The sequence below is a fragment of the Podarcis filfolensis genome (genome assembly GCF_964270895.1).
Source record: "Podarcis filfolensis genome assembly, chromosome: 3".
In the NCBI taxonomy this organism is placed as follows: Eukaryota; Metazoa; Chordata; class Lepidosauria; order Squamata; family Lacertidae; genus Podarcis; species Podarcis filfolensis.
The window spans coordinates 116,205,883-116,277,971 of NC_139606.1; the positions used below are offsets into that span (position 1 = coordinate 116,205,883).

General features: G+C 45.2%; 1 protein-coding gene across 2 annotated transcripts; it reads left to right on the forward strand.

Moving 5' to 3' along the window:
- The first annotated feature begins 395 nt into the window (after nucleotides 1-395).
- FAM167A (family with sequence similarity 167 member A) lies at nucleotides 396-28,441 on the forward strand. 2 transcript variants are annotated; one of them, XM_083605591.1, is made up of 5 exons: nucleotides 396-762; nucleotides 11,751-11,899; nucleotides 14,727-14,854; nucleotides 19,283-19,807; nucleotides 26,535-28,441. In XM_083605591.1, the coding sequence occupies exons 4-5, from the start codon at nucleotides 19,358-19,360 to the stop codon at nucleotides 26,796-26,798; spliced, it is 714 nt and encodes a 237-aa protein (XP_083461717.1). In that variant the 5' UTR covers nucleotides 396-762; nucleotides 11,751-11,899; nucleotides 14,727-14,854; nucleotides 19,283-19,357; the 3' UTR covers nucleotides 26,799-28,441. The 2 variants fall into 2 exon arrangements, with proteins under 2 accessions (XP_083461717.1, XP_083461716.1); XM_083605590.1 differs by lacking the exon at nucleotides 14,727-14,854 and having other exon boundaries at nucleotides 11,751-11,890.
- The last annotated feature ends 43,648 nt before the right edge of the window (nucleotides 28,442-72,089 follow it).

Genomic DNA, 72,089 nt, shown 5'->3' on the forward strand with positions numbered 1-72,089 from the left:
GCAACCACTCACGTTGATTGTATTTTAATAAAGTTGTGGCCAAAATTATGCCAAAAACCTTAAACAAAAATTATGGTGTGAAGTGTGAATTTATTTAGGGGTGGCTTGGGGACCTTGACACGCAAGTCCATCACATATGATAAAACTCTGTCAGGGATTCTTTAGCTGTGATCCCTGCATTGCAGGGGGTTGGGCTAGAGAACCCTTGGGGGTCCCTTTCCAACTCTATGACTATGATTTTTGTCCAGGCACCTGGAACTCCCCATGCAAGGAATCTTGAATGAAACCTGGCAGGTCTTAGGACCCAGCCTCACTTGATAAAAAAGGGAAAAAAAGAGAGGCATTCTTTTCTCTTTTGGGTCTCTTCAGGGTTATGTCTTAGTGGGAGGCAGAATCCCAGGCTGGCTGGCATGAATGAGAGACAGCGGACAGAAATACCGGCGTGAAAAGCCTCAAACTGGAATAGTACGGCGGTAGCTAGGCAACGGCCTTGACGCAACCACACACACACACACACACACACACGGTGGGAGAGAAGTCCCTTTGAAAAAAAAATAGAAATAGATGCACACACATTTTTCAAAGCCAAGAGAGACACAGCCAGTGACTTGGAGGTTTAGAGGAGGACTGGAAGCAACATCAGCAGCAGCACAGCTGAAGATATTCAAGTTAGAAAGCCGAGCTTTGAGAGGCAGAGCAAAGCATCGAAGTCTCACCACTGGAATATTAATGGGGGATGCCCCTGACACCATGCAAATTCTGGTAAGTTTAATATATTTTTAACTCTCCAGCTTCTCTGCCACCTTCCATCCCACCCACCACCTGAAAGGAGGCAGGGAATGATCGTTTCCTGAAGATGTTATCGGTACCTTATCAATGGTGTGCAAATTCTTGCACCCATGCTTACCCCAGGGCTCTTACCAGCAGGTGGAGACTTTGACATTTACGCCTCTTGTTCCCCAGGGCAATTTCATCCTATATATACATATATTTCTAAAAACCACAAAGGTTGCGACTGCAAGAGTGCAGCTTCGGCAGCCGGTTCCGCAGAAAGGAACACGCCCCTTCGTCCCCTAAAACCTGCTTAGAGGAATTAGGATAGATGTCTCTCTGCTTATCTTCTGATAAGGGACGGCAGGCTTTATGTCTGAGCCTGTTGCTTGCTGGGTGTGTGAGCAGCCCCACAACAGCACTCCTTCTGACCGCTCTCTCTCACACACACCCTGCCAAGAAGTCATGAGTGGTGCACGACAAAATCCGGATCTTGACACATTGGGTATTGAGGGACCTCATGGAAGCGTGGTGTCAACGATAGAAGGACAATAGGACGCAAGGTTTCAGGTAAGAGCAGCTGAGGTGCCTTCCGGTTGTGGGGATATGTGGAATGAGGAGCAGCGGTTTGAATGAAGCAGTGTCCACAAATACAGCAAGCAGAAAAGCTGGTGAGATTCTGTTCGAACCCATGTTGCACCTAGCTGAATGTGATGGGTTCTGTGGCTTCTGTGGCTGGAGGGAACGAAGGCTGGGCAGATCCACCCATTCCGGTCTCTCTCTGTTTTTCTTATTCTTCCTATCTTGAATCCAGTACTCCACATTTCCCCATGAATTTGATTGTAAGGAGAAAAATCTACTAGTCCTCATGAACATTCATCTGTATTTTAGTGCAAATTTCTCCACCTGAGAACATTTCTGTGTGCATTTCCCCCCACCCTGATCTAATTTTTTTTTGCAAAACCATTTCCCCCATTTTAATGCATTTTATATGCTGTTTTCACCAAAATGTGCATTTCTATGCATGCTTGATCCCAGTGTATGCACATTCATGCCTGTTACTTGCCTGGAGAATTGCACAGCAAAATTCGCACAAGTGTGAATTTGAGAAGAGGACTCCGCATATTATTTCAAAAAGTGCAAATTTTGTAGGTTCGCCTTTGGATGAGAACTGGATCAAATTTATCCCCTCAGAGTCTGTGATTTTCATACGATTGCAGTCTCAGCTCCCCACCCCTGTCTCTTATTTATCTTCAAAAGCCTTACTGAAAAGGTTCACGTTCCACACCCTTCGCAGTTCTCATTGATAAAATGGGTGGGTTCTCCCTCCCTCTCTCCTTTTGTCTGCTGTTCTGCATCCTCTTTTTGAAAACGCGAAAGAAAAGCAATCAAAAGGTGGGCTCTCTTCCACAGCTAGTGACAGGTTTTGATCCCAGCCCTTGGGGGAAGATGCTCAGGAGGTCTGCTTGGCATGCAGACGGTCTCAGGTTCAACCCTTGGTAGGGAACATCTCCTGCCTCAGACCCTGGAAAGTCACTGCTCAGATGAACCAGTGGTCTGAGTTGGTATGTAAGACACCTTCCTAAGTTCCTAACTCCTAAGGATCCAAGATTGGAAAGCCTGCTTTAGAAGCCAAAAAGAAAGTAAGAGAGGTTGTTGCTCTTGTTGTTTGCTATCAAATGGGGCGGATCCATTTTTGCAAATACAGTGGTACCTCGGGTTACATACGCTTCAGGTTACATATGCTTCAGGTTACAGACTCCACTAACCCAGAAATATCTTCGGGTTAAGAACTTTGCTTCAGGATGAAAACAGAAATCGTGCTCCGGCGGCGCGGCAGCAGTGGGAGGCCCCATTATCTAAAGTGGTGCTTCAGGTTAAGAACAGTTTCAGGTTAAGAACAGACCTCCAGAACGAATTAAGTGCTTAACCCGAGGTACCACTGTATGCACAAAAGGATTCTTTTCTGTGTTCAAAAACGTACCTACCTAAAAAGGCAGTAGCCACTAACAACAACAACAACAACAACAACAACAAAACAATAATAATTTATTTATACCCCACTCATCTGGCTGGGCTTCCCCAGCCACTCTGGGCGGCTTCCAACAAAATATTAAAATACCATAATAAATCAAACATTAAAAGCTTCCCTAAAGAGGGCTGCCTTCAGATGTCTTCTAAAAGCTGATAGTTGTTCTTCTCTTTGACATCTGGTGGGAGGGCGTTCCACAGGGCGGGTGCCACTACCGAGAAGGCCCTCTGCCTGGTTCCCTCGGAGCTGGACCTCAGTGTCTGGGTAGAATGATGGGGGTGTAGATGCTCCTTCAGGTATACTGGGCCGAGGCCATTTAGGGCTTTAAAGGTCAGCACCAACACTTTGAATTGTGCTCGGAAACATACTGGGAGCCAATGTAGGTCTTTCAAGACCGGTGTTATGTGGTCTCGGCGGCCGCTCCCAGTCACCAGTCTAGCTGCTGCACTCTGGATTAATTGCAGTTTCCGGGTCACCTTCAAAGGTAGCCCCACATAGAGCGCATTGCAGTAGTCCAAGTGAGAGATAACTAGAGCATGCACCACTCTGGTGAGACAGTCTGCGGGCAGATAGGGTCTCAGCCTGCGTACCAGATGGAGCCTGGTAGACAGCTGCCCCAGACACAGAATTAACCTGTGCCTCCATGGACAGCTGTGAGTCCAGAATGACTCCCAGGCTGCGCGCCTGCTCCTTCAGGGGCACGGTTACCCCATTCAGGACCAGGGAGCCCCCCCACCCGCCCGCCTCCTGTCTCCCCGAAACAGTACTTCTGTCTTGTCAGGATTCAACCTCAATCTGTTAGCCACCATCCATCCTCCAATTGCCTCCAGACACTCACACAGGACCTTCACCGCCTTCACTGGTTCTGATTTGAAAGAGAGCTAGAGCTGGGTATCATCCGCATACTGATGAACACCCAGCCCAAACCTCCTGATGATCTCTCCCAGCGGCTGCATGTAGATGTTGAAAAACAAGGCAATTATTATAATTCAACCAAGGAGTTCAAGGCAACATTCATCATTCTCTACTCCCTTTTTTTGCCCACAACAACCATGCAAGGTAGGATAGGTTGAAAGACAGTCTAGTCCCAAGGTCAACCTGTGAGCTTCATGACTGCGGTGGGATTTGAACCTGAGTCTCCCCAATCCTTGTCCAGCACTCTGACCAGTACATCACACATGCCTAGAAATGCTGGATTTCTTGAGTTAAAATTCTGGCAATCTTAGCACCATGTGACAACACCCCCACCCACCACCAAGGGTCAAGCAAACAGACCCTGGGACAGATTTCCCCAAGGGCATAATGCGCTGATATAATATGAATCTCCCATTTATTATTCATTGGCTTAGCTCCTATATTTGTTTACCCATTTGCAGGCTCACGTCCATGCATCCATTTAAATGAGCAGGGTGTTCCTTTTTTTTTTTTTTTGCAATGCACAGCTTTGGGAAGGTGGAAAAATGCTGTTCTGCAATTTCTCAACCTCCTTCTGCAAAAGCACTAGAAAATTGCATCCTGTTGTCAGCAAACGCTAAGGACTCTCAGCAGGGCTGGAATGAATTTGTTCCTGCGAATTTTCTTATCCTTTTTTTTACATCAAATATTTAGCGGCGTGATAGGAAATCGAAATGATGGCCTCATGCTGATAAGAACTGGAATTCCAAGTTGTTGGGGGTTTATTTTTAAAGGGGGCTCTGGGGCCTTGATCAATCCTTGGCCCTTGGCATAGGTCTGATATGGATGACAGTCTACTGCAGGCTTCCTCAACCTCAGCCATCCAGATGTTTTTGGCCTACAACTCCCATGATCCCTAGCTAGCAGGACCAGTGGTCAGGGATGATGGGAATTGTAGTCCCAAAATATCTGGAGGGCCAAGGTTGAGGAAGCCTGGTCTATTGAATGGTTACTTAGCACTGTGTCCATGCAGAACCGGAGCCAGGGGTGGCTAGTCCGTGGCAGGCCATTTCTGCCCAGCGGTGGAGCAAGCAGATTGGGTGCGCCCTGCGCCCAGGGGTGGGGTGAGCTGGACAGAACGTACTGTGGGTCCTCTGAGGAGTCTGCCTGCCTCCTCCCACTCAGCCGCCCTACAGCTGGGGGGAGGTGGCAGGCAGACTATTTGGGCAGCGTGAAGCCTGCGGACACCCAAGCCACTGCGTCTGTGATGGCCTGGGACTCGGGCTCGGACTCAGAGCCAGAGGAGTCTCAGTCCGCACCGGACCCTTTGCCTCTGGCGGCAGCTGAACCTAGTCTGGGACCTGATTCTGAAGAGTCCCAGTCTGCACAGGTTCCCCTGCAACAAGCACCAACTGGGCCAAGTCAGGGGCCTGAGCCTGCCCTGGCTCCAGATGCAGGGATTACCTTGTTGCCTTCAGCTGGGCCATCACTTACAGCTGCTCCACTACCGAGAGCCAGTGTGGTGTAGTGGTTAAGAGCGGTAGTCACGTAATCTGGGGAACCGGGTTCGCGTCTCCGCTCCTCCACATGCAGCTGCTGGGTGACCTTGGGCCAGTCACACTTCTTTGAAGTCTCTCAGCCCCACTCACCTCACAGAGTGTTTGTTGTGGGGGAGGAAGGGAAAGGAGATTGTTAGCTGCTTTGAGACCCCTGAAAGGGAGTGAAAGGCGGGATATCAAATCCAAACTCTTCTTCTACCGGCTGGGTCAGGGGAGGCTGAGGCGGCCCCTGGGTTTAGTAACCCACCGACGTCTCCTGAGCTGCAGAGACTGAGGTCTGAGAGAAGGAAAGACCTGAGTACTCACAGGAGGAGTGCTCACCTTCTGGCGAGACAGGGAGATGAGTCACCGGGGGATCAGGATCAGCCATTACCCCGACAGAGATAAAAGGCTGCTGGACCCCGTCCCAGGTTGTGGGAGCAATGTTGCTGTTGGCCAGAACCTGCCTGTGATCCTGTGCCTGACCTTGCCTGGTTTCCTGCCTCATGTCCTGCCTTGGCCCTGTAGGACTGACTCCTCAGGGAACCCTTGGATTCGGGACTGGACTTGGACCACGTTGCTCAGGTTACCCCCGGGCCCAGCACAATGTCTCTCCCAGGAGAGTCACGTGGCTCGGGCACGCTACAGGCCCCGTGGTGAGTGCTGCCCGGCATTTGTCACCCCCCTCAGTGGTGACACCCAGGTCGAACCGCCCCCGCTGCCCCCTTCCTCCGCCCCTGTTTCTATCCCCCAAAAAAGTTTTAGGGCCTAAATCAAGTGGGGCACCTTTGGCTCTCCAGAGTTGTTGCTGAACTACAACTCCCATCAGCCATTCCATTTGCCTGTTTCCATCCTCCAAATGTAGGCAAGTATTTGGAGGGAGTGGGGGGTAGAATTACCCATGCATCACAGTTCCTATAAAGCAAAAAAAAATTAAAATCTCTTTTCAAACTGGCACCCAGTTTTCTTCCACACAGCCCAACAACCCCTCGCTTGTTTTTCCCCTTGCCACTGAAGGACAGGAAAGAAATTGTGGCTGTGGAAGATGTTTTTATTCTTTTCTTTTTTGAAGAGCCTCGTTGCTCCCCGTGGCTTCAAAGCTTGCTGGCCATCTCTTCGCTGATCACTATGGCAACGTTTATCAATGCAAAGTTGCCACAGAGAAAGTCCTGAAGCTTGATGTAGGAAACCCACTGCCTCCCAGGTGTGGCTCCTGTCAATAAAACGAAATAAAATAAAAATTTATCCTTTTTTTATAAAAAAAACCCCCCATGAACAGAAGGGAGAAAGCCTAAACGGCCTCAGTCCAGTATACCTGAAGGAGCATCTCCACCCGAGGGCCTTCTGGTGGTTCCCTTATTGCGAGAAGCAAAGCTATAGGGAACCAGGCAGAGGGCCTTCTTGGTAGTGGCACCCGTCCTGTGGAACGCCCTCCCATCAGATGTCAAAGAGATAAACAACTACCTGACATTTAGAAGACATCTGAAGGCAGCCCTCTTTAGGGAAGTTTTTAATGTGTGACATTTTAATGTATTTTTAATCTTTGTTGGAAGCCGCCCAGAGTGGCTGGGGAAACCTAGCCAAATGGGCGGGGTACAAATAACTTCTTCTTCTTCTCCTCCTCCTCCATTTAGTGTCTGAGAGTACACTAAATATAGTACATTTCCAAAAGGAATCAATATTGTTTGGAGACATGGTCTCTAAGTCATTTATAGGAAGCTGCCATCTAACAGCACAGGCTATTTTAGGATAAACACTTGCCAAAAGTATGCCTCACTCTCACACATGAAAGGATTATTTGCATCTGCATAGATGCACACATAGAAATAATTACTGTAATTGAAACTGAAATTATAGTCAACAAAAAGGCAAAAAAAAAAAAAGCTAACGCGATTCAACAAATGCATCAACAAGAGTCTAGTTGTCCAGGTCAGGAGAAGTGATAGTTCTACCCCATTCTGCCTTGGTCAGACCACACCTGGAGTCCTCTGCCCAGCTCTGGTTCCACAGTTTAAGAAGGATATTGACAAGCTGAACCATGTGCAGAAGGGCAACCAAAATGATCAAAGGTTTGGAAACCAAGCTTTATGAGGAACAGTAAAGGGATTTGGTTGCAGGTTGCAGCCGTGTTGGTCTGCCATAGTTGAAACAAAATAAAAAAAAATTCCTTCCAGTAGCACCTTAGAGACCAACTAAGTTTGTTATTGGTATGAGCTTTTGTGTGCATGCACACTTCTTCACTATATATAAGGGTCTGGTGACTTCTGTTCCAGTGTATCTGAAGAAGTGTGCATATATTAGGTACGCGGGTGACACTGTGGGTTAAACCACAGAGCCTAGGACTTGCTGATCAGAAGGTCGGTGGTTCGAATCCCCGCGACGGGGTGAGCTCCCGTTGCTCGGTCCCTGCTCCTGCCAACCTAGCAGTTCGAAAGCACGTCAAAGTGCAAGTAGATAAAAAGGTACCGCTCCGGCAGGAAGGTAAACGGCATTTCCGTGCGCTGCTCTGGCCAGAAGCGGCTTAGTCATGCTGACCACATGACCAATAAAGCGAGATGAGTGCCGCAACCCCAGAGTCGGCCACGACTGGACCTAATGTTCAGGGGTCCCTTTACCTTTACCTATGTTATTGGTTTACCTTTTATGGGCTTTTATGGGCCATAGCTCAGTGGCAGATCACATGCTGTCCATGCAGCATCTATCTCTTTCATCTCCAGGTCAGACTCCAAAAAAAGTCAACTCCCTGTGTTATTGTAAATTTCATGAATGGATCGAGAGATAGATAGTCTGACCCTTACTCAGCATGGGCACACTTTGAACCAATGCTGCTTTGCCAATACACTTAGTGGCCAAAATTGTAGAAACCTTTTAGAAAAAGTGTATTTCCGAGGTTTGATGGCTCATAACACCTGATTGGCTCTCTAAACGCTCATGCTCACTGGCTACATTCAAATGGAGGAAAGCTACTACATATCAACCTAAGCAAGTCGTGCCTCCTTTTTCTAGTTATTTGGCTATAACTTTTGATAGAACACAGATAATTGAACAACCTTTGTTGCATTACATTCTTCATTACATGATCTTTCCATTGATATATAATTTTATGGTTTTACTTCAAAGAAAAGTGGTGTTACGAGCAATCAAACCTCACAAATACACTTTCCCCCAAAAGGTTTCCACAATTTTGGCTACTTGTGTGATATGGGGCACTTGGGTCGTGTGAATGAGGTTGTTAGGATTCATTCCCCGTGTTGCAGTCATGGGATTGTTTTTATCACATGACGGTGTATGTTTTCATTCCACATTGTGGGAAGTGACAGAGGCAGGATGTTTCTATTACTGTGTTTCTGTGATGTAGGACATTTGTCCTCTGTTCTTTCTCTTTGCTGTCTGATGCTGAAGAGGAAGGAGCTGAGTTACCATGCTCCAAGTGTGTATATGTAAATAAACATATAGCCAAAACCTGTGCTACTGAGTCTGAATGCTGACTGCCTATACTCTGCTGATCCTGAAGTGTGCTGATGTCTCTTGGTATCAGACACTGTGATGTTTGGGCTGGAGAAAGCTTTTGAATCTCCCGAACAAACAACAAGGAGGGCATGTGTCTCTGCCAGACTCCTACTCATGCATAGGACCTCCTGGCAGTTGTTGCTCTGAACACCCAAATTGCATCTCTCCCCATTTACTGTCAAAGCCTGTTGCTTTCTGGGGTGTGCAGGATCTTATAGATTAAATGTCCCTCCCTTCACATACTGACATGCTCTGCACAGGTGCAATGGATGTTTTCCAACTCTCTCAGGGTAATGAGCCATGCCTCCTCTTCGGCTAAAGTCGCCTCATTTTACTCCAAAGAACTGGGAGGAATGCAAAGATCATACTTGGCTTTGGTTCTGGAACTCCATCCAACGCCTCTAAGAAGGGGTTGAATTTCTCTAGGGTACAGAAGGACCTTGTCAACAAAGGGCTTAGAACTTCTTCATATCTGGTCAGGGAAGATCCTGAAATCTGCCGGCTTTGTGGCTGGAATCTTTTCATAACAGCTTGCATTATGCCGCCCTTATCTGGATTTCTGATCTGCACCTGATGCAGCCACTCCTTGCAAACATCCTTAACATTCTCTTTCCTTTTCTTTTCTTAAAATGCTTCCTGGTTATGAGTAGGGCTGCTTGTGACTTTTTAAAAAGTTGGGTGACTATATGTGAACTATGTAACGGGAGCTCCTTCAAGCTGCAAAGGAATGCTAATTGCTTAAGTATATACTTAAATACCTCTCCACTGTAATAATGCAAACACCGTCCACTTATGCACTTTGAGGTACTTGATTAAAGAATGAGCTTGCGGCATCAGAATGTTCTAGCAAAGCCGTTAGTTTTCTACAGAGGTAGGCAGGGGGGTTATATCTGTTGGGATTCCTGCTCCGTGTTTGCAGTCATGAGATTGCTGTCTATCACATGACGGTGTATGTTTCATTCCACAGTGTGGGAAGAAGACGGAGACGGGATGTTTTGTACTACTGTGTTCCGGAAAGTGGGACTATTGTCCTTTGTTTCTTTCTCTTTGCTGTCTGATGAGAAAGAGGAAGGAGCTAGGCAGAATGCTCCGAGTGTATTAGATGTAAATAAAGTAGATTAGCCAAAATGCTATGCTACTGATGTCTGTTATGCAAACTGCGAATACTCTGCGGATTCCTAAGTGTGCTGATGCTTCTTGGTATCAGTCACTGTGATGTTCGGGCTGAAGAAAGCTTTTGAAGCTCCCGAATGATTGACCAGGAGGGAGAGAACATGCCGGTCGGGCATGTGTCTCTACCAGGGTCCTACACAAGAGTAGGATGCGCATTACAATCTCTGTGTGGTGCAAGCAATGAAGATCCCATAATCCAATTCCGCAAGGTTGAAGATGACTCTGCTACTCCTTGCAAACATCTCCTCTATCACAGGAACCATAAAATTGTAGAGTTGGAAGGGACTCTAGTCCAGCCCCCTTCGATGCAGGAATAAGCAGGAATAAGCAGCTGTCTCATATGGCGAATGATCCTGCAACCTTGCCATTATCAGCACCATGCTCTAACCAGCTAGGAGAGGAGAGTGCTCTTGTGCTCTTCAGTGATTATGTGATCTGCTGGAGCACAAGGGCAATTGGTGGTCCTTCATTGCTCCAGCAAGTGAAAGGGGTGATAGCAAGGCTTTCAAGTTTGCTCGTGACCTTTTACTGTAGCCGTAAAGAGAGTCAGAGAATGAGAAATATAACAAAGCAGAGGCCAGATTCGTCTCCTTTTTTAATGAGGTTTCTGCTTCACAATAGCCATTTCAAGGGCAGCAGGTCTTTGCAAAACTGCGTTTCTAATTAAAAGCCATTTCGGTCAGCCGATGACCTTTCATTAAAGTTCAATGTCTTCCACATCTTGAACCTATGCAACGAGAAGTAAGCACCACTGAGGTCAAGGAAGCTTACTCACAGGAAACGATGCACAGGAGTTAGGATTGCTGTCATGCTAATCCTAATCAATTGGCTATCGTGTTACTTACTTCTGTTCTTTTGGGGAAGATGTTGGTGTTAGACACACCCGTTAAATGTATCCCCATTGAGTCCGAGAGGCCAAGCCAACTGCTCTGGTCATCAGCACTTGAAAAGCACTGTGCCTTTGTCCATGCTGGTTGATTCCAAGCTGTGTGGGCCAAACCAGGTCACTTGATGCCATTGGGACGTCAGGTGATTGACAGGTAGGCAGCCCCACCTGGATAGATCATCTCCTAGAGAACTCCAAGACATTTCTTGGTGGGGACACCGGCATGCAATTCCTTCACCACACTCCTAAATCGAGATTGACCCTTCCACAGCAAAGCATACATGGGTGGTAAAGGTAAAGGGACCCCTGACAGTTAAGTCCAGTCGTGAACAACTCTGGAGTTGCAGCACTCATCTCACTTTACAGGAGCTGGCGTTTGTCCGCTCTGCGGACAGTTTTTTTGGATCATGTGACCAGCATGACTAAGCCGCTTCTGGAGCAATGGAACACTGACACCAGAGCAGTGCACGGAAACGCCATTTACCTTCCCGCAACAGGTAATTAAATTAAATTAAATTAAAAACCGGTAAAAAAACAAAAACAGGAGCTCAGCCCGTCACGGGGATTTGAACCGCTGATCTTTTGATCAGCAAGCCCAAGGCTCAGTGGTTTAGACCACAGCGCCATCCACGTCCCTATATGGGTGGTAGTGTGGTTCAAATGGTAAACTGCCTCACCAGGAATCCAGTGTTGCTCTGAGACATTTTCTGTTGTGACAGATAAATGCAAATAATAACAATCATTACTATTTGCATTAAAATGAAAATACATTGTGATGTTGACTCACTTGTGAGAATCAGCCCTGGGACTTTTTGAAGTTAAGTTCTCTCTCTCTCTCTCTCTCTCTCTCTCTCTCTCTCTCTCTCTCTCTCTCTGTAAATTTCCAGGCTGACATATTTCTTCCTGGTGGCTTTAATTGATTGCTCAATATATTTTTATCACACAGATGGCAGTTAACCTCTCCTCTAGCTGGAGGGACTTTCAAGGCTGACTGCAGTCCTCTTGGATACATGAACGCTCTTTCCTCGAAGAGAATCTCGCTGGTTTGCCTCCAAACATTACAAAGAAAAGGCAAGCTGGAGACAGGTAAGTCCCGTTCACCTCTGCCTCAGCTTATGAATTATGGTGGAGGGAGGGAGAGGGGGAAACAAATTCCCTGCATGAAGAGCCAGTTGCATTTATGGCCCTTGCTAAACTGCTCCCCTTGATTAAGAAGATCTCCCTCTAGATAGATTCACAGTAACCATGGTGATGGGCCTCCCTAAGTCAAAGGTCATAGGTGCAGCCATCATTTTGGACTGGTGCAGCCAATGTCTGAGAAGGAAGTAAATAACCCCGAAGTGCTGCTAAAAATAAAAGCGGCTGGGCTTTGTAGTCTTCCCTGTTTACAGACGTTACAGACGTTAGAACATCAAAGATGGAACAGACCAAAGTCTTTTCTAGTCCAGCCTTCTGTTCACCAGGCAGACTGAAAACAATCCAAGGAACAACATCTGCACTGAATGCAGAAAATCCCAGGTTTAAGTCCCAGCATTTCCAGGCATGCTCTGCTTCCACGATTGGAGGCATCAACATTGCATGTTTAGACCTTTAAGGTAAAGGTAAAGGGACCCCTGACCATTAGGTCCAGTCGTGGCCGACTCTGGGGTTGCGGCGTTCATCTCGCTTTATTGGCCGAGGGAGCCAGCGTACAGCTTCCGGACCATGTGGCCAGCATGACCAAGCCGCTTCTGGCGAACCAGAGCAGCGCACGGAAATGCCGTTTACCTTCCCGCCGGAGGGGTACCTATTTATCTACTTGCACTTTGACGTGCTTTCGAACTGCTAGGTTGGCAGGAGCAGGGACCGAGCAACGGGAGCTCACCTCGTCGCGGGGATTCGAACCGCCGACCTTCTGATCGGCAAGTCCTAGGCTCTGTGGTTTAACCCACAGCGCCACCCTCCCCCTTAAATAAATTCAGACCAGTCTCAAATTTTTGTTTGGTTTTTGGCAGAATGTAGGCCACAACTTTATTGATTACAGCAAGTGAATGGTTGCATAGGCTCTGGTTCGACTAACTCCCTGCCATGCAGGTAGCGCTGACCCAGGGTTCCAGCATAGGGCAACCAAGGGTGAACACCTGGATAAACAGAAAGCCGGGAACGGGCTAACTCCGCCACCCAATTGTCCCCCTGGACTCAGGCACGGGCACAACCCCTTCACAGGGGTTGACCAAACCATTGAGTCCCTGGATTCCTTTAACAGAATACCCTTCACATAGGGATGGCGAGAGCGTTCTCCCATCCCTATCACCTGAACCAGAACCTATCCACAACCTTACAAGTTGTGAAGATTTGCTACGCGGCAGGATAAACCCAAATGGCAACAGCCAATCAGCCAAGTGGGGAAAATTCTTGCTGTGCCCCTGTCCCAATGACATACAGATGACATACAAGGTCAAGTGTGCAAGCACTAAATATAGGGAGAGGTGGGTGGGTGTTCCGAATGCACGCATCAAAAGAGGAAGCTCTGGGTCACGTGCATGGGCATAAATAGGTCCCTTGATCTGTTTAGCTTGAGTCCCATTGGCCTGATTGAACCCTGCATCAAGGGGCTACCAATCGGGTGTTGTGGCTATCCAAAAGTACCCACCCACAACACAGGGATAGGTTGCCAGGTCTCACCGCAACATGTGCCCTCTTTAAAGGAGGACCTGATTTCTGAAAACCAGTTGCTGGAACCCACAGGAGGCGAGAGTTTTGTTCTTGTGATGGGGTCCTGCTTGGAGTTTCGACACAGGCATTTGATTTTCTTCTTCTGCCTATTGTAGCAGCTGTATTCACTGTGCTAGATGCTGTGTGATTTTTAATTGCTTGCCCATAGCTTCTTTTATTTCTTCTTTTGTCATTATACGCATCTTTATGCACACTTGATTGATTGCATTTATATCCCACTTATTTCTCCAAGGAATTAAATGATGGCAAAAATGCTTCTCCTATTCCCTATTTAACCTCCACAACCACCCTGTGAGGTAGGTTAGACTGAGAGACTATAACTGGCCCAAGGTCACCCAGTGACCTTGATGGCCAAGTGAGGATTGGAACCCTGGTCTCCCAGGTGCTAGTCCGACTCTCTAACCACTGCAGCACACTGTCTCTCTTGAGCCCAGTGTGTACATTTTTGTACCCATTACCTGCCTGAAAAACTGCATTGAAAATTCAGATGGGTTTTGAAGGATGGAAGTGTTTTGGTTTGCAATGGCCTTAGCATCACCTCTCTCCTTTAGATGTGTTTATTAAGACAAGAGTCTCAAATTATCTACCCGTATTATTTGCCTACTCTCCAAAAAATGAAACAAATGCCCAATTAACAGGCACAAGGGAGCCAGAGATTCACTTTCTTCTCTCTCTGTGAATACCTTTTATCAACATCCCATTTAGAGCATCTGCCCCCAAAACAATAGCGACGTTGAGGAGAAAGTAGACCTGTGTTCTCTATAAAGATTTGTTTTTCAATAGAATTCTTTCTGTGAAAAGATTCCCCCAGAATAATTACAGATTTGGTGTCGGAATTGTATGAATTCCCAGCAAGCGTTCAGCAGGCTGGACAATTACCCAATAACTCAAATTACATTTTAATGCGTTTGCATGAGGTCGTTCCAAGAGTTCATTTTTGGCCACGTTCCCAGGTGGACAAAAAGTTGGTTTTGCTTTACATCGAACCCTTAGAAGAAGAAGCCTGAACTGTTTCTGAATCCAGCACCAGATCTAATTGTGTCATTTTGGAGAAAGTCACATTTCTATTTCTCTCTTTCCCGTTCAGATAAATTTGGGGCACAGGGGAAGGCAACACTGTTTTTGTTTTTGTTGATATATGTGGTAAAGGTGAGATTCAAATCCAGCTCTCTTAATTTATTTATTTATATTATTTACAGTTTTAAAGCCTGCTCTGCGCTGAATTGTTTCAATCCCAGAGCAGGGAATCAAGTCATAAAAACAAAGCAATGCACAAAATTAGCAAAATAATATGAATAAGCTGAATAAACAACAAATTAACAATTCTGTTGTAAGGTAAGCAAGCAGAACAACAATGACAAAAAATAAGAATACCAGTTTAATACCAAATACCTGGGTAAACACGCACACACACACAATATTAAGATATTAATTCACACTTTCTAAAATGACCCACTAACTGAAACACAGCTATCCTTCAAAACCAGCACTACTCTGAATTTTGCAATGCAGTTCTCCAGCAAAGCAACACACATTCTAGGATGAAATGTGCATAACAGTAAAAGTAAGGGACTCCCGACCATTAGGTCCCGTCATGGCCGACTCTGGGGTTGTGGTGCTCATCTCGCTTTATTGGCCGAGGGAGTTGGCGTACAGCTTCCAGGTCATGTCGCCAGCATGACTGAGCCTCTTCTGGTGAACCAGAGCAGTGCACGGTAACGCCGTTTATCTTCCCGCCAGAGTGGTACCTATTTATCTACTTGCACTTTGACGTGCTTTTGAATTGCTAGGTTGGCAGGAGCAGGGACCGAGCAACGGGAGCTCACCCCATCGCGGGGATTCGAACCACCAACCTTCTGATCGGCAAGTCCTAGGCTCTGTGGTTTAACCCACGGAGCCACTCGCGTCCCTGAAACGTACATAAAAAGGCATATATTTGTGAACAGAGATAGATAACACAATCAAGCGTCATAGTAACGGTTCCCACCCCATCTCTTACGTGGGGCAGCCAACCCACTTGGTGTGCCAACAGACTGTCTGTGGCTTCTGAGCAGCTGAACACCTTTCTCTCTCACCCCACCCTGGAGTGGAATGAATCATAGCCCGCAAGCATCCAGAGGAGGAAACATGAAGCAAATTGTCCACAGAAGCAATGCAGCAACAATTCCTAAAGTAAAGGTAAAGGTACCCCTGCCCGTACGGGCCAGTCGTGTCCGACTCTAGGGTTGTGCACCCATCTCACTTAAGAGGCCAGGGGCCAGCGCTGTCCGGAGACACTTCCAGGTCACGTGGCCAGCGTGACGAAGCTGCAGCTGGCGAGCCTGCACCAGCGCAGCACACGGAAACGCCGTTTACCTTCCCGCTATAAAGCGGTCCCTATTTATCTACTTGCACTTAGGGGTGCTTTCGAACTGCTAGGTGGGCAGGAGCTGGGACCGAAAGATGGGAGCTCACCCCGCCGCGGGGATTCGAACCGCCAACCATGCGATCGGCAAGCCCTAGGCGCTGAGGTTTTACCCACAGCGCCACCCGCGTCCCATATTCCTAGACCCAACACAAAAGAAAAAGAGGGTTGCCAGAAGCCGTGGCTGGTTTTTCTCCTCCGTTCCCAGTCCTGAGGATCCTCATAGACCTCAATGTTGGTAAGGCTGCTCAGGAGGAATGAGAAGGTGGATCTGCTGGGCCTCCCCCTTCTCTCTTCTCCTAACCAGCTGATTTTAGTTCTCTGTTCAGCCTGCTTCTCGAGCATATCCTCCAACATTTCTCCGATGAGGGGTGTCCTATTTAATGTTGATGATGATGCTAATAATAATAATAATAATAATAATAATAATAATAATAATAATACCTTTATTGTCTTAATGAACTTAATGAAACATTAAACATTAAAAAAACCTCAGATGGCTTGGGGATTGTATGAAAATAGGAATGTCCTTCCAACATTTCTTCAATGAAAATAGGGATGTCCTATTCAATACCCTACAACTGTTCTCCATTGAAAATAGAGACATCTCCTCCAACATTTCCCCAACGAAAATAGGGACTTCCTACCATACCCTCCAACATTTCTCCATTGAAAATAGAGACGTCCTAAGGAAAATCAGGACATTCAGGGATCGAATCAGAAACCAGGAGGGCTTCTGTAAATCCAGGACTGTCCCTGGCAAATAGGGACATGTGGAGGGTCTACTCTGGTAGGGCAACCGCTTTGCTTGTAGAATGTCCCAGGATCAGTCCCCAGAATCTCCAGGTAGGGCTGGGAAAAGTCTCCCCATCTGAAATCTTAGACCTGCTGCCATTGACATTAATGAGCTAGGTGGACCAATGATCTGATTCAGTAAAAGGCACCTTGCTGTGTTGCTCATGGGTAGAGCATCTGCTTGGCATGCAGAAGGTCCCAGGTTCAATCCCCAGCATCTCCAGTTAGGGCTTGACTGACTGATTGTATTTCTACATGGGCTCATTCCACTCCTGCCCCCCTGCCCTCTACTGCTGTAGCTGATGGTGGTACATATGGGTCAACAGCTGTGGGAGCTTGGACTTGATGGCCGGGGTCTGCAGTGAGTGACATGGTGCTAGCAGAGCAAACAGGGTGTGTTGGTCCCAGGGGGTTACCGTGCGGCATGGTCCGAGGCTGAACTGGGGTCCAAGGTAGGGAGTCGGGTGTGGTCAGGAACTCGGGCAGAAAGCAGGACAGGGTGCCAGCAGGAACAGGTAACCAACGATGTTGCTCCTGCAACCTGGGACTGGGCTGACTGGCCTTTATCTCCTCTGAGGCCTAGGGCGGCCCCGGTCCACAGGTGACCTGCCTCTCCCGGCCTTAAGGCGAGCACTCCTCCTGAGAGAACTTAGTTCCCTCGGCCTCTCTGCCCTGAGCCTCTGTAGCTCAGGAGAGGCTGGAGGGTTACTGGACCCAGAGGCAACCTCACCTTCCCCTGAGAGGGCTGGGAGAGGAGCACCTGCAGGCAATGGGACCTTGATCACCTCCGGAGCCAGAGCGGATACATCAGGTGTCTGCTTCTGAGGATCTGGCACAGGTGCAGGCCCTTCAGATTCAAGCCCCTGCCCCGGAGGCGGGGACTCCTGTGCAGGCTGGGAGTCCTCCAGTTCAGCCTCTGAATCAGATTCCCAGGCCATCACACAGGGGGACCCCAGGATTCTGAGTTGAGGCACTGCTTTGGACGGCTCTTCACCCTATGTATGCTGGATCTGGTAGGCAGCAGCACACAAAAACGGATCCAGGCTCCTCACAAGTGCTTTCCCTCAGGTAGTGAGCATCCCACACCGTTAAACCTGCTCATACTTTGCATGGCGAGTTCCTGTCCCCCCCAGTGGAAATAAAAACACATGACACAATTATTTAAGGTTAATGGGCTAAATATGGCCACAACTTTATTGGTTACAGGTGATGAGTGGTAATGGCTTAGGCATTGGTCCTAACAGACTATCCGGCTTCAGCCCGTCCGCTTGAAGTCTGGGAAGGGTTAAACACCATTAGGGGGAGTCCTGCTGATGCACATCAACTAGGAACTCCCCCTGGGTCACCAATAGGGGGCGTGCCTTAGGCCCTCACCTCCCCAGGCTTCGGACAGGGCCACGCCCCCTGGAATCCTTTATCGGACTACCCTTCAATATGTGGGGCAGGTGATGGCGCTTCCTCCCCTCTTCCATCTACAAAACAATACCAATGCCTAACCGCAAATACTAAGAAAGTTGTGACGACTTGCTATGAGGTAGGCGAAAACCAAGTGGCTGGTATGTGGGAAAAGAGGGAGATCCCTGGCCGCGCCTGAGTTTAAATCGGGTGGGCCACGCCCCCCAAGCCAGCCGATTGGCTGGCCACGGGGTGACGCAACCGGGGATTCCCCCAATCATGCGGGGGCTGGGCCGTGACGCCTGCAATCCCACCTCCTCTGCAGGGCAGAAGTGGCTTTCTCCCAAACTGCCTCCCCACAATATTAACATCTGTGGAGATGCCCCACTTTCCCTCTGGGTACAGCTTTGGTTGAACGGCCCACAACATGAGACAGGGCATTCTTGGTGATGGCCCCCCACCCCAGCTCTGGAACTCCCTCTCAAATGTCCCCCATCTTAGCCTCATTTCAGCACAAGGTGCACAACCCTTTTGTTTCCCCAGACCTCTGGAATGCAATCTTCCTTCTTGGCAACGCCGCAAGAATGCCGTTGTTCCATTAAAGTAAATAGAGTTATTGTGCCATATTAGTTTCCCTGCGCTCTCAGGGCAGGCTTGAAGTATGAAGAAATAAATAAAGACCTGCACCTGTTAATCGCTTTCGTGGGTGGGCTCCCATAAGCCATTAGACCAGCCCTTCCTTGCCTCCCAGGTAGCAAGGCTCAGCAATGCAAAGCTGAGATTGTGTCAAGTACGGTAACAAGATAAGGGTTTATTAATTGTGTAACACTCTGCTACAGTATTTCTCCCGCTCTTCTCTCCCTCTGACCTCATCCTTAGTAATCCGTTTCTTCGCCCTGAGCATGGTGCCTGACAGGTCTCTCTCTGCAGCAGGAAAAGCCTTCTGTGGGAAAGCTAGAGAAAGCTTGTTTGCTCTTGCCCGAGAACATCACCACACAGCCGGGGCGAAGTCTCTTAGAGAGACGGTTTAGGCTGAAGGCTTTCACTTCCATTTTTCTCAAGTTCAGGTCATATAAGGAAGTTCTGGTTGCTCGTCCGTTCCTCCCCCTTCTCCCCACTTGACAATTTGCAGCTGAAAACCAACAATGTGCCTTTGTGTTCCTGCTTAGATGGTGTCCCGTGTTGGACTGAGCGGCTGAGTCCCAACTTCTGAGCAAAGGAAATTTGGAGCAACTGATCACTGCATGGATGGTCTTGCCTGGATATTGGAGCCCTCTGCTAACCTCTTGATGGATGTTGATGGCATTCTGCCGGAAAGTAAGGTGTCTGCTCCTAAGATTGAGATAGAAGAAATGTTGGACGGTGCAGATCCTGAGACGGGAGGAGGCGCTCCTCCTGACGACCACTTGCGGAACCTGAAAGCTCTGACGGAGAAACTGAGGCTGGAGACGAGGAGACCCTCCTATTTGGAGTGGAAGGCCCAGCTGGAGGGGATTGCATGGAAAAGCCACCCGGAGCCTTCTGCAGAAGCCAGCCGGGATGAGAAACCAATGGGGGAAAGCGTTCCTTTAACAGAGGTGCAAGTTCATATCAATGGAGGCTCTTTGAAAGCGCAAGTTCCGGTGATGACCCAGAAGAAAATCAGTGGCTTTGGAAATATTGATGAGGCTCTAAACTGGCTCAGGAAAGAACTGGTAAGTTGGTTCCTGTTGATGTTTATTAACCTTTTAAATGCGTTGCTTCCTGACGACCTGTTTATTGAGCATTCGCCCTGATTTCTTTGCAGGGAGGTTAGACGATGCTGGCTATTCTGTTCTGATTTGTTTGTGGGGAAGTTAGACGGCTTGGTGTCGAAACCAGTGTTATCCTGCACTTACCGCAGCACTTTCCTTATTGCAAAAAGTCTGACCTCTTGGGGAAACAGGTTTGTTGCACAAGGCCTCCCCATCAGCAATGTGTTCAGCCTGAACTTGCTGGCATGTGATTAAATATCACCCTCAAATAGTGACAGCTTCGAAGTGTTGCATGTTCCTCTGACTTCAGTGGGTCTACTTTCTTATGTGTGTGCGCTGGATTTCACCCTAAGGGAAGAAGAAAAATCTCACCTCTCTTTAGTCACAATTATTCACAGAAAACACACAACTCTTTCTTTCTTTCTTTCTTTCTTTCTTTCTTTCTTTCTTTCTTTCTTTCTTTCTTTCCTCTTTCCCTTTGTTCGTTTATACATGCAGAACCATCATTCCGTAAGGAAAGGAAAAACAAAAATAGGCCTCTGCTCTCAATGAGCTTACAGTCTGAACTTTTTTTTGTTCCATTTCCCCCCCTCTTCCTTCTTGTTCCTTTCCCTCTATTGTTCCTTCTTTTATTATTCTCCGTCCTTTATGCAGTAAGCTAGCTGGCATACATAACTTTATATACTCCTTCCAGCAGCATTTAAGGAACTCCTTCTGACCTGGAGATTGCAATGAAAGTTCACTCTGTCTCTGAGCTCCCCTGCCCAACATTCGGCTCATTTGTGCTGTGTTTTTTTTTTGGGGGGGGGTCTTCTTCTCTCACCTGCTTATTTTGCCACTATAAAAGAAAAGAAAAGAGATAACCTCAACAATGTTGCTTAAAAATAATTAAATCTGGAGAGGGATCATAGCTCATGAATTCATGGAATCTTGTATAATTGAGAGGGATCTTGGAGTTCATCTTGTCTAACATCCTGATCAAACGCCATTGAATTTCCATGAGGACTTTTAAATAAATAAAAACATTGCAAACCGATGTGGCACTGCAGGCATTGTGACATTGACTTCCTCGGAAGATGGTGGACTCTCCTTCCTTGGAGAATTTTTAACAGAGGTTGGATGGCCGCCTGTCATGGATGCTTTAGCTGAAATTCCTGCATTGCAGGGGGTTGGTCTAGATGACCCTTGGATCCCTTTCCCACTCTAATATTCTATGGTTCTATGAATAGCAGTGGATTTTCAGGGTTTTAAAGCAGGTGGTCTCCCAGTCCCAGCCCTGGCTGGAGATGCCAGAAATTGAAGCTTGAACCTTCTGTATGCAATGTGGGTGCACTAACCACTGAGCTATGGCCCAAGCACTCTCCCCCCCCCCCCGCAATGAAGAGGAGACGGGTGATGCTGTCCTAGAGAAAATCACCTGCTCCGTTGGCTGAATTTCCTGTACTTTCTTGGTCAAAATAGCTTAATAGCAGTTTTGTGCCTCTTCTTCCAATCGATGTTAATGCCTGCTGTAATTACGTGCAGCCTGGAGACCGAACAGAGACTGTGATTATAATGCCAGCCTAAGTTGATTTAATGGAAATGCTGACCAGGGCCCTTTGCTGAATTTAGAAAGGAAGGCAGAAGGAAATTTTCAGTTTTTCCCCTGCATACCTGGAGACCGCTTTGCAGAGCTGGTGGTACCATCGGTGCAGGACTTTGGGGGGTCCATTCAGCAGAAGGAGGGGAAGCAGGGAGAGCTGCCCACATGCTGAAGCCAAGTAGTACACACTGTGTGTTGAGGTCCCCAAGCCACCCCAATAACTCACACATCACACGTAATTCTTTGTTTAAGGTTTTTGGCATAATTTTGGCCACAATTTTATTTAAATACATAACTGTGAGTGGTTGCTTAGGCATTGGTTCCGACTATCTGTCCAGGGACAGAACTGACTTCTGGATTCCAGCGGAGGCCAGTCAGGGAAAACAATATTGGGGAGAAATGAAGCTGGGCACCAGACCCTCACCTCTCCCTGCATGCTCCCAGAGGCCAGGGACTTGGACGAAAGCATGGCAAGCCCCTGGATTCCTTTAATGGAATTCCCTTGCAGCACCAGCATTCGAGGGGTAGGCACTTACCCCTCCACCAACGAATTTTTTAACCAATGCCTAACCGCAAACCTTACAAGTTGTGATGATTTGCTACGCAGTAGGCAAAAACTAAATAGCTCCAGCTAATCAGCCAAATGGACAAAATTCCTACCAGGCCCCTGCCCCAAAAGCAGGCCACCCCATGACAGGCATAGCAAGATCAAGCGCAAAATTCCCAGTTCAGGGAGGGTGGGCAGGTGATCCAGTGCATGCAGCAAAAGAGGACGCCCAAAGCTGCATGCCCAATATTTAAAACCCTTGAGCCCAACCCACAAATTGGCAACATCCAATCTCCCCAGAAACACAAGTACCCAATCACAGGCTGTGGCCATCCAAACAGATCTGCCAAGCAACAGTGGGGTGGCCTGCTAGACCCCACTGCAACACGTGCTCTCTTTTAAGGAGAACACACTTTGCCATCTACCATGGGTGGGGGGACTTTATTTCATCCAGAGGACTGCATTCCCTTCTGGTCTGCCTTCCTGGAGCCACATGGCTGGCATGGGCAGGTAAAGGTTAAAGGACCCCTGACAGTTAAGTCCAGTCGTGAACAACTCTGGGGTTGCAGCGCTCATCTCACTTTAGAGGCTGAGGGAGCCGACGTTTGTCCGCAGACAGTTTTTCTGGGTTATGTGGCCAGCATGACTAAGCCACTTCTGGTGAAACCAGAGCGGCACACAGAAACGCCATTTACCTTCCCGCCGGAGTGGTACCTACTTATCTACTTGCACTTTGATGTGCTTCCAAACTGCTAGGTTGGCAGGAGCTGGTACTGAGCAACGGGAGCTCACCCTGTAACAGGGATTTGAACTGCCAACTTCTGGACCACCGCCTCGCCGATGTGGGGATCCAGGGCACAGTCCTTCAATGGTTGCGCTCGTTTCTCTCTGGTCGGGGACAGAGGGTGGCGCTGGGGGGGGGGAACTGCTGTCGTGCCACTCCTTGATGTGTGGAGTGCCGCAGGGTGTGATACTCTCCCCGATGCTTTTCAACATCTTTATGCACCCCCTCGCCCAGCTTGTCCGGAGTTTTGGGTTGGGCTGCCATCAATATGCTGATGACACCCAACTCTATCTGTTGATGGATGGCCATCCTGACTCGGCCCCAGACACACTGATCAGATGTTTGGAAGCTGTGGCTGGATGGTTACGTGGGAGCCGGTTGAAGTTAAATCCTTCAAAGACAGAGGTCCTTTGGCTGGGTCGGGATGATATGGGATTTGGGGGGGGGGCAACTCCCATCTCTTGCGGGGGAACAATTAGTGCCAGCACCGTCCGTTAAGAGTTTGGGTGTAATCTTCGACAGCTATAACAAAGGCAGCAATTTTTCATCTCCGCCAAGCTAAGCAGTTGGCTCCTCACCTCTCTCGCCCTGACCTAGCCACTGTGATCCACGCGACGGTAACCTCCAGACTGGATTATTGTAACTCACTCTACGTGGGGCTGCCCTTGGGACTGACCCAGAAACTTCAGCAGGTGCAGAATGCCACGGCGAGACTCCTTATGGGGTCCTCGCTGTGGGATCACATTCACCTGGTGCTATACCAGCTGCACTGGCTCCTGGTGGAGTACAGGATCAGGTTCAAGGTGCTGGTTTTAACCTTTAAAGCCCTATACAGCCAAGGACCCTCATACCTACGGGACCGCCTCTCCTGGCATGTCCCACGGAGGACCTTACGGTCTTCAGATAAAAATATATTGGAGGTCCTGGGCCACAGGGAGGTTAAGCTAGCCTGAACCAGAGCCAGGGCTTTTTCAGCTGTGGCCCCGATTTGGTGGAATGCTCTGTCACAGGAGACTAGGGCACTGCGGAACTTGACATCTTTCCGCAGGGCCTACAAGACAGAGCTGTTCCACCAGGCCTTTGGCCAAGGCACAGTCTGACCCCCTCCTTTGGTAATCCTCATAGAACTCTAGCCCAATGGTTGCCATTAATTTGATTTTGAATTGATTTTAAAATGAATTGATTTTAGAATGTTGTGTTACTTTTATTGTTGTTAGCTACTCTGAGCCCAGCTTTGGCTGGGGAGGGCACGATATAAATTGTTATTATTAGTAGTAGTATTAGTATTATTAGTATTAATAGAATCATAGAATTGTGGAGATGTAAGGGACCACAAAGGGCATCTAATCCAAGCCCCAGAATGCAGGACTTTTTTGCCCCAAAGTGGGATTGAACCTATCGCCCTGAGATTAAAAAATATTGTATACAAAGGTCAGCTTCATTGGCCCAGAATGCTGCCTTCTGCCTCGTGCAGCACAATTAACCTTTCTCTGGTTCTTCATCTATTGCCAAAGGAGAATCTAATGTGTGAGAAACTCGGTCTTTTTATCTGGGACACCCGAAACTGAGCACCAAGTCTGAAGCCAGAGGACAGGGATTCAGTGCTGGCACCTTTCCTCCGTGTCAGAGCTGTAATCCTTTTGTCAACCATCACAAGGCTTTGTCCGTTGCCCCTTTATGCTCCTATCCTGTGGAGATCAGCTCCCCACCAACTCCCTTCTTTGTTTTACAATGGGGGAGAGAGACCCTTCTCACCCTGAAAGAGCAAATGAAAGCTGGCGGGAAGCTTTATCTCCCTGGGAAAGTTTGGAAACTGTTGGGTTGGAGCTGCTGAAGAACTGATCCTCATTTCCCCCTCTCCTTTTAACAAAACAATGGCAGAGTCCCATTGCAGATGGAAATAAGGTTGTAAGACTATAGAGGCACAAGAATTGGGGCCATCCAGTCAAGAACGGAATCCGTTCCGGAACTCCATTCGACTTCCAAAACGTTCAGAAACCAAAGCGTGGCTTCCGATTGGCTGCAGGAGCTTCCTGCAGCCAATTGGAAGCCCCGGAAGCTGCACTGGACATTCAGCTTCCCCAAAAAATTCAAAAACCGGAACACTCACTTCCAGGTTTCGATTGTTCAGGAGCCGAAACATACGAGTACCAAGGCGTTTGACAACCAAAGTACGACTGTAGTTCCTCTGCCCTCTGAGGCAAGGGTGGTGGTGGTGGTCCAGGAGAGAGCCTTCTCTGTGGCGGCTTTTAAATTGTGGACCTCCTTCTCTACAGAGGTGCACCTGGTGCCTTCATTTAATAGCTTCTGGAGAAGGCTGAAGAAACGCCTCTTCACCCTGGCTTTTGACGCTTGAGGTGTACGTTTTTAGGACACAGCTTATTCTTGTGATTGCAAGTTGCTTCAAGCTGTTCTTAACATTGTGCTTTGATGTTGCAAATCACCCCGGGACTTTAAGGAAGAAGAGTGTGCAATAAATAAATATTCTTGCCTACCTTTCACCCTAAGGCCCCAGAGTGGATGACTACAATTAAAATGGAATGTTAAAAAGCTTTTAACCATAATTATTTTCAGAATGTTTTGTTCTGCTCCATTTTTAAATTGTGCCTCTGTTTGGCACCTGGGTTTCCTTGGGGGGGGAGGGCAGAATAAAAATCCAATAAACAAATTTGCTCCCTTCCCCCTTTCCTGGTTAAAGTTGCCACTTTAATCTTACCCTCCAACATTTCTCTGATGAAAACTGGGACTTTTTCCTAAGGAAAAGTGGGACATTCTAGGATCAAATCATATTCCATACCCTCCAACATTTCTCTGATGAAAATAGGGACTTTTTCCTAAGGAAAAGTGGGACATTCTAGGATCAAATCATATTCCTAGGGCCCTGTGGGACTTGACATCTTTCCACAGGGCCTGCAAGACAGAGCTGTTCCACCAGGCCTTTGGCCAAGGCACAGTCTGACCCCCTCCTTTGGTAATTTCTTCACAGAACTCTAGCCCAATGGTTGCCATCAATTTGATTTGAACTGATTTTATAATGAATTGATTTTAGAATGCTGTATTATTTTACTGTTGTTAGCCGCTCTGAGCCCGGCTTCAGCTGGGGAGGGATATAAATAAAATATTATTATTATTGTTGTTGTTATTATTATTATTATTATTTCTCTGATGAAAATAGGGACTTTTTCCTAAGGAAAAGTGGGACATTCTAGGATCAAATCATATTCCATACCCTCTAACATTTCTCTGATGAAAATAGGAATGTCCTAAGGAAAAGTGAGGGACAGGGGTGGCGCTGTGGGTTAAACCACAGAGCCTGGGACTTGCCGATCATTAGGTCGGCAGTTCGAATCCCTGCGACAGGGTGAGCTCCCGTTGCTCGGTCCCAGCTCCTGCCAACCTAGCAGTTTGAAAGTACGTCAAAGTGCAAGTAGATAAATAGGTACCGCTCTGGTGGGAAGGTAAACGGTGTTTCCGTGCACTGCTCTGGTTCGCCAGAAGCGGCTTAGTGATGCTGGCCACATGACCCGGAAGCTGTACGCCGACTCCCTCGGCCAATAAAGCGAGATGAGCGCCGCAACCCCAGAGTCGGCCACGACTGGACCTAATGGTCAGGGGTCCTTTTACCTTTACCTTTAAGGAAAAGTGGGACATTCAGGGATCAAATCAGAAGCCGTCCAGGGGCTGTCCCTGGAAAGTAGGGACACTTGGAGGGTCTGCTTCAACCCCTCATGCCCCTTGACTATGAAACTATCCCTGCCTGCCTTTTGTGTTTCAGATGGAAATGCGTCTCCAGGACCAGCAGCTGGCCCGGCAGCTGATGCGCCTACGCAGTGACATCAACAAGCTCAAAATCGAGCAGACCTGCCACCTCCACCGGCGGATGCTCAACGATGCCACCTACGAGCTGGAGGAGCGGGACGAGCTCTCTGACCTCCTGTGTGACTTCCCGCTGACGTCCTCCTTCAGCCTCTCCACCCCGCTCAAGCTCATTGGCGTGACAAAGATGAACATCAACTCCCGCCGGTTCTCGCTTTGCTAGAGGGAGGGGATGGGAGGGCAGAGGGGCAGAAGCGAGCGCGGAGGGTGACCTTGCCGACGCAGAGGAGGAGAAGCTTGCTTGTTCTTTTGCTCGGCAGGGGAAGGCAGGTGAGGTCAGAGGACAAAGAGGGAAGGCGGAGCAGATCTGGCAAGGGCTCTTCCACCGATCCAGTACGGCTGGGCAGTGGCGACAGTCACGATCATGTTCCCAGAGTGCTTTGCAGGAAAGATGGAGAATACAAACAACCAGCTTCCTCAAGGGGAGGCAGAGAGGCTACCCTAACCCAATACTTTCCTTCAGAAACAGTCTCCCCTCCCCATGGGTGGAATAAGGGCGTGAAGTATGGTTACCAGACGTCCCCATTTCCCAGGGACAGTCCCCGGATTTACAAATCTGCCCCCGGGAAAAAAACGTCCCCGGATTTCATTTAATGTCCCCGGATTTATATTTTAAGTGTTGTAGATTTATTAGTAGGGAATGAATGTTGCGTGGTTGGTTCAACGGCATAAGACAAATCATATGGGGACTTCTGGCGAGGCAAAATGGCAGATGCCATGGCAGTGAGCAGCTCCTGAAGCCAGCCAGAGCCAACTGCGCTACCAGGCTGGCTCTGGGCTGCTGAGACTGCCGCTGTCGCTGCCACTGCTGAGGGTGAACCGGGGACGCCCTCTGCGTCAACTGGGGGAACCACTGCTCCTCCCCATGACCCAAATCAAGCTGGGAGCGAGAGCACCTGGCCACCCAGCCGACTGCCCAGCGCCGCTCCGGGGCCAGGAAAACCCTGGAGCTGACGCAGTGAGAAAGAAGAGAGAGAAAGATGAAGGAGAAAAAAGAGGGGAGCCCCAATCTTGCCACACCGCTGAGGATGAGAGGTAGGAGAGCACTGGGAGGGCAAGGACACGTGGCCGAGCCCAGGCCCAACCTGAGCCTACTCCATGGCGGCTAGTGCTCCAAGAGAGCAGGTCAGAGCCCAGAGGAAGGCCACCTGACAGAGGAGACCACAAAAAAGAAGATATTACTTCTTAATTTTTTAAAAAATATCTTTTTTTCAAAAAAAAAGTGTCCCCGGATTCTTTGAAAAAAATCTGGTAACCTTAATGTGGAGAGATGGCATGGACATCCAGTTGAAGTTGAATGGTCACTGGGGCCAAGATAAGGGAGTGGTCCTTCATGCATTGCCCAATTAATCTGCCTTTGTGGAATTCCACACCACCTGTGACCTTATCGGCATCCGCATTGGCGCAAGTGGAGAAGTAACTCTGTTGTCCTGTTCCTGTCCCTTCTACCATTTTCATAGGGAGATCCTCTCAAAGAGAGAAGAGTGCTGCTCTCATTTATATAGAACTCTATACACTTCTGTCACCTTGTTCTTCATTTGTTCCCTCCGAAACTAATCCCCAACACCCTGCACTTATCCTTTATCTGAGGGGAGAACGGCTGCCAGTATTGTCAATAGACAATATTCTGCTAGATGGATCCATGGTCTCAGTCAGTGTAAGGCAGCCTCCTAGGACGTTCCTGTGGGAAACAGTAAGAAGTGACGGCAGCCAGCATGGCAAATGGTCGGGGTGATAAGAGCTGTCCAGAGTACCTGGTGGATTCATTGGCAATAAAAGTTGGGGTCCTGGCTAAAGCCAATTGGCGCTCTGTGTCTCAGGGCTCATTTCCTTCAGAATGGATAAGTTTGATCTTCTTGCAGTCCATGGGACTCTCAAGAGTGTCCGCTACACATTGTTTAATGGGTGCTTTGGCCTGATCGTATCCCATGATGAATAGAAGACCTGGAGAGAAGCCCAGGGACAAGATTTTAGTTGCCACTGCCTGTTTCCACGTGGATTGAAAATCATCATTCACAGTTAGTGGGGCAAGGCCAAGGGGGAAATAAAGATAGTCTGAGCCAATAGTTGAGTGTGGTCACCCACTCTCTAGCCTCCATTTTTGTGAAAAACTTTAGGAATAATTCAAAACATCAAAACTAACACAATCGCATGAGCACTGTTCCAGAGTACTTTTCATTCTCATGTATATTATATCTATTCAAAAAAAGATTAATTAATGAAGGAATTACATATCTTTCTACTTATGAGTGTTGAACTAATTGGCTGATGAAGAATTCAAGGAAACAGTAGTTGTTATCCAGAAAAACTGTTCAGCAGAGTTCAGAGTTGGACATCAGAATTGGACATTTGCTGATTATACAAAGCTTCACAGCTTGCTCTCCGTCGGGTAAGGTCTGGCACCGTGATTCATTTAAGGACTTTCAGAGACTTTCAGAGACTTCAGTTTGTTAGTTTTGATGTTTTGAATTATTCCATAAAGTTTTTCACATTGTAATTGTTTCTGGCCATCGTGTTGCTTTTGATATTGCTGACTCATATTTTGCAACAAAAGGGGTTTGTTTATTTACTCCACTTTTGTGAAGCCTGTCTCTAGTCACACATTTTGGGACTTGAAGGGCTGATCTTAGAAATTTGGATTGTACTAGTTTTAGTTTCTTAAGGAAATCAGCCCTGAGTGCTCACTGGAAAGACGGATCCTGAAGCTGAGGCTCCAATACTTTGGCCACCTCATGAGAAGAGAAGACTCCCTGGAAAAGACCCTGGTGTTGGGAAAGATGGAGGGCACAAGGAGAAGGGGACAACAGAGGACAAGATGGTTGGATAGTGTTCTCGAAGCTACCAGCATGAGTTTGACCAAACTGCGGGAGGCAGTGGAAGACAGAAGTGCCTGGTGTGCTCTGGTCCATGGGGTCACGAAGAGTCGGACACGACTAAATGACTAAACAACAACAATAAAAGTTTTAGGAGTGCAAAAATGGAGAAGGCGCCCAGCTGGTTCCCACAGAGAAGTTGAGTGCTGTCCAGCAACGCCCAAAGAACTACAGGTTCTTCACCCTTGACTAAAACCACCTACGTAGTCCCTTTTCATCCAGGCCTCCCCATCATAATTTACCCTTCCCCCTGATACCCCAAATCATCTCTGCATCCCACCATCTCCACCAATTTTACATCCCTGGATGATCTTGAACAACTGCACCTTTCTTGGGCAGCCCCAAAAGTGCAACACCCCAAAGATTTGGCTCCTGCCCTTGTACATGTTAGCTCAGAGCTAATCCCCATTCAGTTCAATGGGACTTACAGTCAGGTAAGTCTTTATAGAGCTCTTGCGGTCTGGGATACGTTGCAACGGTACGCTTGCTTGCATTCAAGCTGCTCTCACCCCACTTGGTTCGCTTTGCACAAAAACTGATGTTCAAATTTCCAGGAACTTTGCAAATTTGGAAACCCGTGTCAAATTCCTTTGCTAAGAATAAATTCCCATGTGGGTAGGTCCTCGGTTTTGCACAAAATGCACCAGAAACATGGAGACTGCTGTGGGATTGACATATGTGTGGGATTCTTTAAAACAAAAAATCATTTCCCATTGGAATCAGGAATTTGAGTCTTCTCTTTTTGTGTGTGTTTCATTGGATGCAAGGGAGAAAAGTGCAGTGCAAAATCAATAAACAATGCACAAATGAATTTGTTTCAGTCTTGGGCTATATACACCTTAGTGGCATAAAGAATAGATAGGTCATTCCCCCCCTTTAGGATTTCAATTTGCTTTTCTACATTCCTATATGGACTTGAAAGAGGGTGGGTGGGGATCTTCTTTATCCTATGCCCTTCACCAGATTTGCTTCCTCCCACCAAACTCCAATGATGATGATGATGATATATTATTTATACCCTGCCCATCTGGCTGGGTTTTCTCCATCATTCTGCCCGGACACGGAGGTCCAGTTCCAAGGGCCTTCTGGCGGTTCCCTCACTGCCAGAAGCAAATCTACAGGGAACCAGGCAGAGGGCCTTCTCGCTAGTGGCACCCGCCCTGCGGAATGCCCTCCCATCAGATGTCAAGGAAATAAACAATTATCTGACTTTTAGAAGACATCTGAAGGCAGCCCTGTTCAGGGAAGTTTTTAATGTGTGACATTTTGATGTATTTTTTTAATCTTCGTTGGAAGCTGCCCAGAGTGGCTGGGGAAACCCAGCCAGATGGGCGGGGTACAAATAATAAATTATTATTATTATTATTATTATTATTATTATTATTAGTAGTAGTAGTAGTAGTAGTATTATCTCTAGTGGACCAGTGGAGGGGCACGCAATCTCTGCCCAGAGTGGTTGTCCCACCAACAGCCTGGCTCATCTTTCATTTCATACGTGGCCACATCAATGGAAAGCCGTTGCACAACGATTACGCCTACGTCTTTGGGAGTTTGGACTTGCCAGCTCAGGTGGGTTCTGCTCTTCCCTCCTACCTTGCAAATTATCTTCTGGCCCAGTTTCAAGAGGTTCACGTTTTCTGATGGCTCGCTTCAAGGATCAGGAGTGCAGCTGGGAGCGATGTTCAGTACATAATGCCTTGGAAGGAGATAATTGGCTCCTGGAAGAGAACACGGTTCTTTAAGACAACTGACATGTTTCAAAGGGTGCTTTCCTGAAGAGTGATTGCTCTGACTGGAGAAGAAATTCTGATTGATGATGACAATTTCTATACCATATTATATTTTTAAGGGAAACAATTTCAAAGTAGTTTACAACACATTCAAACATCAAATAAAACAACCCACAATAGAATTATAGAATTGCAGAGTTGGAAGGGACCCTGGAGTCATCTAGTCTAACCCCCTTGCAATGCAGGAATCTCAACTAAAGTATCCATAACAGGTGACCATCCAACCTCTGCTTTAAAACCTCCAAGGAAGGAGAATAAAACATTCCTGAAGAAAGTCAAATGTAAAGTATATCTTCAAAGCAGCATAATTAACAAGGAACTAAGATATTACCTTAAGGGACACGGATGGCGCTGTGGGTTAAACCACTGAGCCTAGGACTTTCCGATCAGAAGGTCGGCGGTTTGAATCCCCACAACGGGGTGAGCTCCCGTTGCTCGGTCCCTGCTCCTGCCAACCTAGCAGTTCAAAAGCACATCAAAGTGCAAGTAGATAAATAGGTACCACTCTGGTGGGAAGGTAAACGGCGTTTCCATGCGCTGCTCTGGTTTTGCCAGAAGTGGCTTAGTCATGCTGGCCACATGACCCAGAAGCTGTACGTCGGCTCCCTCGGCCAATAAAGTGAGATGAGCGCCGCAACCCCAGAGTCGGTCATGACTGCACCTAATGGTCAGGGGTCCCTTTACCTTTACCTTAAGATATTACCTTAAAGATTTTGAAATGAAACACAACTAAAGGAAGTCAAATTTAAAACACACATTTAAAATAGCACAATTGACAAAAGAATAAAATACTTTCATAAGCATAGAACATATCTGCTGCGGTTGCTGCCAGCCCTGCCAATGGTGGTTCATGGTGATCAGAGAGCATGGAAGCTCAGACTGGGTCTGCAGTAAGAGGCGGCCAAGATGGTTGTTTGAAAGTGAACCTGCCTAAATCACAAGTTTTAAAACATTATGCAAACCAAAACATAGCCACTCACATGACAAGGGATAGCTCAGTCAGTAAAGGTTGAGCATGACTAAGCTGCTTCTGGCGAACCAGAGCAGCGCACGTAAACACCGTTTACCTTCCCGCCGGAGCGGTACCTATTTATCTACTTGCACTTTGAAGTGTTTTCGAACTGCTAGGTTGGCAGGAGCAGGGACTGAGCAACAGGAGCTCACCCTGTCGTGAAGATTCGAACTGCCGACCTTCTGATTGGCAAGTCCTAGGCTCTGTGGTTTAACCCACAGTGCCACCCGCGTCCCTAGGTTGAGTTAGTGTAGAGAAATAAGCTGAGTCAGGAACAGTTATGAGCTAGGCAGACAAGTAAATATCTGAGAGGTGGTCTAGTGAGTGACAGCAGGTAGTGGAAGTTATAGGTCTGGATAGGCACCCCATGATTGTAATTGACTGATACCGTTTATGAAACCACATGCTTGTTAAACTGCAATAAATAAACAAAAGTTTATGTTCCAATTTAACCCTGACTGGACTCAGTATTGTCCCAGGTAGGGCCTGGGTGGTGGCAGCGAGAAATAAAGTGACCACAGGGATCAATAGACGGTGAAACGTCCAGGGACCCTGTGTGATCGCCACAGCCACCAACAAGCCTGCGCAGAAGTCCCAGGGTAGTGTTGACCACCAACTTGGATAGTTTTAAAAGAGGATTTAAGAGAGAAGAGCGTATTTGTGCTCAGGTCTTGGTTGTGAGCTTCTGGTGGGCATCTGTTTGGTTACTGTGAGAAAAAGACTGGACGTGTCACCGGCCCAATCCACACAATGTTCCCCATGTTCTTTTGCTCAATGTGGGACGCTCTCCTGGCTAAGTGCGTATAAAATTGTTCCCTCGATGTACTTTTGTTGTAATTGATTGCCGTGAGTTATCACAAGAGCTGGAGAGGCAGAATGTGACTATTTAAAATAAAGTGAACCACCAATTAAAAAAGACCTCTCCATTCCCGACGAGGCTTCCAGATGAGCAGGCTGGGGCAAGTTATATCCCTGGCATCTCGCCCTTGACGATTGATGGACAGGGCCGGGTGTGCCAGCAGGATATTATATTTCTGGCATCCAAGATCGAGTGAGTGGGTGGATGATCAGAAGGCTTTCAGATGGTGGAGTTAAAGAGATTACGGCTTATTAAGAGCTTTGCAAAAAAGCTGTGTAATTGGCTTAGGCTACATAACAAGGTGTTAGCCAGAAACAATTTATACTTTGGCTTGGGTGCCTTGAGCTTGGTTTTTGCTGAGTTCGGGGTCGAAAACCTTAAGGTCCATAAATAGCAACACTCTAGAGGTCCTGAGCCCTAAGGAAGTCAGATTAGCCTCAACCAGAGCCAGGGCCTTTTCAACACTGGCTCCAGCCTGGTGGAACGCTCTGTCTCATGAGACCAGGGCCCTGCGGGACTTGACATCTTTCCACAGGGCCTGCAAGACAGAGCTGTTCCACCTGGTCTTTGGTTTGGACTCAGTCTGACCCTTACGGTTTTGATCTATGAGCTACTTTTAAAATGAGGCTGCATTTTAAGTTGCATTTTAACCTGTATTTTAAATTGATTCCCCCCATTATGTTTTAACCTGTATTTCAAATTGATTCCCACCCCCCCATTATGTTTTTACTGTAATTTTTACTGGCGTTAGCCACCCTGAGCCCGGCTCTGGCTGGGGAGGGCAGGATATAAATAAAATTTATTATAATTATTATAATTATTATTTGTTTTAGTCATTTAGTCGTGTCCGACTCTTTGTGACCCCATGGGCCAGAGCACGCCAGGCACCCCTGTGCTCCACGGCCCCCCGCAGTTTAGTCAAACTCATGCTGGCAGCTTCGAGAACACTGTCCCACCATCTCATCCTCTGTCGTCCCCTTCTCCTTGTGCCCTCCTTCTTTCCCAGCATCAGGGTCTTTTCCAGGGAGTCTTCTCTTCTCATGAGGTGGCCAAAGTATTGGAGCCTCAGCTTCAGGATCTGTCCTTCCAGTGAGCACTCAGGGCTGATTTCCTTCAGAATGGAGAGGTTTGATCTTCTTGCAGTCCATGGGACTCTCAAGAGTCTCCTCCAGCTTATTATTATTATGTGAGGGCTGTACCACTTCAGAATTCAGGTGGGAGAGCAAATGGTGGAATGCCCCTCTCTAAAAAACTAGCATCTCAGGAAGGAGGCTGGATCAGAACCGTCTTTTCCTTGATTTCTGATTTGCACAAATGAGTGACACTGAATAAGTTGCCGAAATGGCAGGTGCCACGCACAAGAGGGAGCTCTCAGCAGATTCAAGAGACACAGAACTGCAGAAGTCGTATAAGTCTTTGGGGGGAAATGGAGTGGGGGGGACTTCAAATGATGAGCAGGCCCAGTGGTCACAGATTGTCTGACTGTGTGTGTGTGGAGGGGAGCACCAGGAAAACAGGAGAGAATAGAACTGAGTGTTAAGGAGGAATATAATAATAATAATAATAATAATAATAATAATAATAATAATAATAATATCTTTATTGTCATTGCCCCCTCTCAGGGACAGAGCAGCAGGCCAAACCCCCCATCTAGCCTGGGTCAGGCCAAACCCCCATCTAGTTCAGCATCGTGTTTTCACTTGCCCACAATCCTGCAAGAATATAACATCACTTCTCCTCAACTCTAATTCCCAGCATCTAGAAGTGCTGATCTCTTGCCACGACTCCCCTGTTTTAATTACTGCATTGTTTTAATGGGATTTTTTTTATTGCCTGTTTTTAATTATGGATGCTTTAATAGGATCAGTTTATTGTGCGTTTAAACCATGCAGTTTTATACATCTTAATGTTTGTGTAACTGGCTTTGATACTCGCAAACCGCTTAGGAGCCTATTAATACATCGAATGAACCAATAAATAAAGAACTCCACCTCCGACGGTGGAGAGGCAGTGCCACGCTGCAACGTTTTGTTGCAGGTGGTCCCATTCTGCTAGATCTGGTGGAGAAGCTGCAGAACAACACCGTCTCCCCACACAAGCGAGAGGACCTGATACGGAGTGGGATTTCCAGTGATTCCTCCCGTTGGTCAGGGTTTTCCAAACTTGGGTTCCCAGCTGTTTTTAGACCACAACTACCACCATCCATAGTTAGCAGGACCAGTGGTCAGGGATGATGGGAACTGTAGTCCAAAAAACAGCTGGAGACCCAAGTTTGGGAAACTTGGGAAATAATTGGACAGAATTATAATATTAATTAGATGGCATATACAGGTGTTTGGGTGACTGTGACTTTGGCTTTTTACCTGTTGTTCAGTTACTATTCAGCAGACATACTTCTTGTGCATAAATATTGGTTGTTGTATGATTCAGAAGACATCTGAAGGCAGCCCTGTTTAAGGAAGCTTTTAATTTTTGATGGACTATTGTATTTTAACATTTTGTTGGAAGCCGCCCAGAGTGGTTTGGGAAACCCAGCCAGATGGGCGGGGTATAAATAATAAAGCCCATCTGACGGCGTTTCCCCGGCCACTCTGGGCAGCTTCCAACAAAATATTAAAATACAGTGGTCTGTTAAACATTAAAAGCTTCCCTAAACAGGGCTGCCTTCAGATGTCTTCTAAAAGTCTGGTAGTTTGTTCTTCTCTTTGATATCTGGTGGGAGGGCGTTCCACAGGGCGGGTGCCACTACTGAGAAGGCCCTATGCCTGGTTCCCTGTAACCTCACTTCTCGCAGTGAGGGAACCGCCAGAAGGCCCTCGGAGCTGGACCTCAGTGACCGGGCAAAATGATAGGGGTGGAGACGCTCCTTCAGGTATACTGGACCGAGGCCGTTTAGGGCTTTAAAGGTCAGCACCAACACTTTGAATTGTGCTCGGAAGCGTACTGGGAGCCAATGAATGTCTTTCAGGACTGGTATTATGTGGTCTCGGCGGCCACTCCCAGTCACCAGTCTAGCTGCCGCATTCTGGATTAGTTGCAGTTTCCGAGTCACCTTCACAGGTAGCCCCACATGGCAGTAGTCCAAGCAAGAGATAACAAGAGCATGCACCACTTTGGCGAGACAGTCTGCAGGCCGGTAGGGTCTCAGCCTGCGTACCAGATGGAGCTGGTAAACAGCTGCCCTGTACACAGAACTGACCTATTATTATTATTATTATTATTATTATTATTATTATTTGCTTTATTGAAGTGAAAATTGAGCAGAAGGAAAGTTTACTGATGTGCCTGGATTATTGACTTGTATTAATACATGTGAGGGCTTTTGTTTTATTATTTTCCTTCCTTCCTTCCTTCCTTCCTTCCTTCCTTCCTTCCTTCCTTCCTTTCATTCCTTTTCTGGAATATTTACAAGGGTTTTTTAAAAAGACATATCTTGTAATTTTCCTGCATTCTGATGTTGTAGCACTATGTATTTTTGTTTCTGTGCAGCTCACTTTTGTTTTCATTTACATTATTTTGCATACATGCTTTTGAGAACGACGTTGGATGATGCTACTTGAAACATGTCATTTTATTACACGCAGTGTGATCAGTAACAGCTGTGTCAAATGTGGAATTTGTATTTTTTAAATAATATATATATTGGGTTCAGTTGAGATGCGTAGAAATTTCTTGCAGTTGAAAGCAGCACAGAAATTAAATGAAATAAAATTGTATAGAAGTTTTACAGAAGAAGAATACAAATTAAATAAAAGAGAAAACCCCATTGCAGCCGACTAGAGATGGCCATTTGGGTCCCTTCCAACTCTACAATTCTATGATTGTATGAAAATAGAATGGGTTCTCCTTGCATCTCTGCAAGTAAAGGAGCAAAAGATGTGCTTTATATTTATAGTACAATTTTCAGGGAATAATGCTTACGGCTCTGGACTGGACCATGAAGTAGCTCATTGGCAACACGTGAAACCTGTGCCAAACTTCCCTGCTCATGACTGCATACAGCATTCTGTTCCTTTCATTTCCTCCCTCAGCTGATTCTTCTTCGGTCACAAAGAAAGCGGAGCCCTGCAGAGATTCTGCTCGCTTGCCAGCCATTTCCTGGAGGATATAAACTCTCCCCATTCTCGAGGACCTTTGTTCTAAATGTCATCCACTCCCCCCTGTGCTTCTGCCTGGGAGAACCGCACAGATCAGCTCAACCGCCAGCATTTCCCAGCAAATAAAATCCATTCTCTTCTCAGAATATCGGCAGACCATTGGGTTTTATGTAGCCTTGCCAAGGACTCAAGTGTAACCTCTGCCAGCCTGGGAGGGCATCATACTGAAGTTTTATAACCCAACACTGCCAAAAGATTTCCCCAAATGGAAATTCATCTTCTGTTTTGGTGATCACTTGTAGCCAAGTAAGATTGTCTTCCATGAACACAATTTTAACAGTGAGTCCGTAAGTGACTGTGGAGGCCAATTCTGGATCTGCACATCCTTTCACAGTGGGGACATAGGTTTCCAGGCAGGAGTTGATCACGGTGAGGGTTTGCCAGACGTGCCTTCCTCTTAGATTGTTTCTCCCTTGCGTCCTGGGTTTGAGCATCTTCGAAGCCCATGACACCTTTGGTAAAGGCTGTTCTCCAATAGGAGCGCTCGTTGGTGTTTATACTGCATTTTTAGGAAGAAATTTAAAGACTATCTACAGAAATACTGTAAAATTAATGAATGTTAGAATGATGTTGGATAGAAATTAAGTGGTTTCCAGCTGTAATGCTTTAAGAATATGGAAAAAGGGTATAAATAGGTAAAAACATAATTAAAATGATGTTGGATTGGAAATAAGTGGTATTAGCAACAAAGGTAATAAGAATATGCAAAAATGAATTGATAATGGATGAAAATACTGAGTTATAAAATGTTAAGTTATAGAGATAAGATAAATGAAAGAGGGTAAGGATTTGCTGATTTGATTATTTAAATGGGAATACAAGAAGGGGAGGTGTGAGGAAGTCAAAGAAACAAGCAAATGAGTTTTAAGTTATGAAAAAAAATTGTTTTTAATTTTTCTTATTTTTTGTGTTTATTCTTATTTTTTTGTTCTTTTATTATGTGTTTTTGTATATTTGTTTTTGTAAAATCTTAATTAATATTTCTTTAAAAATATATATATATACTGCATTTTTAAAGATTTGCCTTGAGAGAGTCTTTAATCCTCTTTTGTTGACCACTGGCATTATGCTTTCCATTTTTAAGTTCGGAGTAGAGTAGTTGCTTTGGAAGACGATCATCAGGCATCCGTACAACATGACCGGTCCAGCGAAGTTGATGTTGAAGAATCATTGCTTCCACACCGATGATCTTTTATCACATACACAGCCCAACAAGACAATGACAAAAATCCACCAACAGCATACAAATCAGTATGGCTAACCTGATCCAAAACACCCACCCACCTCACTCACACACGAAAACAAAGACCACCACAGCCAACCACAAATGAACATCCATACCCTAGGCCAACCCCAACCTCTCTCACCACCAAAAGAACACAAGTGAACAGCAGAGAACTTGCACAAGCAATGCTGACACAACCCCCACATATATTAAGTAAAATAGAAACATCACCACCCGACCCCACCCCCACTCACCTTCCCCCCCCCCACCTCTTTCCCCCTATTGTTCCTAATGGGGGAAAAAATACGGGAGACATTGCACATACCTCTGTAAATCAAAAAAATCTTTCATAAAAACAAACAAACACCGATGATCTTTGCTTCTTCCAGTATACTGGCATTAGTTCGCCTGTCTTCCCAAGTGATGTGTAAAATTTTCCAGAGACACCGTTGATGGAATCTTTCCAGGAGTTGGAGATGGCGTTTATAAGTGTTCCATGTTTCACAAGTGTACAGTAAGGTTGGTAGTACAATAGATTTGCAAACAAGCATTTTTGCTTCCCTGTGAATGTCCCGGTCCGCAAACACTCTGCATTTGGAAATGGAAGTAGATAGGATATGAAGGATATTGGAAGAGCCCTGCAAGATCAGACCCAAGGCCAACGGCAAATAGCTTCCCATGGTAGTGAAGCAGATCCACATAGGAAGCCCACATGCAGAGGAAGGAGTGTTGGAAAATTCCATTCCACCTTTAGTTGCAGACATGGAACTGTTGCATGTCACATGTCTGTTTACATACCAGCACAGCTTGCTGGGAACAACCGTTGTGTGTATTTTTTGTGTTTGTTTGTTTTTCTCTGTCTCTCTGAGAAGACAAATAGAGAGAGACAACATGTTTCTTTGTCCTAATTTATGATTAATAAATCCGTAGTTGTAGTATTCTGTGTGCGCAGTTTGCTCTGCTGAAAATAATGTGCCCTGGTTTTGAAGCCTGGGTTGCTGATTTACTTCACAGCAGAGGCCCACGGGTCTTTGCAGTGGGGCGGCAAGACACATCATATGGGGATGTCCGGAGAGGAAAAATGGCGGGCGCCACGGCAGCGAGCAGCGAGCAGCTCCTGAAGCCAGCCAGAGCCAACTGTGCTACCAGGCTGGCTCCGGGCTGCTGAGGCTGCCGCTGCCACGTTTCCTGGGGACAGATTTGCAAATCCAGGGACTGTCCCCAGGAACCCGGGACGTCTGGTCACCCTAGGCTAGCCTCTGTTTTCATAGCTGGAGGCAGCAAGGCTTTCAAATATCAGACACTGGAGGAGATAGAGCTTGAAATATACGCGGAGTCGAGAGTGGATTTCATGCTCTTTATTCAGCTCATAGTAGTGAGGAATGAAAGTTCCCCCAAAATATCTGCTTTATATACATTATTTACCCAATGGGCTGCACGTGATTGGCTAATTCCAGGATTCTCCTGTAGGCCAATCAGGTTGTGGATTCACTTCCACCTGGAGCTGGATTGGGTGGCTCTTGCAGACCAATCATACTGCTGCATTGTTCTAGGACCAGTCAGACTGTTGCATTCTGAATCCTATTGTTCTAGGACCAAACAGACTGCTGCATTTTGGATCCTATTGTTCTAGGACTAATCAGACTGCTGCATTCTGAATCCTATTGTTCTAGGACTAATCAGACTGTTGCATTTTGGATCCTATTGTTCTAGGACCAATCAGACTGCTGCATTCTGAATCCTATTGTTCTAGGACTAATCAGACTGCTGCATTTTGGATCCTATTGTTCTAGGACCAATCAGACTGTTGCATTCTGAATCTTATTGTTCTAGGACCAATCAGACTGCTGCATTTTGGCTCCTATTGTTCTAGGACCAATCAGACTGCTGCATTTTAGATCCTATTCAACTCTGTACATAACAGAGCTGCTGTGCTCAAATCCTGCGGGCATCTGGGTGGCCACTGGGAGAATAGGATGCTTGACTAGAAAGGCCATTGGTCTGATTCAGCAAGACTCGTCTGATTCAGAGGCATAACCCCCCCCCCAAGGAATATGCCTCCATTGTCTCCTGAGACAGACAGATGCCAACCACTTTTGCTCATCACCATACCTGTGTCAGCCTGTTGTTGTTGTTGTTGCTGATAGGATAGCAACATTTTCTAGGCTCAATTGCAAGGCTGTTTTATGTGGCCCTTTCCCATTGGCCAACATTGTATGTTCTCGCCCTGAGACTCTGCATTTCTTACCGCATTTCCAAGAGCTTTATGGTGAAATCTAAACCTGGCACCATCCTAACAGGTAATTAAAGCTTGCCTAACCAAGAAGAGATGGAACATGTTGGCAACGTTTCACCTTGGCTATGCCTAGCAGCCCTCTTTGAACTGTAGCATTCCTTATCTTACCTGCAATGCTTGATTAATTTTCCAAACCTGCATCTTGCACTGAGTAGAATTATTCCCCTGCCTGGTAAACTGAACAACCACAGCATTTTAATTAAAATGCAATAACAGAATCTGCTGCTCTTGTGGGTAGAGATGAACAAACCTGTCATTTTCAGTTTTTCTCAGGTTCCCCTTTTTTCGGTCTTACCTTCAGCATTTCTGCAACAGCTTGCAGTTAAAAAAAACCCCAAAAAACCTCTTTGTGGAAGTTTGTCAGCATTTCATCGCTTTTTTATCTTACCGTTCACTTTTTAAATATGAATTTGTCTGTTATGCAAGCAATTTCCCCACATGCAATGCACAGAGCTGCTTCTTATATTGTTTTAATCCTATCAAAGTTTAATCACTTTTCAGCAATTATTTTTTATATGCTTTTTTGTATTTTTATCTGTTTCTAAGCTACCTTAAGTCACATTCTGGGGGGGGGGGGGAATTGAGATATAAATAATAATAAAAAAAGGTAAAGGACCCCTGACAGTTAAGTCCAGTTGCGAACGACTCTGGGGTTGCAGCGCTCATCTCGCTTTACAGGCCAAGGGAGCCAACGTTTGTCCGCAGACAGTTTTTTCTGGGTTATGTGGCCAGCAAGACTAAGTCGCTTCTGGCAAAACTAGAGCAGCACACGTTCGCGTATTGTCCGGGGATGTTTAAATTCGATAGGTTCACATTAACCTGTGAGCTGAATTGAATTGGATTCTGAGTAACTCCAGTGCAACTGTGCAGGTCCAAACTTGCCTTCAGCCCAGCCCTGACCAGCCCTGACCAGGCACTCAGCGGTGAGACCTAAGTTGAGCAACAGTACACTAAATAACCATCTTTGCATCTTCTCTCCCTTTTCCTCCTCTCCTTATATTATTCCCCAGAATCTAAGAGGTGGGGGGGGGGAACGGGCACTCAAAATTTGATCCCATCCCTGGAGATGCATCTGGCATAGCAATAATAGCAACATGCGCTAGAGAGCATCAATAATTCAGGGGAAATGGAAGCAGATGCAGAATTTATCTGGGTTGTTCTTTTACTGCCAGTTTGGTCAGCAGTTGATGACACTGACCTATGTTAGGACACAGTGAGGCTAAAATAGGGTTGAGCGATTAATCTTTAAATATGCAGGGTGACACAGAGAGATGGGGCAGGAAGGGCCATAGCTCAGTGGAATTATTATTATTATTATTATTATTATTATTATTATTATTATTATTATATACCCCGCCCATCCGGCTGGATTTCCCCAGCCACTCTGGATGGCTCCCAACAGAATATTAAAAACACAACAAAACATCAAATATTAAAAACTTCCCTAAACAGGGCTGCCTTCAGATGTCTTCTAAAAGTCAGGTAGTTGCTTATTTCCTTGACATCTGACGGGAGGTTGTTCCACAGGGTGGGCGCCACTACAGAGAAGGCCCTCTGCCTGGTTCCCTGTAACCTCAATTCTTCCAGTGAGGGAACCTCCAGAAGGCCCTCAAGAAGGCTTTCCTAATGTTCAACTGAAATCTACGTGTCACTTAAGCCAAATAAATCTAATCCTACCCTCTGGGAGCAGCAGAGATCAAGTATTTTCCCTCTTCCATGGAACAGTCCAGCATCAATCCATCATCTCCAGGTTAGGGCTTGGAGAGACTCCGGCTTAGAGACCTGGACAGCAGCTGTCAGTCAGCGTAGACCGTAATGAGCTACATGGACCAATGCTTTGACACGGTCAAGGCACCTTCCTGTATCCCTATGCCTTGGGCTGAAAGAGAATTACAGAGCTTAAATTTTGTAGCAAATCTTTGTCCATGGTGAAGACTCTCACCCCAGAAGCTGTGGGAGGAAGTGGAAGAAAGCTTTGGTCAAGCTCATTGCTAGGGTCGGGGAAGAAATTTGAGTTTTTTCTCAATCCAGAATTCTTGATTGTCCTCAACATGCTGCTTTAAATAAGGATGGAGAAGGTCCTTGGTAAAGTCCCCAGTATCTCCAGGCAGGCCTGGGAGTGTCAAGGACAGACACTGTCAGTCAGTGTAGACCAGGCTTCCTCAACCTCGGCCCTCCAGATGTTTTGAGACTACAATTCCCATTATCCCTGACCACTGGTCCTGCTAGCTAGGGATCATGGGAGTTGTAGGCCAAAATTGGGGAAGCCTGGGTGAACCAATGGCCTGACTCATTGTGACTTCACACACTGATAGCCTGGCTCTGGCCTTGTTTGGAAAAGAGGAGCGATCCTGTAAGCCAGACATGGAAACCCTGCCAGCAGTAACTTGAGAGATCCCACAAGCCTGATCTCAGTGCAACATCTTCAAGGCAGCCTACAACTGCAGCATCCAGCCTCTGCTTCAACTCTTCTCATGAGGAAGACCTTGATCAGTGTGGACACGAAACCACATTGTGTGCAGAAATCTGGCATGTCCGAAACCCAAAGTGTAAACTTCATGCTGAATTGCTCCAGATCTTTTTGGAATGCAAAGCCTTTCTGACCTGGCTAGCGTAGCAAACAGTCAGGGATGCCTGTGTCACAGGTGCTGGATGTTATTTCTGGATGTTTTGTTTGTCTCCTAAATGACAGCAGGTGCTTTAAACACACACACCCTGTTTTTTTTTATGTTATGGTCTATTCCTGTTCAGATGCCTTAACTCCTTACAGCCATTTTCTTAAAAAAAAATTACATCTGAAGATAGCTGCGTAGGTTTTAAGAGAAAGGAATGTGGAAATGTTGGGTGATGCAACAGACAGGCAATGTTAAAAGCAGCTGAGCATCTGCGGTCTGTAACTGCCATGTTGCTTTTGTGGAAACCAATTTGATGGGCACATTGCAGCAATATCTTTACAACGGCATTTGATTTCAGAGGAGACTGGGGGGTTGGTGAGAGGAATGAACAGTGGAATAGAGCCCACTGGCTTTATTTTATTTTTAAAGTCACCTTAAAAAATAAAATAAAACCAGATTTTTTTCTTTTTGAAGGGTTTTGTTTGATGCTATTACTAATGCTAACAACAATACTTTTGGTAGGTGAGCATGTAAAAAAATGCCTTTCCTTCAAGTAACCACAAGGGTCCAGCAAGGTGGTGGGGACAGACTTGCCAGAGGGATGATGCCGACTGGCAATGTGGCTATTTATGGCATGAAAGCTGCTATAATACATAATACAATAATAATACATTTTATTTATACCCCACCCTCCCCGGCCAGAGCTGGGCTCAGGGCAGCTAACACCAATAAAATCACAGTAAAAAACATAATGGGGGGCGGGAATCAATTTAAAATACAGGTTAAAATGCAATTTAAAATGCAGCCTCATTTTAAAAGTAGCCCATAGATCAAAACCATAAGGGGAGGGAAACATAAGGGTCAGAATGAGTCCAAACCAAAGGCCAGGCGGAACAGCTCTGTCTTGCAGGCCCAGCAGAAAGATGCCAAGTCCTGCAGGGCCCTAGTCTCTTGTGACACAGCGTTCCACCACGTTGGGGCCAGTGCTGAAAAGGCCCTGGTCCTAGTTGAAACCAATATAACCACCTTGTGACTTGGGACCTCCAAAATGTTGTCATTTGTGGACCTTAAGGTTCTCCACGGCGCATACCAGGAGAGGCGGTCCTGTAGGTACGTGGGTCCTAGACCCCATAGGGCTTTAAAGGTCAAAACCAGCACCTTAAATAAACAGATTTGCCTGGCACACTTCTCACCAGGCATTTAGCAGAGCTGAAATACAGTCTGCAGCGAAGTGTGAGTCTTGATTGATAAGCAACACACTATTGTTGCAGGCAGATTACTTTACTGCCTGTCATTAAGCTTAATGGTTGCTGAATACAGAGACTGCTGTGGATCGTCTCAGCAGATCAAATCCCAAACTCTCTCCATCACTCAAATAATGCAATGCACAAATCGATACGGCTAACCTGATCCAAAACACCCACCCACCCCACTCACACATGAAAACAAAGATCACCACAGCCAACCACAAACAAACAACCACACCCTAGGCCAACCCCAACCCCAAAGAAACACAAGTAAATACAGTGGTACCTCTGGTTAAGAACTTAATTCGTTCCAGAGGTCTGTTCTTAACCTGAAACTGTTCTAAACCTGAAGCTAATGGGGCCTCCTGCTGCCGCCACTCTGCCACCACCCAATTTCTGTTCTTATCCTGAAGCAAAGTTCTTAACCTGAAGCACTATTTCTGGGTTAGCGGAGTGTGTAACCTGAACGGAATGGGTTACTTCCGGGTTTCGCTGCTTGCGCATGCGCAGACGCTGAAAATGACATCACGCGCATGCACAGAAGAGGCGAATTGCGACCCGCGCAACCACAGATGCTCAGACGCGGGTTGTGTTCTGCTCAGGATGCAAACGGGGCTCCGGAACGGATCCCATTCGCATCCAGAGGTACCACTATAGCAGAGAACCTGCACAAGTGATGCTGACACAAAACCCCACATATATTAAGTAAAATAGAAACATCGCCACCTGACCCCACCCCCACTCACCTTTCCCCCCTCCACTTCTTCCCCCTTTTCTTCCTAATGTCTTAACAAATGAAACTGATCTGTAAAAAATGTTACTTGAAAAAGAGAGAGACATTGCACATACTTTTGTAAACCAAGAAAAACTTTAATAAAAATACATTAAAAATAAATAATAATAATGCAATGCACATGTCCACGACTTCACTGTCTTATCATTGCACCTGTGTAAGCAATCCAGCTACACAGGCAGAGCCTCGTGTTACATACAGAAACTCACAGTTTTCTGAAAAAGAATGACCAACACCCCAAGAAGCAATTCCTATGTGCGGCAATGCATCCTTCTCATAAACTTTTCATTGATCCAAGCTATCTCCCTCTGAAACATGAATACAGCAGATCTGAATGCCTGTGATCTGTAATTGGGATCTTACTTCTGTGGAAACTGCTATGACTGCCAGACTGCAGGAATACGTCTCCAGAGGCATGTGATTCTGGCAACGTTCTCTTCCACGTCAGCCTAAGTCACAGTGTCCCAAGGAGATTACAATTATGGGAACCATGGGTGCAGCCAGGATTTATTTTTGGGGGGGCCTGTGAAGAAGAAGAGAAGAGTTTGGATTTGATATCCCACTTTATCACTACCCGAAGGAGTCTCAAAGCGGCTAACATTCTCCTTTCCCTTCCTCCCCCACAACAAACACTCTGTGAGATGAGTGGGGCTGAGAGACTTCAGAGAAGTGGGACTAGCCCAAGGTCACCCAGCAGCTGCATGTGGAGGAGCGGGGAATTGAACCTGGTTCACCAAATTATGAGTCCGCCACTCTTAACCAATACACCACACTGGCTCTCCTCCTCTTCTTCCTCTTGTGCCTCCTCTTCTTCCTCTTCTGAATGAACTTTCCTTTCCCTTGTGGACCATGGTACTTGTTTCTCCCTCTACACAGGATTTTCCCTGTTACAACCAGATTTTATGTGCATTATACTGAATAGTCCCTTTCATGGATCACTGCCTTGCTGTGGCGAAGGGGCTTGAATAACTCAGAGAAGCTATGAGCTATTCTGTGCAGGGCCACCCAAGATGGACAGGTCATAGTGGAGAGTTTTGACCATACGTGATCCACCTGGAGCAGGAACTGGCAAGCCACTCCAGTATCGCTGCCAAGAAAACTCCATGGACAAAGACAACAGGCATATAAAAATTATGACACTGGAAGAGGAGCCCCTCAGGTCGGAAGGCGTCCAACATGCTACTGAGGAAGAGCAGAGGACAAGTACAAGTAGATTCAGAGCTGATGAAGCGGCTGGGCCAAAGCCGAAAGGTTGGTCAGTTGTGGATATGCCTGGAAGCGAAAGGAAAGTCCAGTGCTGTAAAGAAAAAGATTGCATAGGAACCTGGAATGTAAGAACCATGAACCTTGGTAAGCTCCTGAAGCTGAGGTTCCTGAAGCTGAGGCTCCTGAGGTAAGCTCCTGAAGCTGAAGCTGAGAACTTTGGCCACCTCATGAGAAGAGGAGACTCCCTGGAAAAGACCCATGATGTTGGGAAAGATGGAGGGCACAAGGAGAAGGGGATGACAGAGGACGAGATGGTTGGACAGTATTCTCGGAGCTACCAGCATGAGTTTGACCAAACTGCGGGAGGCAGTGGAAGACAGGAGTGCCTGGCGTGCTCTGGTCCATGGGGTCACGAAGAGTTGGACACGACTAAACAACTAAACAACATACGGAATAGTATTTGCCTCCTCTTCTTGTGCCCTGCTGACTTCACTGACATTGGAAGCTGCCCACCAATGTATAATTGTTGTAGAAGGGAACTCCAGCTTGGAGAATGAGAATTAAACAAATGTCCACAGCAAAGTATCATTTCTCCTCCCCACGCCATAACCCTCTCACAGCATTTTCTGGGCTGATAATTTTGAGGAGCCTCTGATTTGGGTGGTTTCTTTTCTTTTTTCTTTCAACTTTTTAAATTGAGTTTATTTAACAACACATTACACACTCACTTATCAAACAAAACATAAAAATAATAACTCCCAATCAAAACAACAACAACACACAAACAAACAGCAACAGAACAAAAAACTAAAAGATACAAATAAAACGTAATAACATACGGAAACTTATACAAAATTGCTCGTCCATGATATATACACACACACACCATATTTCAAGTCTTTTTTTCCTCCAATTGTCTTCCTTCATCCTCAACACATTTCTCTTTTCAATTTTTGGTAAACTGTCTCCTTTTTAGTTTTTTATTATCCCTTATTCTTTCTGTTTTAACTTAAGTACCATAAATTATTTTGCAGAAAGCGTGTTCTCATTAAAGGAGAGCACGGGTTGCGGATGGGGCCAAGCAAAACACCCCACAGTTGCCAGGCAGGTTAGATTCAAGGGGCTTGGATCAGATTGGTGGTTGGTGTTACTGGGGTAAATTTGATGTTGCCAATTTAGGGGTGGGATCAGAGGTTATTTAAACAAGGTCCACAGCATGTTCCTTTCTCTTTCGCTGTGGACACCGGATCACCCGCCCGCCCTCCCTTGATTGGGCTTGTGCTTTGACCTTGCTATGCCTGTCATGGGGTCGTCCGCATTGGTGCGGGGGCCTGGTAGGAATTTTTCCTTTTGGCTGATTAGTGTGTGCCAATTGGGTTTTGCCTACTGCGTAGCAAATCGTCACAACTTGTAAGGTTGGCGGTTAGGCATTGGTTAAATTGGTTGGTGGAGGGGTATGGATTGGCTGTGCCTGCCCCTCCAATGCTGCTGCTGCACGGGAATTCCGTTAAAGGAATTCAGGGGCTTACCATCCTCTCGTCCAAACCCTTGGTGCAGGGTGCGGGCCGCGTAAGCTCCTGGGAGCATGCGGGGAGTAGCTGAGGGTCTGTGTCGCAGCTCCAGTTATCCCTGATCTTGTTCCTCCACACTGGCTCTCGCTGGAATCCGGGAGTCAGTGCTGTCCCCCAAGGTGGGGGGGACAGCTAGTCATAACCAATGCCTAAGCAACCACTCACAATTTGTATGTTAATAAAGTTGTGGCCAAAATTATGCCAAAAACCTTAAACAAAAAATTATGTGTGATGTGTGAGTTATTGGGGTAGGGGTGTTTTGGGGACCTCAGCACGCAAATTAATCAAAACAAGTCCAAGTATTCATTTGAGAGCACTGCTTTTTAAGGTAATCTTTATATTCTTCCCATTCTTTTGTATATATTTGGTTGGCCTGGCCCCTAATTGCCTCTGTCAATTTAGCCAATTCCATATAATCAAATAATTTGTCTTGCCATTCTTTTTTTGTTGGTATTGTTTCTTTTCCCCAATTTTTAGCAATTAGTGTTCTCACAGCCCCTGTAGCATAAAGGAATGTTTCCTTATTTTCTCTGGCAATATCTGTGTCTAATATCCCCAACTGAAAGCCATTCTATTCCTTCAGAAACATAAAAAGCATAAGAAGCCAAAACAAAATCATTAAAGTCATTATATTGAGTGGTTGTACCTCCTGCAAGATTTACAGTTGTTTTAATTATGTTTTTCATCAATTAAACAGCCACTGGTAGTACAAAGTATCTCTAATGGAACTTGTTTATTATACAAAATGTCATGTTCATAGAGCAGTGAGTACCATGCTCTGGTCCATGGGGTCACGAAGAGTTGGACATGACTGCTCCAAAAACAGGAGACCCCCTAGACAGGCATAGCAAGATCAAAAACGCAACCTAAAATTATAGGGAGGGAGGGAGATCCGCTGCACGATGCGAAAGAGGAAGTACTTCGCCATGTGCAGCCCCTTAAATAGCCCCTTATGTGCCAATCAAACCCCAACTGACAGAAATCTGCCCCAGTAACAAAGGGGCGACCAATGAGGCAAGGAGGTCATCCAAATGGGCCCACCCCTGCAACAAGAAGGCAGTTTGGTGATCTCACCGCAACACGTGGCTCTCCATGATTTGGAGCACACGATTTCCTGGGGTGTCGCAGGGGTACGCATACCCCTAAACATTTTGTGAATCTAAGTTTGGCCTCATTGAGAGGCAGTATTTCAATATGAGTAATTTTTTTTTAAAAAAAAAGCAGACTACAACTAAGAATAATCATTGTGAAAAACATCTTCATGTATGCGACAACGGCCACGAGAGTTTTAATAGCACAAGGATGGAAGACTGAAGAAACCCCAACTAAAGAATCATGGCAAGAAAAATTGATGGACTATGCAGAACTGACAAAACTGACATACAAGCTACGGGACAAGGATAACTGTGACTTTAAGGATGAATGGGAACCCTTTACAAAGTATTTGAAGACGCAACAAAGCGAACTGGATTCCTTGGCTGGTTTTGAATAAACATTCACAAACTTTTTATTGATAATTATTACTTAAATTGTTTGAGGATCTATACAACTGTGTAACATGCAGAAAACAGCATTTTTAGAGAAATCAAAGACTGAAACTGAGGAAAGTCGGGGGGTGGGATCTGTGGGGGGAGGTAGGGGAGGGAGGAAAAAGAGGGAAAATAAGGATGATATATTCTGGATAATATGTTTTGTTTTAATTTTGAATAAAAAAGTAATTAAAAAAAAAGAATAATCATTGTGGGAGGTGAGCATGTGAAAAGTGCCCTTCCTTCAGGTAACCGCAAGGGTCCAGCAATGCGGTGGGGACAGGTGAGGAGTGAGTTATTTACCTGAGGGATACATCCCCCAGACACTGCCTATGTGGGGCATTGCGTCCTCAGCATAAATGTTTCGTTTGATTCAAGCTATCTCGCTCTGAAACATGAATACAGCACAACTGAAGTTTGTGATCTTCTGTGGAAACTGCTATGACTGACCGAATGCAGGAATGCCATTCCAGTGGCATGTGATTTTGGCAACGTTGTCTTCCACGTCAGCCTAAGTCACAACGTCCCAAAGAAATTACAATTATGAAATCTTCTTCTCCCTACCTGCCCTCTCTTGGCAAACTTTGGGGCTCCATTTAGCTTAAAAGCTGGCTTTGCCACCACAATTCATCCTGAGCCATGAAGATCCTTCACCTGGGCTTGGCAGTTCTCTCTTTGCTGCTCCTGGCTTCCCCAGGTAAGGGATGGAGAGGAAGAAAAGAGAGGGACACCTGCCAGCCTATTATGGGGTGGAAGAGGGAGAGGAGTACAGCTGCTGTTCTGTGGCCTTGCAAAGGAAGCTCACTTTTATTTCTAGAGACGTTTCTTCAGTGGTAATATCTTTCGTGGGAATTCTTTGCATAAAAATGTATATATCCGACAAAATTGCCTAGCAAATTGTGTCTATTAGGGAAAATATGCACTGTGTTGCTGAATTTCCCCCATTATGCCCATCATTGCTGTGCAATTTCCCCTAATATAACCTTTATTTTCATTCTGTTTTCATGAAGTTACACTTTTTCATGTGAAGTTGAGTAGACACATTTTTAAAAAAACATTACTTGAAGGGAGAACTGCCTTTCAAAGGATGGCTGTGCTTTGATGTTCACATGTTAACTTTATTATGGTGCATCACATGTAAAAGTGGTAAGGAAAAACAAAAGTAGCCACCTCTTTTCTCAGTTTGGTTAGATTTTATGGAATTCCATGCAATTCTATGGAATACGTTTTAAAAATTTTGATTTGTCTCTTCCACGGGTCTTTCACTAAATTTGGCATATGTCGTGTCTAATTAGTGGGGAAGTTTTCTTGATGTAATAGAGAGCCTTTTATTCTGGGTAGTCCTTAGGACTCTGATGGCTTCAGTTTCAGGTTTTAGATTCTCTATAACTTATAAGCCATGTGTGCCTCACTTCTTGCTCTCCTGTTTCATAGGTTGACATCCTCCACTTACAAGCAAATATCTGTATAACTACATTTACCATTTCTTCTTGTGAATATAGCAAGGGGGTGAACAGGAGTGGCCAGTGGCGGGTTGGGGGGGTAGGAGTTAGGATGCCGCAGCACCCAGAGAGTCACAGAGCCACTCCGGTTCAAAGAGCTATGGAGTTGTGGCTTTCTTTCTGCCTATTGTGAATTATCTTCCTTCTCCACACTTACGTTTGTTTCTCTCTTTGCACAGGATCTGCACAAGACGATGAACTTAACAATTATGACGAGTGTGAAAATATCAACGGTTTTTGCATAAGTGGAGGTTGTCCTGATAATTATCAATACATTGGAATGTGTGATGATAATGTGTTCTGTTGCAGAAGGTAATTTCTTCTTGCCAAAGGAGAATTACACCTCCTGCCCCTCTCCCTTCACCCTCTGGTTTGATCATTTTTTCATTTCATTTCATTATTTCATTTCATTTCATTTCATTTTAATGTTTGATGCATTATTGTATTTTATTATTTTGTTGGAAGCCACCCAGAGTCCTGGGGAAGCCCAGCCAGATGGGTGAGGTATAAATAATAAATTATTGTTATTACTAATTATTATTATTATTATTATTATTATTATTATTATTATTAGGCGCCTCTGCTTTGGGTGGCTGGCACCCTAAATTGACACCCCTTCTCAGACTGAGGCTAAGGGACCCACAGAACTAAGAAATTAGTTTCATTACGTACAACCTGGAAAACTTTAGGATGGCTTGTCACAATTAACTATTGATCAGTCTGCATTTTTACAATAATCTGCCTGATTCCAGTTTAGCATCCTTTAACGTAGCATTCATCCGCTGTTAAAATCCATTAGACTTTTCCATCACAACCCTCTTATATCCAATTTGTTAATTACATATATTGCTTTCATAGGTCAATGAGTACCAGCTACCTGCTCCATTAATTACCCAAAGCATCGTTTACCTAAATAGTTAATTGCTCCACGTACCAAATGCAGAGTCCCCTAAGTTGACCATCCTTTGCCTGCAAGCTCGATTGCTCCATTGCAAAACAAGGACAAAAAAATCTATGGCAGAATCAGCCAAGGGCAGCATATCCCATTTTGCCGCTTGAGGCGAAGTAAGAATTGCTTCTTTGCCATGCTACCAGCACGGCTCCTAAGCCCATCTACCTGCTCCTCCTGCCATGGCCTGATCTGCCGCTGACACACACCATACCCTGTTGGTTGCAGGCACAGAAGCGGCACTACCATTGCTGCCCATTTTAAGCAAGGTGGTGCCGAGTTCTTTCACCATAGGCAGAACCAGCGGGGCAGGAGGGGCACCAATGGGTTTACTGTCTGAGGGGCTTCTGCCACCAGAAGCAGGGTCCTCACCTGCCTCATGGCTGGTCCAGCTGTCTTTGGCCCCTTTGCCCTGTGACCTTATGCCAGATCTCCTTTGCCAAATCCCTAAACCACACCGTATCTTACTGCTCCTGCTGCTATGGCCTGCTCTGCCACTGCCACACAATCTATCCTCATTGGCAGAGAAGCAGGACAGCCATCGTTGCAAATTTTAAGCAAGATGGTGCTGTGGTTCTTCACCACTGGAAGAGCCAGTGGGGCAGGAGGGGGATCAAGGAGTGTGTTGTCTACAGGGCATCTATCACCTGAAGCACGGTCCTCACTTACCTCATGGCTGGTCCAGCTCTGCAACCAGGCGTGTCTTTCAGATGTAAAGAATTTGAAAGAAGGAATTTTGTCCTGGGTCATTGCAGATAAATTTGCAACTGGACTGAACAAACCCCAGGGTGCCAGTTCTCCCGTGTTTCTCAAAACATTGTCACAAAATTGTGAGCAAGCTTCCTGTTTCCCCAGAACTCTTCCTCAGGGCCACAAAGACAACAAATCCCTGCCGTGCATAACATCCAGTCTGCAGGAGAATATTGGAGACCTTGAAAGCTCCCTCACTATTCTGTGACATATTTAATTTTACTCATAAAAGGAAGTCCCCCAGGGATGAGGATGGGCAAGAGATTGGATTCAATTCTCATCGAAAGGTGAATCTATGTAATTCATAGTTTCTGGAAACGAAAAACTGAAACAGACCTATCCCTACCCAATGGTTTATTATCATGAAATGTTTCTTATAGTCCAACATTGCTTGCTTTGTATTTTCTTGTCTCAAACATGGTCACTTTGCTATGAAACTAACTGTTGTCTTTTTGTTGCTGGTTTCTATGTTTTAGACAGGAGGAATGATAGATGCCTTTGAAAAGTGGAAGATGCTCCCTCTCTTTGACAGCCGCTGGATCCCGCTTGATCCCCAGCTAGGGACTTCTTCTCCAAAGCATCCAGACTGAGAAAAGCAACAGTTTCAAGGCTTACATGAGCTTGTGCCTTGCAATAAAAGCAGATCCAAAAGCCTTTTTTCCTCTGTTTTTCATTTCTAAGCATGAGTTTATTGCTAGTAAGAAGCCAAAATGGCACCTTACGTCCATGAGAAGGAGGTGTTAGCAGGCATGGTTTGTGGAGAGGCCCAAAACGTCATTAGAAAGGAAGACTAAAAGGGGGTGAGGGTCCCCCAAAACAGTCTAGTGAGGAGGACTGGGCCACAATGTGGAAAATGAAGAGTGACAAAATATGGAGGGTGGAATGAGAGGGAGAAGAAGTTCAGTTCTGCTTCCATTTAAATGGTAACCAACCTGAGTTGCACTCTTTTAAAAGTTTGCCAGTTGAAATATAGTCATCCTTAAAAACCCACAGGTGTCTGAATTTTGGGATTTTGAACTGACCAGACCAGGTCTGGAAGCTTCCTCTTATAGATTCTTGCCCCCTCCCCCCACAGTATTGCAGGTTGGGAAGTGTGGCGATCACACAGGGTCCCCGGACATTTCACCATCTATTGATCCCTGTTCCACCACTTTATTTCTTGCCACCACCACCCAGGGCCTACCTGGTAAAATACTGAGTCCAGCCAGGGTTAAGTTGGAACATAAACTTCTGTTTATTTATTGCAGTTTAACAAGCATGTGGTTTCATAAACGGTCTTAGTGAATTACAATCATGGGGTGCCTATCCAGACCTATAACTTCCGCTACCTGCTCTCACTCACTAAACCACCTCTCAGATATTTACTTGTCTTCCTGGTTCCAAACTGTTCCTGACTCAGCTTATTTCGCTACCCTAATTCAACCAACCCACAGACTATCCCAATTCACTCCCACTCCAACCAACCACGCCACTCCCAACGAACTCCTCCCTTCGTCCCTCCCAGAGCTGGTTTTATAGTCCCTCTGACTCCACCCCCCTGGGTTCTGATTGGGTAACCTGTTTAACTATTTCACCTCCAGCACTCTCATATGTTAATGTCACAGGAAGTAGTCCAGGCTTTTACAGAAACTAGCTCCACCAAGCCCACTCATTATAGTATATTAGGCATAATTGCATGCACATGTGCCTACCAGGAAGAACTCTTCATCCTAGGATCCCATGGCACCCAGTCTGGTGAGATAAGAGAATGCAAATAATAACAATAACAATAACTTATTATTTATAGCCCACCCCTCTGGCTGAGTTCCCCCAGCCACTCTGGGCAGCTTCCAACAGAATATTAAAATGCAATAACCTATTAAACATTAAAAACTTCCCTAAACAAGACTGCCTTCAGATGTCTTCTAAAAGTTTGGTAGTTGTTTCTCTCTTTGACATCTGGTGGGAGGGCGTTCCACAGTGCGGGTGCCACTACCGAGAAGACCCTCCGCCTGTTTCCCTGTAACTTGGATTCTCGCAGTGAGGGAACCGCCAGAAGGCCCTCGGCGCTGGACCTCAGTGTCCGGGCAGAATGATGGGGGTGGAGACGCTCCGTTAGGTATACTGGACCAAGGCTGTTTAGGAAATGCTGTTTACCTTCCCACCAGAGTGGTACCTATTTATCTACCTGCACTTTGATATGCTTTCAAACTGCTAGGTTGGCAGGAGCAGGGACCGAGCAATGGGAGCTCACACCATCATGGAGATTCGAACCGCCAACCTTCCGATCGGCAAGCCCAAGGCTCAGTCCACAGCACCACCCGCGTCCCGATAAATAATAATACATATTATTAAATGTGTGCTTTTTAATGCACACTTTCCCCTATATTCACATGTATTGGATGGCAAACTGGGTTGCAAAACCTGGAGGAGGGTGGATTGTGCAAAATAGGTGCGTTTTGGTTCGCGTATCGTCCGGGGATGTTTAAATTCGATAGGTTCACATTAACCTGTGAGCTGAATTGAATAGGATTCTGAGTAACTCCAGTGCAACTGTGCAGGTCCAAACTTGCCTTCAGCCCAGCCCTGACCAGCCCTGACCAGGCACTCAGCGGTGAGACCTAAGTTGAGCAACAGTATACTAAATAACCATCTTTGCATCTTCTCTCCCTTTTCCTCCTCTCCTTATATCTAAGAGGTGGTGGTGGGGAACGGGCACTCAAAATTTGATCCCATCCCTGGAGATGCATCTGGCATAGCAATAATAGCAACATGCGCTAGAGAGCATCAATAATTCAGGGGAAATGGAAGCAGATGCAGAATTTATCTGGGTTGTTCTTTTACTGCCAGTTTGGTCCGCAGTTGATGACACTGACCTATGTTAGGACACAGTGAGGCTAAAATAGGGTTGAGCGATTAATCTTTAAATATGCAGGGTGACACAGAGAGATGGGGCAGGAAGGGCCATAGCTCAGTGGAATTATTATTATTATTATTATTATTATTATTATTATTATTATTATTAATACCCTGCCCATCCGGCTGGATTTCCCCAGCCACTCTGGATGGTTCCCAACAGAATATTAAAAACACAACAAAACATCAAATATTAAAAACTTCCCTAAACAGGGCTGCCTTCAGATGTCTTCTAAAAGTCAGGTAGTTGTTTATTTCCTTGACATCTGACAGGAGGTTGTTCCACAGGGTGGGCGCCACTACAGAGAAGGCCCTCTGCCTGGTTCCCTGTAACCTCAATTCTTCCAGTGAGGGAACCTCCAGAAGGCCCTCAAGAAGGCTTTCCTAATGTTCAACTGAAATCTACGTGTCACTTAAGCCAAATAAATCTAATCCTACCCTCTGGGAGCAGCAGAGATCAAGTATTTTCCCTCTTCTATGGAACAGTCCAGCATCAATCCATCATCTCCAGGTTAGGGCTTGGAGAGACTCCGGCTTAGAGACCTGGACAGCAGCTGTCAGTCAGCGTAGACCGTAATGAGCTACATGGATCAATGGTTTGACACGGTCAAGGCACCTTCCTGTATCCCTATGCCTTGGGCTGAAAGAGAATTACAGAGCTTAAATTTCGTAGCAAATCTTTGTCCATGGTGAAGACTCTCACCCCAGAAGCTGTGGGAGGAAGTGGAAGAAAGCTTTGGTCAAGCTCATTGCTAGGGTCGGGGAAGAAATTTGAGTTTTTTCTCAATCCAGAATTGTTGATTGTCCTCAACATGCTGCTTTAAATAAGGATGGAGAAGGTCCTTGGTAAAGTCCCCAGTATCTCCAGGCAGGCCTGGGAGTGTCAAGGACAGACACTGTCAGTCAGTGTAGACCAGGCTTCCTCAACCTCGGCCCTCCAGATGTTTTGAGACTACAATTCCCATCATCCCTGACCACTGGTCCTGCTAGCTAGGGATCATGGGAGTTGTAGGCCAAAATTGGGGAAGCCTGGGTGAACCAATGGCCTGACTCATTGTGACTTCACACACTGATAGCCTGGCTCTGGCCTTGTTTGGAAAAGAGGAGCGATCCTGTAAGCCAGACATGGAAACCCTGCCAGCAGTAACTTGAGAGATCCCACAAGCCTGATCTCAGTGCAACATCTTCAAGGCAGCCTACAACTGCAGCATCCAGCCTCTGCTTCAATTCTTCTCATGAGGAAGACCTTGATCAGTGTGGACACGAAACCACATTGTGTGCAGAAATCTGGCATGTCCGAAACCCAAAGTGTAAACTTCATGCTGAATTGCTCCAGATCTTTTTGGAATGCAAAGCCTTTCTGACCTGGCTAGCGTAGCAAACAGTCAGGGATGCCTGTGTCACAGGTGCTGGATGTTATTTCTGGATGTTTTGTTTGTCTCCTAAATGACAGCAGGTGCTTTAAACACACACACCCTGTTTTTTTTATGTTATGGTCTATTCCTGTTCAGATGCCTTAACTCCTTACAGCCATTTTCTTAAAAAAAAATTACATCTGAAGATAGTTGCGTAGGTTTTAAGAGAAAGGAATGTGGAAATGTTGGGTGATGCAACAGACAGGCAATGTTAAAAGCAGCTGAGCATCTGCGGTCTGTAACTGCCATGTTGCTTTTGTGGAAACCAATTTGATGGGCACATTGCAGCAATATCTTTACAACGGCATTTGATTTCAGAGGAGACTGGGGGGTTGGTGAGAGGAATGAGCAGTGGAATAGAGCCCACTGGCTTTATTTTATTTTTAAAGTCACCTTAAAAAATAAAATAAAACCAGATTTTTTTCTTTTTGAAGGGTTTTGTTTGATGCTATTACTAATGCTAACAACAATACTTTTGGTAGGTGAGCATGTAAAAAAATGCCTTTCCTTCAAGTAACCACAAGGGTCCAGCAAGGTGGTGGGGACAGACTTGCCAGAGGGATGATGCCGACTGGCAATGTGGCTATTTATGGCATGAAAGCTGCTATAATACATAATACAATAATAATACATTTTATTTATACCCCACCCTCCCCGGCCAGAGCTGGGCTCAGGGCAGCTAACACCAATAAAATCACAGTAAAAAACATAATGGGGGGGGGGCGAATCAATTTAAAATACAGGTTAAAATGCAATTTAAAATGCAGCCTCATTTTAAAAGTAGCCCATAGATCAAAACCATAAGGGGAGGGAAACATAAGGGTCAGACTGAGTCCAAACCAAAGGCCAGGCGGAACAGCTCTGTCTTGCAGGCCCAGCAGAAAGATGCCAAGTCCTGCAGGGCCCTAGTCTCTTGTGACACAGCGTTCCACCACGTTGGGGCCAGTGCTGAAAAGGCCCTGGTCCTAGTTGAAACCAATATAACCACCTTGTGACTTGGGACCTCCAAAATGTTGTCATTTGTGGACCTTAAGGTTCTCCACGGCGCATACCAGGAGAGGCGGTCCTGTAGGTACGTGGGTCCTAGACCACATAGGGCTTTAAAGGTCAAAACCAGCACCTTAAATAAACAGATTTGCCTGGCACACTTCTCACCAGGCATTTAGCAGAGCTGAAATACAGTCTGCAGCGAAGTGTGAGTCTTGATTGATAAGCAACACACTATTGTTGCAGGCAGATTACTTTACTGCCTGTCATTAAGCTTAATGGTTGCTGAATACAGAGACTGCTGTGGATCGTCTCAGCAGATCAAATCCCAAACTCTCTCCATCACTCAAATAATGCAATGCACAAATCGATACGGCTAACCTGATCCAAAACACCCACCCACCCCACTCACACATGAAAACAAAGATCACCACAGCCAACCACAAACAAACAACCACACCCTAGGCCAACCCCAACCCCAAAGAAACACAAGTAAATACAGTGGTACCTCTGGTTAAGAACTTAATTCGTTCCAGAGGTCTGTTCTTAACCTGAAACTGTTCTAAACCTGAAGCTAATGGGGCCTCCTGCTGCCGCCACTCCGCCACCGCCCAATTTCTGTTCTTATCCTGAAGCAAAGTTCTTAACCTGAAGCACTATTTCTGGGTTAGCGGAGTGTGTAACCTGAACGGAATGGGTTACTTCCGGGTTTCGCTGCTTGCGCATGCGCAGACGCTGAAAATGACATCACGCGCATGCACAGAAGAGGCGAATTGCGACCCGCGCAACCACAGATGCTCAGACGCGGGTTGTGTTCTGCTCAGGATGCAAACGGGGCTCTGGAACGGATCCCATTCGCATCCAGAGGTACCACTGTAGCAGAGAACCTGCACAAGTGACGCTGACACAAAACCCCACATATATTAAGTAAAATAGAAACATCGCCACCTGACCCCACCCCCACTCACCTTTCCCCCCTCCACTTCTTTCCCCCTTTTCTTCCTAATGTCTTAACAAATGAAACTGATCTGTAAAAAATGTTACTTGAAAAAGAGAGAGACATTGCACATACTTTTGTAAACCAAGAAAAACTTTAATAAAAATACATTAAAAATAAATAATAATAATGCAATGCACATGTCCACGACTTCACTGTCTTATCATTGCACCTTTGTAAGCAATCCAGCTACACAGGCAGAGCCTCGTGTTACATACAGAAACTCACAGTTTTCTGAAAAAGAATGACCAACACCCCAAGAAGCAATTCCTATGTGGGGCAATGCATCCTTCTCATAAACTTTTCATTGATCCAAGCTATCTCCCTCTGAAACATGAATACAGCAGATCTGAATGCCTGTGATCTGTAATTGGGATCTTACTTCTGTGGAAACTGCTATGACTGCCAGACTGCAGGAATACTTCTCCAGATGCATGTGATTCTGGCAACGTTCTCTTCCACGTCAGCCTAAGTCACAGTGTCCCAAGGAGATTACAATTATGGGAAGCATGGGTGCAGCCAGGATTTATTTTAGGGGGGGCCTGTGAAGAAGAAGAGAAGAGTTTGGATTTGATATCCCACTTTATCACTACCCGAAGGAGTCTCAAAGCGGCTAACATTCTCCTTTCCCTTCCTCCCCCACAACAAACACTCTGTGAGATGAGTGGGGCTGAGAGACTTCAGAGAAGTGGGACTAGCCCAAGGTCACCCAGAAGCTGCATGTGGAGGAGCGGGGAATTGAACCCGGTTCCCCAGATTACGAGTCTACCGCTCTTAACCAATACACCACACTGGCTCTCCTCCTCTTCTTCCTCTTGTGCCTCCTCTTCTTCCTCTTCTGAATGAACTTTCCTTTCCCTTGTGGACCATGGTACTTGTTTCTCCCTCTACACAGGATTTTCCCTGTTACAACCAGATTTTATGTGCCTTATACTGAATAGTCCCTTTCATGGATCACTGCCTTGCTGTGGCGAAGGGGCTTGAATAACTCAGAGAAGCTATGAGCTATTCCGTGCAGGGCCACCCAAGATGGACAGGTCATAGTGGAGAGTTTTGACCATACGTGATCCACCTGGAGCAGGAACTGGCAAGCCACTCCAGTATCGCTGCCAAGAAAACTCCATGGACAAAGACAACAGGCATATAAAAATTATGACACTGGAAGATGAGCCCCTCAGGTCGGAAGGCGTCCAACATGCTACTGAGGAAGAGCAGAGGACAAGTACAAGTAGATTCAGAGCTGATGAAGCGGCTGGGCCAAAGCCGAAAGGTCGGTCAGTTGTGGATATGCCTGGAAGCGAAAGGAAAGTCCAATGCTGTAAAAAAAAAGATTGCATAGGAACCTGGAATGTAAGAACCATGAACCTTGGTAAGCTCCTGAAGCTGAGGTTCCTGAAGCTGAGGCTCCTGAGGTAAGCTCCTGAAGCTGAAGCTGAGAACTTTGGCCACCTCATGAGAAGAGGAGACTCCCTGGAAAAGACCCATGATGTTGGGAAAGATGGAGGGCACAAGGAGAAGGGGATGACAGAGGACGAGATGGTTGGACAGTATTCTCGGAGCTACCAGCATGAGTTTGACCAAACTGCAGGAGGCAGTGGAAGACAGGAGTGCCTGGCGCGCTCTGGACCAGGGGGTCACAAAGAGTTGGACACGACTAAACAACTAAACAACATACGGAATAGTATTTGCCTCCTGTTCTTGTGCCCTGCTGTCTTCACTGACATTGGAAGCTGCCCACCAATGTATAATTGTTGTAGAAGGGAACTCCAGCTTGGAGAATGAGAATCAAACAAATGTCCAGAGCAAAGTATCATTTCTCCTCCCCACTCCATAACCCTCTCGCAGCATTTTCTGGGCTGATAATTTTGAGGAGCCTCTGATTTGGGTGGTTTCTTTTCTTTTTTCTTTCAATTTTTTAAATTGAGTTTATTTAACAACACATTACACACTCACTTATCAAACAAAACATAAAAATAATAACTCCCAATCAAAACAACAACAACACACAAACAAACAGCAACAGAACAAAAAACTAAAAGATACAAATAAAACGTAATAACATACGGAAACTTATACAAAATTGCTCGTCCATGATATATATACACACACACCATATTTCAAGTCTTTTTTTCCTCCAATTGTCTTCCTTCATCCTCAACACATTTCTCTTTTCAATTTTTGGTAAACTGTCTCCTTTTTAGTTTTTTATTATCCCTTATTCTTTCTGTTTTAACTTAAGTACCATAAATTATTTTGCAGAAAGCGTGTTCTCATTAAAGGAGAGCACGGGTTGCGGATGGGGCCGAGCAAAACACCCCACAGTTGCCAGGCAGGTTAGATTCAAGGGGCTTGGATCAGATTGGTGGTTGGTGTTACTGGGGTAAATTTGATGTTGCCAATTTAGGGGTGGGATCAGAGGTTATTTAAACAAGGTCCACAGCATGTTCCTTTCTCTTTCGCTGTGGACACCGGATCACCCGCCCGCCCTCCCTTGATTGGGCTTGTGCTTTGACCTTGCTATGCCTGTCATGGGGTCGTCCGCATTGGTGCGGGTGCCTGGTAGGAATTTTTCCTTTTGGCTGATTAGTGTGTGCCAATTGGGTTTTGCCTACTGCGTAGCAAATCGTCACAACTTGTAAGGTTGGCGGTTAGGCATTGGTTAAATTGGTTGGTGGAGGGGTATGGATTGGCTGTGCCTGCCCCTCCAATGCTGCTGCTGCATGGGAATTCTGTTAAAGGAATTCAGGGGCTTACCATCCTCTCGTCCAAACCCCTGGAATCGGGTGCGGGCCGCGTAAGCTCCTGGGAGCATGCGGGGAGAAGCTGAGGGTCTGTGTCGCAGCTCCAGTTATCCCTGATCTTGTTCCTCCACACTGGCTTTCGCTGGAATCCGGGAGTCAGTGCTGTCCCCCAAGGCGGGGGGGGGGGGGACAGATAGTCATAACCAATGCCTAAGCAACCACTCACAATTTGTATGTTTAATAAAGTTGTGGCCAAAACTATGCCAAAAACCTTAAACAAAAATTTATGAGTGATGTGTGAGTTATTGGGGTAGGGGTGTTTTGGGGACCTCAGCACGCAAATTAATCAAAACAAGTCCAAGTATTCATTTGATAGCACTGCTTTTTAAGGTAATCTTTATATTCTTCCCATTCTTTTGTATATATTTGGTTGGCCTGGCCCCTAATTGCCTCTGTCAATTTAGCCAATTCCATATAATCAAATAATTTGTCTTGCCATTCTTTTTTTGTTGGTATTGTTTCTTTTCCCCAATTTTTAGCAATTAGTGTTCTCACAGCCCCTGTAGCATAAAGGAATGTTTCCTTATTTTCTCTGGCAATATCTGTGTCTAATATCCCCAACTGAAAGCCATTCTATTCCTTCAGAAACATAAAAAGCATAAGAAGCCAAAACAAAATCATTAAAGTCATTATATTGAGTGGTTGTACCTCCTGCAAGATTTACAGTTGTTTTAATTATGTTTTTCATCAATTAAACAGCCACTGGCAGTACAAAGTATCTCTAATGGAACTTGTTTATTATACAAAATGTCATGTTCATAGAGCAGTGAGTACCATGCTCTGGTCCATGGGGTCACAAAGAGTTGGACATGACTGCTCCAAAAACAGAAGACCCCTAGACAGGCATAGCAAGATCAAAAACGCAACCTAAAATTATAGGGAGGGAGGGAGATCCGCTGCACGATGCGAAAGAGGAAGTACTTCGCCATGTGCAGCCCCTTAAATAGCCCCTTATGTGCCAATCAAACCCCAACTGACAGAAATCTGCCCCAGTAACAAAGGGGCGACCAATGAGGCAAGGAGGTCATCCAAATGGGCCCACCCCTGCAACAAGAAGGCAGTTTGGTGATCTCACCGCAACACGTGGCTCTCCATGATTTGGAGCACACGATTTCCTGGGGTGTCGCAGGGGTACGCATACCCCTAAACATTTTGTGAATCTAAGTTTGGCCTCATTGAGAGGCAGTATTTCAATATGAGTAATTTTTTTTTAAAAAAAGCAGACTACAACTAAGAATAATCATTGTGAAAAACATCTTCATGTATGCGACAACGGCCACGAGAGTTTTAAAAATTGATGGACTATGCAGAACTGACAAAACTGACATACAAGCTACGGGACAAGGATAACTGTGACTTTAAAGATGAATGGGAACCCTTTACAAAGTATTTGAAGACGCAACAAAGCGAACTGGATTCCTTGGCTGGTTTTGAATAAACATTCACAAACTTTTTATTGATAATTATTACTTAAATTGTTTGAGGATCTATACAACTGTGTAACATGCAGAAAACAGCATTTTTAGAGAAATCAAAGACTGAAACTGAGGAAAGTCGGGGGGTGGGATCTGTGGGGGGAGGTAGGGGAGGGAGGAAAAAGAGGGAAAATAAGGATGATATATTCTGGATAATATGTTTTGTTTTAATTTTGAATAAAAAAGTAATTAAAAAACAAAGAATAATCATTGTGGGAGGTGAGCATGTGAAAAGTGCCCTTCCTTCAGGTAACCGCAAGGGTCCAGCAATGCGGTGGGGACAGGTGAGGAGTGAGTTATTTACCTGAGGGGGGGCCACTAGGTGGCGCATCGGAAGATGGCTGACAATAACATCTCTCCGACCCACACGAGGTAATTTGGAGGCTATGATGGGGGTAATTAGCCTCCTTAACCCCCCCAGGATTATGGGGGGGACGGCCCTTGCCTGCTGTGCCCTATACCACCCCCGAATTTGTGGGGGTGGGGGCACTAGGCACAAAGCCCTCCTGTGGGACTCCGGCATTCCTGGACGCCGTCCCTGATCCGCGCCTCTAGTTTGCAAGAATCTTCAAAAGAAACAATTTGGACGAGATAAATTGCACATACTTCAAGGAAAAAGGGGGAGTAAAGACTGCTGACAGAAGAGATCTCTGATAACAAGGCAAGAGCAAAATATGAGAAGATACGTCAAGATACGGTATTGCAAATGACTGAGGGGGGAGGGGGAAATAAAAACTTTCCTATCCTCTTTATGTGATTAACAAGAATCCCCTCCCCTAATGAGTTAGAACTTTAAGGACTTAAGCTGTGATTTAAGGCTGTGTGGAGATAAACTTTCGAACCAAAGCAATGTTTCAAGACGAAGCTGGAAAGTTAAGAGTTTTGGAATGACGCAGTTAAAAATGCCGTCGCCATCTTGGGAGGCATTGTTGGAGCTCTTGGGTCTGGGAGGAGAAAGAGAGAAATAGAGCTGTTTACATATCGTGGATTAACTTCTCTGTGGGACTTAAGAGCGAAAAATGCCTGATTTATGATGGAAAGAGTGATGTTATCTACGAAGGAGATATATGGAAACCATCTGGACTTAAATTGGAAGAACGGGAAATTCACACAGGATTATTATATTTGCTTATCGGCTTAAGGAGACTAACAGAAGAGATCGTAAAAGAAAAAGAGAAATTATATGAACAAGATATGATGTGGAAACACCAAGATAAGACTGGATAGAATTATGAGCTTTGTCTGGACTGATTGGGACTGATTTGGACACTAACGCAGTAATAAGAAGATGATTTGAATCCCCCTTTGGATCTTGAAGTATGGGTTCCCCCAACAAAATTTAAAAATTTGGCTTTGTAATTTGTAATTTATGTGATGTGATTTAATTTGATGTGATTGGCCAGTTAATAAAAATTATTTTAAAAAAAGAAAAGAAAAAGAGTTATTTACCTGAGGGATACATCCCCCAGACACTGCCTATGTGGGGCATTGCGTCCTCAGCATAAATGTTTCGTTTGATTCAAGCTATCTCGCTCTGAAACATGAATACAGCACAACTGAAGTTTGTGATCTTCTGTGGAAACTGCTATGACTGACCGAATGCAGGAATGCCATTCCAGAGGCATGTGATTTTGGCAACGTTCTCTTCCACGTCAGCCTAAGTCACAATGTCCCAAAGAAATTACAATTATGCAATCTACTTCTCCCTCCCAGCCCTCTCTTGGCAAGCTTTGGGGCTCCATTTAGCTTAAAAGCTGGCTTTGCCTGGCTTTGCCACCACAATTCATCCTGAGCCATGAAGATCCTTCACCTGTGCTTGGCAGTTCTCTCTTTGCTGCTCCTGGCTTCCCCAGGTAAGGGATGGAGAGGAAGAAGACAGAGGGACACCTGCCAGCCTATTATGGGGTGGAAGAGGGAGAGGAGTACAGCTGCTGTTCTGTGGCCTTGCAAAGGAAGCTCACTTTTCTTTCTAGAGACGTTTCTTCAGTGGTAATATCTTTCGTGGGAATTCTTTGCATAAAAATGTATATATCCGACAAAATCGCCTACCAAAGTGTGTCTATTAGGGAAAATATGCACTGTGTTGCTGAATTTCCCCCATTATGTCCATCATTGCTGTGCAATCTCCCCTAATATATATATATATATATTTTATATATTTTTTATTGGTTTTTCAACACATATTAAAAGACAATACAACACAATACATAAACAAACAAACATATAAACACGTATAATTTCGTAACCTTTTTTCCTTAAACCTTCTTTCAACGACTTCCCCATACCTCCCCTTTCTGCATCCCTGTTTTAAATCTTTCCAGCAACCCCTAATTTCAATTACTTATAACACTTTCTTTAAATCTTTTTTCTCGTATCCATTTGTTTGTCACTGCAATTCTATTTTGCATTACCCAAGACATTTTAACACTCATTAATTTTACAACAGTTCTTAAGATAAACTTTAAATTTCTTCCAATCTTCTTCCACCGTCTCTTTCCCTTGGTCACGGATTCTGCCAGTCATCTCAGCCAGTCCCATGTAGTCTATCACCTTGGTCTGCCATTCTTCCAGTGTGGGTAGCTCTTGTGTCTTCCAATACTTTGCTAAGAGTACTCTTGCTGCTGTTGTAGCATACATAAAAAACGTCCTATCTTTCCTTGACACCAATTGGCCCACCATGCCCAGGAGGAAGGCTTCTGGTTTCTTCACGAATGTGCATTTAAGCACTTTTTTCATTTCATTATAAATCATTTCCCAGAAGACCTTGATCCTTGGGCACGTCCACCAAAGGTGGTAGAAAGTACCTTCAGTTTCCTTACATTTCCAACATTTATTATTGGGCGTATGATAAATTTTTGCAAGCTTGACTGGGGTCATGTACCACCTATAGATCATTTTCATAATGTTCTCTCTTAAGGCATTACATGCCGTAAACTTTATACCGGTAGTCCATAACTGTTCCCAGTCAGCAAACATAATGTCATGACCAATGTCTTGTGCCCATTTAATCATAGCTGATTTAACCGTCTCATCCTGTGTATTCCATTTCAACAGCAAGTTATACATTCTTGACAGATTCTTAGTATTGGGTTCCAATAGCTCTGTTTCTAATTTTGACCTCTCCACCTGGAAGCCAATTTTCCTGTCCAATTTGAAAACTTCATTTATCTGGTAATAATGAAGCCAGTCTCTTACTTTGGACTTCAATTTCTCATAACTCTGCAATTTCACTTTTCCCTCCTCATGTTCTATAATTTCCCAATATTTTGGCCATTTGGATTCCATATTAAGTTTTTTCACTTCCTTGGCTTCCATTGGTGACAACCACCTAGGGGTTTTGTTTTCCAGCAAATCTTTGTACCGAATCCAAACATTGTATAGTGCTTTCCTAACAATATGGTTTTTGAAACCTTGATGGATTTTAACCTTGTCATACCATATATATGCATGCCAGCCAAATCTGTTATTGAACCCTTCCAAATCCAAAATGTCTGTGTTTTCAAGAAGCAGCCAGCTCTTCAGCCAGCAAAAAGCCGCTGATTCATAATACAGCTTTAAGTCCGGCAGGGCAAACCCCCCTCTTTCTTTTGCATCAGTTAATATCTTAAATTTTATTCTGAGCTTTTTGCCCTGCCAGACAAATCTAGATATGTCTTTTTGCCACCTCTTGAAACAATCCATTTTATCCAAAATCTGCAATGTTTGAAACAAAAACAACATTCTCGGCAAGACATTCATCTTAATAACAGCGATTCGGCCTAACAAGGAAAGTCTCAAATTTGACCATACTTCTAAATCTTTCTTAACTTCTGACCAACATTTCTCATAGTTATCTTTAAATAAATTCACATTCTTAGATGTCAAATTAATCCCCAGGTATTTCACCTTCTTTGCTACCATTAAACCAGTTTCACTCTGGAACTTCTCTCTTTCAGCAACTGTTAGGTTTTTATCCAATACTTTCGTTTTCTGTTTGTTCAACTTAAATCCTGCTACTTGACCAAATGCTTGTATTAGCTCTAAAACTCTTCTCGTACTAGTGTCTGGCTCTTGTAAAGTTAATACTAGGTCATCTGCAAACGCTCTCAATTTATATTGTTTAGCTCCGACCTGAATCCCTTTAACCAGCTGGTCCCCTCTGATCATGTTTAATAAAACCTCCAAGACAGATATAAAAAGTAATGGGGATATTGGGCACCCCTGTCGTGTCCCTTTTTCAATAGCAAATTCTTCAGTAACCACATTATTTACAATCAGTTTTGCTTTTTGTTCAGAATAAATTGCACCTATACCATTCTCAAAACCTTGGCCTACCCCCATCCCTTGGAGATTCTTCTTCATAAAACTCCAAGAAATATTGTCAAAGGCTTTCTCCGCATCCACAAATATTAATACTGCCTTAGTATTAATATTAACTTCCAGTAACTCCATAATATCTATTATGTTTCTCACATTGTCTGACAAATGTCTTCCTGGAAGAAAGCCCGCTTGGTCTTTATGAATCTCCCCCACCAAAACTCTCTTCAATCTTTTTGCCAAAATGTCTGCAAAAATTTTGTAATCCACATTAAGTAATGATATAGGGCGGTAGTTCTTAACCTGATTCTTCTCAGTCTCTGACTTTGGTATAAGTGTAATATACGCTTCTTTCCACGATTCTGGTGCCTTCTTCCCCTCTAAAATTTCGTTACAGACCTCCTTCAACGGTTGTATAAGCCATTCTTTCAAAGCTTTGTAGTATCTGGAGGTCAGTCCATCAGGTCCTGGAGATTTTCCCAATTGCATATTTTGAATGGCTCCCTCAATTTCTTGATCAGTTATCTTCTGGTTCAAAATCACTTTACTTTGTTCAGAAATTTTTTGTAATCCATATTTTTTAAGGAATTCTTCTATTTCTTTCTCATTCACCGGCCCTTGTGCATAAAGTCTCCTGAAATAACTCTGAAAACAGTTTCTAATCTCATTTGGTTTATAAATGTTCTTTCCCTCCACTTCTAAATTTGTAACCGTATTCTGTTTTTGTCTCTTCTTCAGTTGCCATGCCAGGAGTTTCCCACATTTATCTGCCGATTCAAATGTCTTTTGTCTCATTTGTTTTATTTTCCATTCTATCTCTTGATTCATCAGTTCCATATATTGTCTCTGGTAGAACTTAATTTCTCTCAAAATTTCATGTGACTTTGGTTTAGATCTCAATCTTTTTTCTCCTTCATTTATCTTTTCCAAGATCTTATCCTTCTTCTCATTCTGTCTCTTCCTTTTTATGGCATTCTGTTGTATTAAAAATCCTCGCATGACGGCTTTACTTGCGTCCCAAATTACTCTTTTTTCCACTTCTGTTCTCAGATTTATCTCAAAGTAGTCCTTTACCTCTTTCTGGGCCTTTTTATACACCTCTTCATCTCTAAACAGGGAGTCATTCATCCTCCATCTAAAGGAACCAGCTGTTGTTGGGTTCATCTCCATCTTTACAGCATTATGGTCGGAGCAAGTCTTTGGGCAGATTTCCACTTTCTTAATCTTTGATGCCATCCCACTAGTTACCCATATTTGGTCAATTCTAGTCCAAGTCATTTTTGCCTCAGAAAAGAAAGTTCCCTCTCTCTCAAGAGGGTTCCTTGTTCTCCAAATGTCAATCAGGTTCATATTGTCAGTCATTTCAAAAAAGGTCTTAGGTAGTCTCCCATCCTTGGAGATCACCTGTCTTTGTGCTTTGTCCATATTTGTAGAAACCACTCCATTCATGTCTCCCAATGAAATTACATTGTAATCCAAATAGTCCATTAATGTCTCATGCAATTTCTTGAAAAATTCTGACTTCCCTTCATTCGGTGCATAAACTCCTATTATCAATAATTTTTCTCCTTGAACTTGAATTTCAATTGCCAAATATCTTCCTTGTTCATCTTTAAATATTAATTTAGGGGCCAACTTTTCCTTTGCGTAAATCACCACTCCTCTTTTCTTCACTTTGTCCGATGAAATAAACTCTTGTCCTAATCTTTTGTTAATAAGTAATTTTTGGTGTACTCTAGTCACGTGGGTTTCTTGTAAGCAAATCAAGTCCAATTGTTCTTTTTTTAGAATATGGAAAACTTCCCTTCTTTTCCTAGGCAAATTGAGTCCGTTACAATTCCAACTTAGAATTTGCAGAGACATCTTGTTGTTTATTTAGTTGCTCCTCCAGCTGCTCCAAGCAAATCCTCTTCTGTTGGTATTTTAGCCCCAAAGGATAGGTTTGAAATGTCTGGTAAATCTTCTAGGTCCGTAGGTTCCACCGTTTCCTTCAAAAGGTCCTCCTCGTTCCTTGTCAGAAATTGTTCTTTATCTTGCACTGTTTTTATCTTCCGGTCGGCGCCAGCGTCTAATGGCCGCCTCCCGTTGAGCTCCGCTCAGGGAGCTCAGGGAGGCTGCTTCGCGAGTTCGGGTCTGACCACTACGGCAAAGCGGTGACCCCTAAAATCTCAGGCACAGAAGCCTGAGAGCAAGGAGGCTCGGTGGGCACCTTAAGCGCCCCCCTCACTGCAAAGGAGCCTTTTTAAAGGCTCCAGAGCGGCATCGGGGAGCGCGGTGCTGAGAGCCGCTACCCAGCCCGTGGAGTGAAGCCGTGTCGCCATTGACGGAGAGCGCCGATTCCTTCCTGACATTTGGAATTTAATTGGAATATCCGTGAGTAAGACTGAACAACAACTTTAAAAGAAAAATATTCAGAAATTGGCTGAAAACGGAGAAGGCAAAAAATAAGGAAGTCTGCCTTCCTCGGACTGCATGTAACCAAAGCAACGAAATAGGAAGCTGCAATTTGACAGGAAGCAGCTTTAAAATTGACGGACTCAGACATTGGACTTAAATCCCCCCCTTAGCAGGCAGGGGCGGGGGGGAAGATTTGTGATTTGTCTTACCTGCATGGAAGAAGTATAGAAGGGGAAATTTCTGCCGTTTTGAACCCTTGGGGAGGACTGCTTGGAAAGTGAGTCACCGGGATTGAGAACTGTCATCAGAGACTTGCTACAAAGTTGGAGCTTTGCTTTTTGACAATAAGTAAAGACCTTACTTGCCACAAGTTTGGCACTTTGGAAAGATACAATTTGATATTACTTGGAAAATATTGGACAATTGGTTGTTACTTTTGTTACCTCTGAAGGGAACTTTTGTACTTGGAACTCTGAACTGCTCCCTCTAGAGGCTGCAAGAAAACAGTTATTATTTTTACTGTAAGGGACAGGCTTGTGGAATTTTCCATCTGAAAGTAATTCCCGTGGGAACGACCTTGGGATATGAGTGGCCCAACAGAAGAGAGAATAACAAGGGCTAAGAGTAAAGTTGATCAGAAAAGAAGAGGCTCAATTACAAATCCAACTGCAGCTGCTACAACCCTCTCCATGGATACAGTGACAATAACAAAGGCATTAGTCAAAATAAATGAAACTCTGGAAGTGCTCACAAAGCAGAGCACTGAAAATTCCAAACAGTTGACTGAATTATCAACAAAATTGGACTTGAATACAGAGACAATAAATAAATTAGTCCAAGAAAATGAGATAACTAGAAAGATCGCAGAGGAAGCAAAAACCTCTGCAGAGGAAGCAAAATCTTCTGCAGGAAATGCACAGGAAAAGTTAGTACCAGTCTGTAAAAAGCTGGAAGAACATGATGCTGCCCTGTCTTTAATGGAACTACAGAGGAAAAGTAGAAATTTGAGATTAAGATTGATTCCAGAAAGTGAAAAGGACAATTTGATAGACTATCTTACAAAAGAATTTCTGGACTTTTGGCAGGACAGCTTGAAAGAGGAGGAATTCAAGATAACAACTGCATTCAGACTGGGTAGGAGACAGAACAGAAAGAGCCCAAGAGACTGCTTGATAACTCTGAGATCTCAGGAGGAGAGAGATAAGATATTAAATTTACATTTTCAAAGAGCCCTTGAGATTGAAGATTCTCGTGTGCAGATTTTTAAAGATATTCCTAAATATATCTTGGAAGTGAGGACCTACTACAAGGATTTGGTCACCCTATTGAGGAAGAACAACATACCATTCAGATGGGAGTTCCCACAAGGCCTGTCTTTTAACTATAAAGGAAAGAAAATCAAGATAAAAGAGGTGCAAGATAAAGAACAATCTCCCCTAATATAACCTTTATTTTCATTCTGTTTTCATGAAGTTACACTTTTTCATGTGAAGTTGAGTAGACACATTTTTCAAAAAACATTACTTGAAGGGAGAACTGCCTTTCAAAGGATGGCTGTGCTTTGATGTTCACATGTTAACTTTATTATGGTGCATGACATGTAAAAGTGGTAAGGAAAAACAAAAGTAGCCACCTCTTTTCTCAGTTTGGTTAGATTTTATGGAATTCCATGCAATTCTATGGAATACGTTTTAAAAATTTTGATTTGTCTCTTCCACGGGTCTTTCACTAAATTTGGCATATGTCGTGTCTAATTAGTGGGGAAGTTTTCTTGATGTAATAGAGAGCCTTTTATTCTGGGTAGTCCTTAGGACTCT

Coding starts and splice junctions, on each gene's coding strand:
- FAM167A (XM_083605591.1), top strand. CDS start 19,358: ATGGATGGTCTTGCCTGGATATTGGAGCCCTCTGCTAACCTCTTGATG. Junction 19,808..26,534: donor ACTGGCTCAGGAAAGAACTG/GTAAGTTGGTTC, acceptor TTTGTGTTTCAG/ATGGAAATGCGTCTCCAGGA.